Source organism: Tripterygium wilfordii, chromosome 10, assembly GCF_013401445.1.
Source record: "Tripterygium wilfordii isolate XIE 37 chromosome 10, ASM1340144v1, whole genome shotgun sequence".
Lineage (NCBI taxonomy): Eukaryota > Viridiplantae > Streptophyta > Magnoliopsida > Celastrales > Celastraceae > Tripterygium > Tripterygium wilfordii.
In genome coordinates, this window is record NC_052241.1 from 4,967,104 (window position 1) to 5,039,192 (window position 72,089).

The window sequence follows — 72,089 nt, forward strand, 5'->3', positions numbered from 1 at the left end:
TTTTCGTCAATGAACGTACATACGCTTCATCCCTTACTGTCCTTACCAGGGCTGAAATAGCTACTTCTACCTGGACGTGTGGGATTTCCAAACATGCTCTATTGAACCTTGCAAGAAATGATCGAAGTGATTCTCCATGCTCATGGTCAAGATTCATCAGATCCAAACTAGTCTTTGCCGTCCTTCGTGCGGCGGAGAAGTGAAGTGCAAGTTTCTCGGACAAGTCCCCAAAACTAGTCACACTGTGTCTCGGTAATCGATTGAACCACGTTCTTGCTGGTCCAAAAAGGGTTGATGGGAATATCTTGCACATTATCAGGGCATTTGCTCCCTGACACTCCATTATTGATTTGAAACCCTGGATATGATCACAGGGGTCAGTTAACCCTTCATACTTCTCCAGCTTTGGAACAATAAGGTGACGCGGCATTTCAGCTTCAAGTATTTCAGGAGCTAAAGGGGTCAATGTACTGTCCCACACTCCCTCCATTGGGGACACTCCTTGTAGTGCTGCAATTTTCTTGTTCATCTCATCTAGGTGTCGACCGACGTCTTCATTGTAGGTAGTTCCCCTTCTAGTACTTTCTCCAATGGTACCATTGGGATTCACCCCTCGGCTTGGTTCTTTAGACCTACCTGAGTGTGAACTTCGCACCTCCTCATTGTGCGGGATTTCTTGGTTCACTTGTGCCTGTTGGTTCATGATTAGTTCAGTCAACATTTGCACCTGCTGGGAAAGTTGTTGGAATTGTTCCTGAGTGCAAGGTACTTGGGACGGTCCAGCGTCCTGGTTATGTTGGTTGGTTTGGTCAGCAACATCCCCCTGGTGTTCTACCTCCTCATGATGGGGGTGTTCACCCTGCCCCCGGTCAGGAGCATTAGGGTCATCAACTCGACGGCTTGTTTCTGAAGTAGAAGCGACATTCTTTCTCAATCTGACCATTGTGAGTTTCTTTAGGGAAGTGTACTTCCTTCCCACAGACGGCGCCAAACTGATGATGTCTAAAACAGGTCTACCCTATCAGACAAATCAGCCAAGTCAGACTGAGCTGGAATAACTAATTTCTCCTTTGCTGGTACGTGATCTCTTCCTTCCTTCCTGCACAAGAAGCGAACGTAAGCTTCAGTAGGGCCCCGAGGGTGTACTCGGGGGGACCTCTTCGACGCTCAAGTCAGTACGGTACTAAACTTGGGAGGATGGCTCGTTGCTTCGAGCGTTGCCTCTTGCTCAGTAAGTATTTTAGAGTGCAGGAGTTAGATTGCTTACCTGAGGGCAGAGGTTCCCCTTTTATATGAGTTTGAAGTGTTTGAGTTGTAGTAGGAGTCGGACTCTCTCTCATTGGTTTTCCAGAGGGTTTCTCGGATGGTAAATCCTATCTGTATCCCTCTCCAAATGGGAGTAGGACTCTATCTAGAATTGGTGTCCTATGAGGACTCTTCATCAGTTGAACTTCGTGCGTACATGCTTCTGTAGTACGGTTATCGAAGTGCGGTCTTCTGTCTGATAGTGCAGAGGTATACACTTCGGTCGAGAACCGATGTGTACCCTTCGGTACGTCACTCATATTGTGCTCACTGGAACTTATTCTGCCATGTGGCTTTCTCCCATTAGTGGGGGTATTTTGGGAATATCAATAAGCAAGACAATAATAAAACAAATCTAGAGTTTCCTCTCTCTTTACCCGTTTTCTCTTCTTTTTTCACGCAGCCCCCCTTTTCTAATTTTGTTTCTTGTTTGTTTTCTTTCACTCTCACCTACAGCCCCTCTCTCCCCTTTTTTTTTTTTTTTTGTCTAAACCGGCAGCCCCTTTCTTTCTCTCTCTCTCTCAAAAACAGCCCTCTCTCTCCCTTTTCTTCCATCACCGAAACCAACCTTCACTCTTTCTCTTTCCTATTTTCTGTCGTCTCTTTCCACTATTTTCTTTTCTCTGCCATTTTTCTCTCTAAAATCCCACCTCTTTTTTTGGTCCCCTTTTCTTCCTACCTCACAAGTAGGGTCATCATTCGACCCATGATTTGCGGGCCAAAGCCCGACCTAGCCCGAAATTATATCCATACATATATATGTGCATACAGTGCAATTGTGCACTGTCTGCACATATCTGTGTATATATAATATACATATACACACACATATACGTGCATATAAATATACATGAGATATATATACATATCCATATATATAATACATATATATACGGTGCAGTCTCTGTGTGTGTATATATATATGCTCTCTCTATGTGTATATATATAATGCATATACATATATATAATAGATATATAAATATTAAATAGTTAAAAGTCGGGTCCGACCCGAGGACCGATCCAAAGGCCCAAGCCTTAGGGCCCTGAGCCGGGCTTGTGCCTCATTTTGAAGGCCTAACCCTGCCCAAACCCGAAGTCTGATTCTCAAAATTGGGCCCGGGTTCGGGCCTAAAAAACGGCCCAGCCCGATGCCGACCCCTACTCATGAGCTGCCTTCCTCTCTTTATTTGACCCTTTTTGTCTCTTTGTTTTTGTCCTGCCCTCCCTGTATCTCCTTTTTGTCCAGCTTCTTTTTTGACCCCAACCCCTATTTTATATCTTTGGTAGGAGACTTCTGTAGGGTTTTAGGTTGTATGCTCTTGAACTTTGTGGGCTTGGGTGTTTAAGAGATGCTAAGATTTGGGCTCTTGACATAGGTTGGGTTGGGTCGAGTTAAATTGGGTAGGTTTCTTTATTGGGCTTTGGGTATTTTTCATTTAGGAGTTGGACTTTGTTTGGGTATTAGACTTTGTGTAGGTTTCCTTATTGAGCTTTGGGTATTTTTCATTTAGGAGTTGGACTTTGTTTGGGTATTGGACTTTGGATAGGTTTCTTTATTGGGCTTGTTTAAAATTAAATGGATCTAGACTTGTTTTCGTTGAGTTTGAATTTAATTAATAGAAATTTGAGTGTACAAATTGAATCAAATAGAAATCACATAATGTATATACATGTAAAGAAGATAGAAATAATATTTAACAAAAATGACCCGGACAAAATCCGGGTATTACACTCATTAATTTATAAATTATCTATATTTTATAAATTAATTAATTATCTTTATTTGATAGATTAATTAATAAATTATATATATTTTATTTTAATAAATTATCCTTATTTTATAAATTAATTTCTATTTATTTTTTACATTTATATGCGTGTATTACAACTAAAATACGTAATACCCTTGTACGTAATTTTTCACAAAATGTTATACAACATAAATGGTACTAACAAAAGTTGAACCAAACACTACCACCATGCAATATATCTGCTACTAAAATTGTCCACCATTTCTGCTTAGCATATCTACTATTTTCAATAAGCAATATGCTTACTGAGCGATGGTATATCATAGAATTCAGTTAAATTTTCACTCCTGTCTCAATATTAGAGATTGACTAGGTGCGTTCTCGCGCTACGCGTGTCATGCATGCATAGTAAATAAATAAGATTTGCGGTGATAATTGCTATAAATACAAAAATCTTTAAAAAAATCACCTACATTTGAATATCTTATACAGTTCCTATGACTCAAAGGATAATCTTCAAATGTAAAACCTCTCCCAAGTCTCAAAGAAAGAAAACAAAAACAAAGCTAGGAGACAATTCATGACTTCTGACATTGGGAGTCAAATATATTGGGGAGGACCATATCATCAGAAAATCACAAATTTAGTTTAGATATTGAAAATAAGAAAACATGGAGATTTCTACTAAACTTAGGTACTGTTTGGACTTTGGCGTTGAGTTTGGATGGGCAAAAAGTACTTTTAAGAGTCCTAAACACAATTTCAATTGTTAGAATAACAAAAGGTTATAATGCTTTTTTTGAGTTTGTGGACCTAATAAAAGTGTGTCCATGAGAAGCTACTCATAAGAGCTTATGATTCAATTTCAAAGAAGAACTTCATTTTCAAGAGGGTGAAAATCTAATCTCAATCCCAAATGGGGCCACCGGGTACTAGCCAAATAATGTCGCCAAGTGGCTATAGTCAAAACCTGTAATATCTACCAACCTCGTCAGCCACAAAAACAAATCCTTATTGCTTGCAGAACTCCATAATTTTCACATTGATTATCTTTAGCAAGAACCTATCATTAAATTTATTGCACTGATTTTTCTAGAATATGTACCTATTGTTACCTTAATGTTTTGCGTTTAGGTAGAAGAGAATTCAATTACTGAAATACAATCTAGTTGAGAGTGTTTAACTTGTTTTATGAGCTGAGATGAGTCTAAATAACTCATCGACTCAACCCATATATTCAATAATAAAGTTTTGCTTACCTTACCAGTTGGGTTGCTTGGATTTATGGCAACTAATGCCTAACAACAACTCCCTTGGACTTGGCATAATCCAATTGCTTCTTGAGCTCAGAAACCTCCAATCCCTACTCTTTTGATTCATCTAGGTAATAAGGAACCTGCATTAAACAACATGAAATCCTATTTCAGAGACTTATACTAATGTAATGTACATGATAATGGCATCCAATTTTTTCCTCCATTCATGTTAATATAAAGGGCCAAGCCTTTGTTTTAAAGGATTTAAAGCACCTAGCTGTCAATCCTAAACTAACTACTTGTATGAAAGATGAGCTTATAAACAAGCCTTTAAGTAGAATAAGCATACCTGCTGAGAGCCACCATGTAGAGAAATTTGAAGCATATATAAAACATGTAGTAGACAAAACATGACCAAGAAGCAACATCCTATCACGGTAGTACAAAATCCCAAGAACATATAATAGACTTTTTTTTATTTGCTTTGTTGTGGCAACAACATCAGAACCCAAGCTGGCAACTACTAATCTTTGCTTTGGTAAGCTCCAGTTTTCACATAAAAAGTGACAAATTAAAATAACTTAAATGACATGAAATGGCCTGCACCTCTACTGGCAACACATTCTAAGATGCAGTTCACAGAATTTTCCTTGGCATCTGAAATTCAGTAAAAGAAAAGAAAAGAAAAAGGGCATAGCTTGTACCCAAAAAAACACCGGGGAAAAAGGCATATCACATCATAATGTGCATTTGTTGCTTATAATTAAAATAAAAAGACACATGTAATAAGAACTCATAATCTGGTGATGGCCATCATTGGATGGGGAAAAATGATTTATAAAGAAAAAAGAATGTAATTTGCTATTTTTACTCAGTTCTCGCATCAAAATGTTGGTGTTTGGGCTTTGATACATCAAAAAAACTTAAATGGAAATTGAAGACTTGCTCTTAAAAACGTATTTCTGTACAATATATAACAACGGAGTAAAATTTTCCAGATTCATGTATCTACGAAATAATTATTCACTTCAACTAAAGAGGCAGGAATGAAAGGGTGCATGGGGAGATGAATGTAAGGTGATGGGAAGAGTCGTAAACGATACAATACTTTGGCCACAACTTTTTTTTCACTAAATTTGAAGTAAATTACACATGGCAACCATTTGCTGATTTAAAAGCTGACTTGGCAGTCTTAAAGAAAGGCTAAACTTTCGTATTTATATATGGTACTAGGCGTCTACCCGCGCTACACGAACATTGGCTTGACGATTATGCAGGATGTGTGGGGGAAAGGATGTTGGAGGGGTTGAGGAACTCTCGGGAAAAAGCCATTGCACTATAAATTTTATTAGGTTTATTTCGATGTGTGTCGAAAAGGAAAATCTTGGAGCAGTAAAGTTTTGAGTGGGCATACTCTTTTATGATGGAGTTTGATTGTCGGTCAAGATAATGTTATAACGAAAGCTATGGAGGATAATTCTTAGTGTAGAGAGTTGTGACTGTCGGTGAAGGCGGTGATTATAGCGAAGGCTATGAAGTTTTTGATCAAATGGAGATTGTAAGTTTTTTGATAAAAAAAGTTTGAAGTTGCACAAAGCTTGTGTAGTGATCGATGTAGCGACGAGACAACAAGTCTCATGGTCAAAGAAGGAAAAAGTATGTGGGGGTCCACAAGAAGTAAAGATGTGTTCAACTTGGTGTTTCTTTTGTGGGCTAGTACACTGTACACGGCATATGTGTTTTATGTATCTTAGTTGCACCACAGTTTTTGCTGAGTACACCCCATTCTAAATAAACCCTAACTTAAATTAAAACAATTAAGAGTTCACCCCATTTTCTCAGTTTTTCAAAATTTTCAACCTGCACCCCATGCCCAACAGTTACAAAAACAAGGTATCTATACAAAAACATATACAAAATGAAACCATAATCATGTAAACAAAATCATTTCAATAATTCATATCAAAACCTACACAAAATCAATGTTCTTCAGATCAGTCCTATACATAATCAAGGAGGAAGTCATATAAATCCACCAACCGAGTTAGAGAGGTACTTCTTAAGCTTAGAATGGCTGCTCTCAACTCTATTTGTTGTTGTGTTCCCAAGATGAAAAAATTGATCAACCCAGGCAGCCACAAAGTATGACCTGTATTTACTCAACCAGGAATCATTGACATAAGTCAGGGCTTTAGGATGAGCTTCAAACTTGTTTTGCATGTCATTCACTGCCTTATCAAACTCTACCATTGTTTTGGAATGCATGACAGAGCTCCCACAGCTCATAAAGTCATCAAACTCAACTTTAAGTTTGAATAAACCAACACAGTTGCTAAAAACATTGTTAGATACATGTACTCGACATAGCATATTCTTTGCATTTGGAAAAACAGTCTTCAATGCAATCTCTCTATCATAGATGAAGACACCTGCCAATACTGTCTCAAACAAGTCTTTGAAGCAATTCAAAACCCACACATAATTGTATTCTTTCTCTGCACTCAAATAGCAAAAACAAACAAAGAATGTCTTCTTTGTAGAAGTAACTCCAACAATTTGCAGCAAAGGTAGCCTATATTTGTTGGTCTTGTATGTGCAGTCTAGCATAAAAACAATAGGAAATGCTCTGGCCAGTTGAATTGAAGTAGAGTTACACCAGAACAAGTCTTGTAATACCTCAGTTTCTGGTTCATAACGATGTCTTGTAACATACCATTCTCAGTTAATAACATGAACAACTGTTGCATATGTGACTTACCAGCAGTCTCAGAAAGTCTTAGAGCAGTTCTGGCATTGTAGAGTGTCTTGATTGTTGATGCATTTGTAGGATCCTTGAGCTTCAGGTGATTCAATATTTCTCTTACCTTCACCCCTGACCTACTTTGCCTCTCAATAGTGTCCTTCTCCTCTGCAGTTAGTCTACCTACATATGAATGCCCTTCAAAAGCTTTGACCAAATCATGGTTGTGCTTCCCATTCATAACAACCAACCCCCATGTCCCAGTTGACGCATCTGTTACTTGAGCTTTCAGAGAAAAGGGGCATTGGCATTTCTTTGTTGATGATTTTCTCTTCTTTTGCCTTTTGCCCTGTATCCACCACTCCTCTCACACCCAAATAAAATCCTAGGGTTCTCTTTTGATCGTTCAAGCCTGATTGTTTGACAACCACAACTACTCCATGCCTACGGGCACATCTCCGAACATAAGAAACAACATCCTCTTTACTGTGAAATTCCTACATAATCCATAAACCAACCATCAACAATACTTTAAATAACCTCTAAAATACCACGAAATTCCTACATTTATCAACAAGAAACTAGGTTGTAGTTCATACCATATCTGTTCAAAAAAACTGGGTTGTATCTGCTTCAACCATCAAAGGAGTATGCGACTCAACAACGTCGCCCTGAAAGCACATACAATGGTGATCAACCCAGTGAAAGGAGATATATGAACTAAACCCTAGCTTTTGATCGCGGTTGGGTTAGGGTTAAACTTACCAGTTCTTCACCAAAGTTAGGTTCTCCGTTGAACGTGGCTTCATCATCTTCCATCGCGGCCTCATATTCCATATCATCATCGTCGACTTTGCCCATCGGAGAGAATGGCGTTCGAACAGAGAGAAAATCGCATGATTCGAGTGAGAGACAGAGTCGTTGCAGAACACAGAGATGAGTGAAACGAAGGAGAACGATAGAAATGGGAGGGAAATGGTAGGGTCAGTAAGGGGTGTGAAGAGATGAGTATTTTTTGTGATTTTTATGGTGTACTTAGCAAAAATGGAGGTGCAAATAAGATTCATCATATGTTTGTACGACATGGGTGGTGTGTCATATTCAAAAGGTAAGATTGAATAGAAAGTCTTTCTTATTTTTCTTTATAACAGAACCCTGAGTGATTTTGGGTAGAAATATTACAAATACTACAAAATAGAAAGCAAGGTAGGAAAAAAAAAACTTTGTGGAAAATCTTTGGTGTAATTGGATTTTCTGTGTAATAGATTATTGGGTGATAGAAAAATGAGTTTGTAGTTGTATAAATTTTTTACATAATGAATTTTTTCTTATTGTATTTCGATAATACCATGATTTTTCTTTCGATCTTGGAGATTTTCCATTGTATATTCTTCTTTTAATTGTTGCACCTTTCCATTTTAATTTTGTCTTTGTTCTTGTGATATCTCTATAAGGAGTATCGTGGGTCTAATTTCCAATAGAATGGTAAACAATTCCATTACTTTCAAACGGACCCACTAACTAGCACGTTCCAAACGTGCTGTTCCTGTCCTGTGGAGGCTTGTCCCAACCTGTCGTGTCGTTAAATTCGAGTCTTTCCCAATTTTCATTCTGAAACCACTCAACCAACCATGGCGGCTGCTGCGACCCCGTGCTCAACTGGCTTTAGGACTCAGACCCCATGTCCGAAACTGGATTTATATAATGGGCTTTCAAGGTTGAGATATGAGCCTGTGCATTGGAGGGTACCCAGTTGGAGAACAAGTTATTTTGAGCTGCTTTCAGTAGCAACAATAATGACTCGGAAGAAGAATAAGCTGAAAAAGTTTTGTGCTACAGCTGAAAAGGACAATGCCGTGACTGTTACCCGTTCTCTGCGTCCTTCTGTCACTCGCTCCAAGTGGGTATCTATTTGATTTTCCCTTCTTGTGATTTGTTAGCTTCTTGTTGGATTTAGCAGGCGCCCGTGCTCAGCTCAATGATGTTATTTTTTTATCTGTTGAGGGATGCCATATATATTTTATTCATGATGAGTAGCATTTGCATTGACCCACATAAAAGACATAGACTTCTGGTAAAATGCGGAGCTTGACAGAGAATTAAGACGTGCTATTCTCTTAATCTGTCGTCATTAATTTGATATTTTGTCTATGCCAGTTAATTTTCATCTTCTTTTCTTTTTGTCTGGTTTAAACTGCACTAATAATTAATAATGAATAGATGCCCCATAATTGTCGATATCATTTGTGCTTCCCCTGTAGTAAATTTGGAACTTCATGGCCTGGGATTTGGGAAATAATAGAGTACCTTGTTTCAATATGGTGAGAAAGTAATTGATAGTTGATATGGATATGTGATAGGAGTTGAAAGAAGACACTACTTCAGATTTTAGTGTTAGGAGTTGGAACCCCTTGTACATAGTGATTCCAGTTTTCAAAAACTGGTATCGTGGTTAACTGGTCAATCCAATTTGATGCTGGTGAATTTTCGGCATTAGTAAGAATAGAAATAAAGCGCTCAACTTGTACATGGCCTTTACACAAGCTATTCAAGTAGTTTCCAAAAGCCTGAAATTGGTACGTGATTTGCTATTTTCCTAATCCAGTAGTTAAGAAAATTTCTAACGTGAATACTGGCTATATCCTTTATATACATATCTGTACATAGTTTATGAGAGTATGATAATATGTCATGGATTGCAGAATTTTGATTTTCACTCGTTTGATGGATAGTGAACATATCAAGATGTGTTTGCATGCGGAAATAACAATTTTTTCTTCCCTCCTTTGAAATTTCATTGTAACTGTCATAACGAAGACATATATTATACCTAAGCATGTCTTTATGCTTACTGTGGTTGTTATATTTTATTCATTCAATTCAGGGTGCAACGCCACACTATTTCAGTGTTCGTTGGTGATGAGAGTGGGATTATAAACCGGATTGCAGGGGTTTTCGCAAGGAGGGGTTACAACATTGAATCTCTCGCTGTTGGTCTAAACAAGGAAAAGGCTTTGTTTACCATTGTTGTATCCGGAACTGAAAAAATTTTACGGCAGGTTGTGGAGCAGCTTAACAAGCTTGTCAATGTCATAAAGGTTGAGATCTTCCCCAGTTACCCAGTTACCCCCCTACATTCGAATCATACGTCAATATTTTTCTTTATATTTTTTTCTCGGGAGGGGGTTAGAGGATCAAAACATAGATAAGAGCCTTTCACTGCTCTGTTCATTAGATGAGCACTCAGCTGTACTGGTTCAAAAGTACGGGGGTATAGGTAAATGACTCCACCATACAGTTTTTCAGATTATGAAGATATGCGGAAAATGTCGTAGGAAGTGGATTTGACGTGAACTTCATCATGCTAAATTTATGAGGATTTTCTGGTGGGAAACTAATTGAGCTTGCTAGAAATGATGATATGTGGCAGATATATTTTAAGCAGGCACTAAAAAGGCGACTTTGCTGTCATGCTAAAGTTGTGTAGTCTACATGTGGAGCTCTATTTTAGTGATTTTTTACTAAGTTCTGTTGCAAATCTTGTGGTTTCATTTCCTTTTCTATTTCTTTCATCTCTTTGATGCTTCGAGAGAACTGCTACTGGCTAGTAAGCCATGTGGTCTGGTCTCAGTGTAGATGATCCCATATTTTGGTCATTGCCCTGGTTAAAATAATGAATAGTTTTTGGTTTGAGTTTATATTATAACTAGTGCTTGTGTTTTTTTTAGCTGGGCTGCATACAAACTTTAATTTTCATTTTTGCTACATGGCTCTTTTTATTATATTAGAGTAGCTACTTGTAAGGGCCGACTACTTTTTCTTGATATAACTTATGCTAGATGGTTGGTGCCTGGTGGGCTTAACATATTAAAGGCTAGCATAAGCTGTTGCCTGATTGCAACAGTATTGTGATACTTAGATTACATCTTCTGCAAACAGAAGTTCGAAGATTTGCTTGCCCCCAGCACTCTCATTACTCATGTGATTTTTTTTCTTACTTTTCATTTCCTACCATAAACATGGGCTTTTGAATGAGCCTTTTCACTTAATTGCTTGCATGCTGTACTTTTACACTTGCTACTAAGTTCATTGGATGTATTAGGTGGAAGATATCTCTAGGGAGCCACAAGTAGAACGTGAACTAATGCTCATAAAGCTCAATGCTGATCAAAGTAACTGCTCTGAGGTATGTGTGAAAACTGTGGTCTTCCTGTAAAGAATGTTGTCAATTATGTAATATATGGTCCAATATTTTTCTCTTGGAAAGACTACTATAAACTTTTTTTAAAAAAAAAACAAAAGAGCTGTTGGGAAAGGTGTTTCTTTCTTTTTAATTCTTTTCGCATGGTGTAGTATACAAATACACCACGGTAGAGTTGCAGGGGTGCAACCTAGAGGTTACATGTTCAATTCATGGAAATAGCATATCTACATAATATGGGGGTAAGTTATGCGTAATCCTGCCTGTCCCCTACCCCACCCACTGCCAGATCCTTGTGCACGGGGTTGTTTACTTTTTTGTAGTATACAAATACCTTTTTGAAAAACTATGGACGGGTGTGTGGAGGAGAAGAATTCTTTTGCCATAACTGGTGAAAAATGTTGACAGATCTTATTCTTTTGAGTAGAGTATACAAATTCCATTAGTCTAGATTTAATTAATTCGAAGTAAAAATGCCTCCTTGGTTCCATTTCTTTTTCATCTATGTTTTTTTTTTTAATTTAATTTCTTTGATCTTAAACTCTTTCCTTTGATTTCTAATTTTCTTTGTTCTCCCATGACTTTCTTTTGAGTTTATCTTTGTTGACTCTTTGTTAGACCCTTGAAATTTTATAAATTTCAGCAATTTATTTTCTGTATCAACGATACCATTAAAGATTGGAAGGAATGATGGAAATCAAAATTGCAATGGCGCCATGAGGGAATTAGGCTGGTTTCACCTGAGTGGCGAGGCCATGCCCCGGATTAGCTTTCTGGTCCAATAAGATCGGTGTTTTATGTTTTACTTATGCCAATTGTTGACCGGAAATGAGTAGTTTGTGCTTAAGCATCCTCTAGTTTGCCTCTGAAATGTGCTGCTTTTTAAAAAAAATTTTTTTTTTTTGGTCCAAATCGTCTTTCTGAATTCAAGTGCCTAAACTTTGGACTTTTGATATCTTCAGATCAAGTGGTTAGTAGACATCTTCAGAGCAAGAATTGTGGATATCTCAGCACATTCACTGACAGTTGAGGTAACTTCAGTTAGATCCTTTTAACTTTTGGCTGCGTTCCATTGTTTTTAATCCAATGATTGTGACAATTTAGCCTCAACAAGTGCAAATCAACCTTGATAAGAGTCTTGCCGACAGGATTGACTTTCTGGCTCTGAATGCCCAAACATTTTAGAAAGTGTGTATAAACACTTCCAATTCCGTTTAGATGTTAATAGCCATATATAATGGTTTATCAGAATTAAACTGACAAATTTATGAGGTCGTATTCCATGCATGCCAATCAACTTCACTGAATCTTGTTGGGGTTTCTATTCCTCCTCAAGGTTCAGAAGATATTCATGCGATGTAACTTTGTGTATATATGTTGATGACTGTGATTCGGGGTCATTTTTGTTTTTTTTTTCCAAATGTTTTTTAGTTCCGTTCCCCCATCCTGCAACTATAGATGTATTATTTTCAATCCTTAACAGCTGAGCATGCTAGTTCCTTGTATGCATTTTTGTCTTTCCTTTGTAGATCATGTTGAGGGTCTTTTGTGCTGTCAAAGTCAATGCATGTGCTTGTGGATGTTTCAGGTCACTGGAGACCCTGGGAAGATGGTTGCTGTCCAGAAAAACTTTAGCAAGTTTGGAATCAAAGAACTTGCTCGAACTGGAAAGGTAGGATGCATGCATAACACCTGACATACATATAGATTCTGTCTCAACTGGTGAGAGAGACTTGAAATTATCCTGACATGTGCATCATTGATTTTGAGTTTCAAAATATTAATGGGAATATATTGGAGCAGTATTTTCCTTCCATTTATTGGGTGTTACCAAATTGTAAAACTCACTTATAACTATATTGAATTTGGCTTTACCTACAGATTGCCCTAAGACGGGAACGGATTGGTGAGTCAGCTCCATTTTGGAGATTTTCTACATCTTCTTATCCTGATCTTGAAGGAAAATCTTCTGGTGATGCTTCTGCTGGGAAATCAAATGGATCACCCAATGGCAATGCCATTGCATACTCAAAGGTTTCTAACTTTTAAATCTAAAGATATCTGAAATTGCGGAATATCCTCTATTCGTTTCTGGTTATTTATTCTGCTCTTGCATATCCCAAAAAAAGAAAAGAAAAGGAAATGATATGCAGTTTATAGTGCCTTTATGTGGTGGGAACTTCTGTGTTGCCAAAAGTTCATAAAGTCTGTTATGTATCTAAAAATGTATTCTGTTGCATCTTTTTCATTATACAAATCATGGTTCTTTTTGGTCTATTTGACAATTGTCTTTGTGGGAGGGTGAATAAGGATGTGCTACTAACTTCATGACATTCTTCATTAGGTTAGCATTTTGGAAATTCTAGTAAACTGAAAGTACTGGCGTATCCAGGATTTAAACTCACTGGGGCACATTTAAGCTGTGGGATTTTTTTTTGGGTTATTTATATGCACGAAAATAATCATTAATAATAGTTTCAAGCAATAAGAATTGACATTTTTATTTATCACAATATTCTGAAAACACCATGTTACAACATGAATAGTATTAGTTGCATACAACTCTTTTTCTATAAAACATACATGACAATAATCATTTAAAAATGGTCACTCATCCAGTTGCGCAATCTAGATTTATACTAGCAATCTAAAAATTGTCACTCAAGAGTCGTGCACATTTATAAATGATAGATTGTGTTGCCTACCCTGTGCGTGTTCCTTTAGACTGGGGTAGTAGTGACCGAAGCTAGGAGCATGGGCCACTAGGCTAGATTAATGGTTGAATGGATTAGAATGAATAAGATTTTTTTTATTGTTTCATATAGGTTGGGCTTGGGGATTGGGGGCCTCAAGGTATAATTAGTGGGTGCCTGTTTTTTTTAATATATACACATAACTAAAAAAAAATTCATTGGGGGGTGACTATAAAGTGGCTCCGCGACTCTGACAGTAATGTTGACGCTGCCAGACCAATGAACAAATGATTAAATCATTTGGGAAGCGGGGGAATCTATGTTTCTATTTTTTATTCATTTTTTCTATTTTTTTTTTCTAATTCTATCATACTTCCTGCTTGTAAACAGGATTATGATAATGTAGTGTTTTATATATGTTTAATTTTAACGAAAATAATCATTCAGGTTGGGATTTTTACCCTGGATTAGTGTGGATCCAACTTGTTTAATTTTAATTTTTAACTGAAGGGTGATGTATATCCAGTGGAGCCTTACGATGACTTCTTAGTAAATCAAGTTCTTGATGCTCACTGGGGTGTTATCTATGGTGAAGAGGTAAGAAAAACATATATCCTTTTGTTCTTTGAGGTTTTGTATTTCTTTTTTCCTTTTTCATTTTCTTAATCTGACATTAGAAGTAAATGACACTTTTAATAATACTTCAAAATCTCTTGGGCAAGATGCTTAAAGTGTGAGAATAAACAATGATAGTTATTCAGAAAGATTGAACTGAACTTTACTGGAAAGTTCATGGAAGTTAATTGCACAGATTTTTAACCATTTTATTCAGTTTCTCCATGTTTTAAGGAAAAAGAAGGGATTACCATGTTCTTAGCCAAAAAAGGGGTTTATTCTTGTAAATGTTCGACAGCTACTGCTTGTATACTTCCTTTGTATGTAATATTGGCCTACTTCACAAGAATGAGCCAAAACCACTTGATGCGTTTCATCGACATCTGCTACATGTCATGTGAGATATTCCTCTAGCTACTTAATTGTGTACTGAGAAACATCACCACTTCCAGTTTTGATCTATATATCTGGCGTTGTGCTGTTTTATTCTCAGAGTTTTTAGTTAACATTGACACTATTTGATAGCAGCATTATTATTCTTGCCTTACATTTTGTTCTCCCTATATCCTGTGTTTTCTTGACGTCCGCCATTGGACATTCCAGGCAAGTGGACTTCAGTCACACACTTTATCTATGCTTGTAAATGACACTCCTGGGGTTCTCAGCATACTTACCAGTGTTATATCTCGAAGAGGTTATAACATTCAGGTCAGTTTGGTTTCGATTTGTTCCCATATTTCTACGTTTTTGATAAAATGCTGATTGCTGATATTTTTATATTATTCTTTTCCACTTGAATCCTTCAGAGTCTAGCAGTGGGGCCTGCTGAGAGAGGGGGCCTTTCTCGCATCACCACTGTTGTGCCTGGAACAAATGAGTCAATTGACAAGTTGGTTCAGCAACTTCACAAGTTAATAGATCTTCATGAGGTGAGTAGCACTGTATTTACAAAGACATCTCCTGAATTTTTAACACATTTAATTTGAGGAAATGAATCATCTCTTTTTGAAATAGAAAGACAAAGAATAAATAAAGATGGGAAGAGAAACACCCATTTGGCCTTGAAAGTATGCAGATATCTCAAAATTAGCTGTTAAAAAATTGCAAAAATCTCGAATGATGGGAGCAATAAGGCGTCCTTAGGCTCACCAAATAATGAGGGTGCACTGGATAATTTCATCTGGAAGCCAAAGGCAACTGTTCCATTAGTAAGTTTGTTGACCATAAGCAAGATATCATTTTTAGAAATATTTCGAGGGAAACATCATAATCCATTTCTTTACATCTTTTCATTGCTAGATTGATAAATTTCCACTCTTGGATATTTCTTTCTCCCTTTCTTTTTGCTGGAAATAGATCGTGAGAACTCACTTCACTGGTAAAACAGATAGAGCCTTAAGGGAAATATTTGGGATTTATTTTTCTTCTGTCAGTTACAACAGGGAGTCCAATAAGAGATTGCCAATCCAGTGCATTTGTATGATTTTTGCTTTCATTGATTATATATTGTAAAATGGCACTTTGTCCTGTGAGTCGGGTATCCTATTTAAAAGTTGGTAGTCTGAATGAGCAAATGACTAATGATGGTGGCTCTTTCAGGTTCAAGATATAACACACTTGCCATTTGCAGAGCGAGAGTTGATGCTTATTAAAATTTCTGTGAACACTGCCGCTAGGAGGGATGTCCTTGATATTGCCAGAATATTCCGAGCCAAAGCTGTTGATGTGTCTGATCACACAATTACCCTTGAGGTAAAAACTTTTCTGGAGCTAACCAACAAATCTGTTACTTTTCAAGTCCACTTCCACATAGAGGTTATCAGCAGCGTTACATGCTGCAGAACTTATTTGACAATGTTTTCTTTTGAAACATTATGGCTAAATTTATAATAGTCATCTGATGAAGGTTCTTACGTTTAAAAAGATTTTATAAATTAGTTGGACAGTACAGATGATTTTTAACCCTGGCAAGCCTAAAATGTTAAAACGGAAAGATGTTGATCAACAACATTTTTCCATGTATATTGTGCGGTGAATTACCATCCTGGGTCTTATTTGGCTTTAGCTATTGGGGAAATTTTGGAGTGTTTTCTCGAGTATTGGTGCTTGAGACCGCACTAGTGTAAGTGTGTTTGAGTGTGGTGTTTGTTACTTATGGATTTGTAGCAACTAACTAACAAACTATTAACATCTAGTCAAGGGGATTGAGGTCTTCTCTCCTCTGCAGGGTGGATGTCTACCCATTTGAATTTTCTGGGAAAACTCTACCTGATTAACGCTAATTAGTTGACTAAGCAGAGCATGCAGGAGCTTGATGTGTCTTGCTGTCTTCTGGCTGTGTTCTCTTACTCCTATCATTTTAATTATGTACTTTGCATAGTTGTATTTATTCTTTTGTCGTTCGTTACATTCCAGGTAACAGGTGATTTGAACAAGATGGTTGCCCTTCAGAGATTATTGGAGCCCTATGGGATATGCGAGGTCAGCCTTCTAATTCAAGCTTTTTTTTTTTCTATTAAGTTTCAATGTTTTGCTCGGAAATTGCAATTGTTCATATCCTAATCAAGAAGTAAATAATATTTTGTTGTTGAGAACCTTTTGTGGTTCATACAATGCATTTCCAAGTATTAATCTCAGCTGTCATGATACATTTGGCTGATCATATGGTTTAGTTGAAAAATACTGGCTTTGTCATTCTGTCTGCTGAACAGGGTACAGTGCTTTCTACTTGCCCAAAAAAGAAGAAGAAAGTACGGTGCTTTTCATCTGAACATGATTTAGCGTCCCTCTATGTGGGGGATATTTTCTTTCCTCCCTGTTTTTGGTCTTCAACTCAAATTCAATATGGCCAAACAGAAAGAAAAGAAGTCATAGAAAATTTGCATAATCGTAGTAACAATCAAGAACAAGTTCTTAAAACTAGTTAGTAAGCTGAAATCCTAGTTGATTACATTTTGCATATCAGAGTTTGGTACAGCATATTAAAAAAATGGATTGACTATGCAAGTGTCTAATGTATCACACTTGAAACAACAAGGGTGGTTCTAGTTTGAGTCCTGGGGCATTAGGTTAGAATCCAATTGTTAAGTACGTCTGGAAAAGGTAACTTCTCGGATCAAATAACCCATAAGCTTCACATATTCTTGGGTATAGTGAACCATGCCTATGGTATCCATCATCTTCCTGATGTCTGTGATATTCAATTGGCAATATTTATAAATGAAGTTGCTAAAAGATCGGTATTTATTCACTGAAATTTGTTGGTTATCCAACCCTGCTCTACTAAATTACAGTGGCTTGTTTATTTCGTGAAGGTGGCGCGTACTGGGAGGTTGGCATTGGTGCGGGAGTCGGGGGTGGATTCCACATACCTCCGTGGATATTCTCTTCCATTGTAATTTCATTCTTGGTAAATTTTTATTATTAGAAAATCAATATTTGGTAAATTCTTATTGTTAGACAATGTTAGCTTCTCATAATCCACCCCAACCATTTCCTTTTAGGGCCAATTTTTCTGCTTTGCTTTTTTCCAGAAAGGAAAATAAGGAAATCTGTTGGGCCTGGCAAGAATCTGATGAATTATCAACTTCTGAGACCTGGTAGATATGGTGCTTGAACTTGATAAAACCCTAAGCCATATTTCATCTTTGCTATGAGAAAGAAGATAGTGAGATACGATACCATGTATCTCTTGACAAACTATCATTTTTAAACAGTTCAGTTTTTGCATTTAATCCTGTTTGGTTTCTTGCCCCTTCGTTCATTTTGAAATGATTGAAAACTTCAATCACTGCTGTCATTTCTCTCCGATGTATCGACCATTTATTCCTAAACCACAGAAGCCAGGATCGATTTGTCTAATCGCCCAACCATATAAGCCTTAATTGATATTCTCTATGGTCATGGATGCCCTTTCTCTGGTCTTGAGTATCTTTTTTATTTAGTAAAGTTTTTTTTTTTTTTTTTTTTATCTAAGGCTGAAAGGCTCGACTACTCCTGACATTCGTTTTGCTTGATAGAATTGTTGTTTTTCCCTCCCCCCAATCAGTAGCTGAATTTTGAATCGATTGTCGTGTGCATGTAGGTGCGTCTCTAGATCTTCTAGAACTGACAGTTTTGGCAACCTGAATTACTGATGTCTCTCTTCCATACTGATACTGCTAAGATACCCAAGTGGGGTTTTGGCCTAAGAAACTAGAATCGTGATTAAGATTAAGTAGTTTAGATATTAGTAGTGCAGTTGTAAAAATTCCAGTTCTCTCAGTGGACTCGTAATGTAAAGGAAAATCTGGAGACCTACTTCAATGGGGACCCATTATCGTCATAACTAGGGAATAATTACTGTCATGATCATGGTTATAGAAATATGCTGATTACTTCAAATGGCCTTCTTTTTGTTCTATTTCAATGAACACCATAAATAAGTAGAGCGGTGGTATTTACACCCTGAAAATTGGTGTTTGCACCCAATGTTTGACATGTGTTCCATATATCACCCTTACCATCCAATCGTTTTTTGTTTTTAATTTCATTTCTTTCACTCTAAATGAACAATTAGTTTTTTTGGTGTTAGTTACCCTTGTTGAAATTTTCTTACTTTTATAGGTGTCACCATGATCACATTATAACAATATAATAGTAATCTCAGTCTCCTCTCATATCCACCAATATCTAACAATAACAAATCCTAGATTAGGTTCAATATTTTGAACCCATTAAATTAATGATTCATGTGAATTGAATGCCTAAAGCATATACTAATTTTGTTAGAAATTAATAAAATATATTAATTTTGTTCTTTAATATGCCATATCACTAGAAATTTCATGTGTAACATCAACTTCGATTTGTTCATTTTATTGTATCAGATCAAGTTTTTCTTTTTGTTGTATTTCATTTCTAATAATTTCATCATGGCAACAATCGAAATTCGCTTTAGTATTTACAAATAATCAAAATTATTTTTCAAAAAATAAATTAATTTAAACGGAAAAAATAAAAAATAATATAAATGTGGAGAATACTCCATATTTCTATTTCAATATTCATGTAAAGATATATTTACTTCATTAGAACCACTTTGACAATTTTAGATCTTTAACCCAGAGTTTCAAATGGAAAGGGTATCAATACATGAAAGTAATAGTGTCATTTTATAGAAATGTCAAAGGATATCTTAAGAATTGATTTTTTGTATAATAAGACTAAACCAATAATTCAATACATTATTGATATTTCAAATTGTACACACACATCTCAAGAAAATAAACTATTGGCACTAACACACACAAATAATTCATATTTGTCACCTGATATCTCTTGATCGGATGCTCATGTCTTACCTTATCCTTTAGTGAGAATGCTGATAATCAAATAATGTTACCTCATGTAGTTCATTTGAATCCAATATAATGGCTGGCCAATAATTGACACATACACCCACAAAAATAAATCAATACCTAAATTATTGGCTCTGATACTCACGCTTCACAAAAACACTTTTGTCTTTCATGTCACACATGGGATGACACACACACATCAAAAATACTTTTATCTTTCATGTTAGACCTTGGATGCAAACACTAATTTTCAAGGTGTCAATACCGCCCCTCAAATAAGTATGTTGTGTAGGTTATATACCATGTCTGACAACGAAACAAATCATGGCTTACTCTGAAGTGACTTGAACGATCTGCCAGTTAACATTTCTACATAAAAAATTCCAACAAGTGTAGAATTGGCTTTCTCCAAACCTCGTACCATATCTTCAACATAGAGGAACTTGGCTTATGCGTGGTTAAATAAAGGGGAAATTCAAATACTATAATAGTTGTTACTAGTTTCAATCCACCAAGTATTGAACAAATAGGGAAAAATAAAATAAAATAATCCAATATAATTGACGAAAGTTGTGTATCTCGCGTGAGCAATGTTATTAAAATCGACCTGGACATCGACCCTGGCAAAGCACCGGGTCATTGGTTTACTGGTTCAACCAGTGGGTCAACGATTTAATCGTAGGTTCAATTAATAAATAAAAAAATATATTATAATTAAACTTAATGTTAAAAAATAAAAATAAAAACCAAAATAATGAAATATGACCATCCAAAAAAATATGTATGTAATATTGACATTTAACAATGTAATAATGATGTATTATATTGACATATTGATTATAGTGATATATTTTGATAGGTGATAAGTGATAATTAATAATTAATATACATATATTGATATTATCATATCATATATAAAAAAATGAAATACATATAATGAAATTACAAAAGAATTCAATGTTTTGTAGTCATTTAACTCTAAAAAATAACCTCTCCGATTCATGTAAAACCGATCGGGTCATCGAGTTTCCGGTCCGACCACCCCATTTTATCAGTTTTCACCAGGTCACATGCTCAAACGGTAATATTGACAAAACTGTGTCGATTTAGTGGCCGGGTCACTGATTTTCCGATCTGATCGGCCAGGTCAGTCCGGTTCTCACAAAACTGCGCGTCAGATTACAATATTTGAATAGAGACACTAATCAAATTCTAAGCTAGAGAAACAAATACTTAAACATAAATAAACACAAAAATAGGAAACTCTTTAAAGGCACATGAAAACGGAATAGAAGAGAAATAAGAAAAAGTCCTTAAAAATACTAAAAAGTGATCGAAGTTGTGGATTGATGCCGGGTATGGATAGAGATAAGATATTTCCTCTACTCTAAGATACAGTAACACCACTTAGAATGTAGGAGCACTCTCAATAGCTTCCCCAATCTCCTCTCTATCCCCATATATAGATAATATGCAAAAAAACCACTTCCCAATGGCTTCCCTATCTTCAATTGAATATCTAAACCATTATCTAAATTGTTTTTCACTCTTCAAACTTGAAGAAGCAAAAGACCGGTCCCTAAACATTTTTTTACTCTCAAAATATTGTCTCTCTCCTGCCACATCAGCCGAGAACTCGCAGGGGTCAATTTCTGTCATTTTGCAATCCTCTCTCTCGTGCTCTTCTCTCTCGCGTTCATGATCTTTCCCCAATTCACTCCCTATCGTGTTCGCTCTCTCTCCTTGATTCACTCTCTCTCGTGCTCAGCCGTGCTCAATCGTGCCTGGCGTTTGGTCCCTGCCTTCGTCGCGGTTCTCGTGCTCAATCCCGCAATCGTGCCTCGCGTTAGCTCCCTGCAAACCCTAACTCATGTAAGTGATTTTCTATATCTGCTATGAGTTTTCTTCCTTTTGATTCATGTATTGATCCTGTGGATTGATCTGCTGTGGTTTCTATTCACTCACTGCAAACCCAAAAGTTTAGGCTAGTCACGCTTAATTTTGTTGATTTCTATATATGCTGTTATATCTGTTGTATATGTTGTGGATTGATCTACCTCCATCATTGTTGTCTTGTTACCAAGGTAGACAATAAAGACCAAGTAGAATAGTAGAGGAATTGGAAATCTCTCAAAATCGTCCTCTGTTGAATCGTGCATGAATTGCCTAATACCCTAAAGCCTAATGTTTCTATTCACACACGATTTCAATGATTTATTTTCCTTGTTAATTGCCTAATACCCTAAAGCCTAATGTCTTGTTACTCACTGGTCACTTGCTTCATGTATGATATCATCTATTGAATCAAATCTGGGAAGCCTAATCACCGTGATCAAATATGAATATTAGTTATTTGATTGAACTAGGTTTTCATATTGTAAAACTTTTACTTGTGGAGTACTGACTGCATCTTTGATATTTTTAGTTTTACAGCAGGCCTATGGAAAAAGATGTAAGTCAAACTTTTGCTTGGAGTTAATTGTTTTCTGCTGTATGTTCCCTTGGGGCTTCTTATTTGATTGAACTATGTTTGTTGTTCTCTGTTGATTACTCCATGAACTTGTAACCGCATATTTTGTTGATTGATGAGGGTGGTCAATTTTTTAGTATTTTGGTTATGAAACTATGGTAAGATAGAATTTGGGTTGCTATAAGAATATCCACTTTGTTCTTACGTGCTAGTTATAAGTATCATGGATCATACTACAATAACGAAAGATAGAATTTTCTGTTGTTTTACTGAAGTAATTTACTTGTAAAATCACTAGATCTTGCAAAGACAAGAGGTTGGGTAGGTTCAAAATTAAAACAATCATTGGTATGGACTTATCAGGATGCTGTGAACTCTAGCTATTGTAACTATGGAATATATTAAGGGGTCATGTTTGTATCAAGTTTGGATTTATCAAGGAAAGATCTGCCTATTGTATGATTTTTTCTTCAAATTGCTGGAATATGCACGTATTGGATAGTGGCAGCAACTGTGGAAAAGAATGCCTTATCAATTTTTATGAAGCAGTGGTTTTGATACTATAGATAAGGCAAATCATCTATTTAGTAATATTTATAAAAGAAATACGTAATCCATCTGAAGAACCAAAAGGGCATTCCAAAATGGCCATTCTTCTGAAGGATGTTCATCTTTCTTATAAGTAAAAGTTTCATAATAGTCAATTTTCTGTATCAATAAACTGTGCCAGGCATCTTACCAGGTGAATTGGGAACTTTCAGAAATTAAAATTAGACTGTTATCCTTAAGGAGGATTATATCCTTTTTTTCCCTGATAAAAATACAAAGAAGTTTCTTTCTCTGAAGCTTGTGTTGTATTTTGCACCCTCATTCAGCTGCCTTTGCCTTGCCCTCATTTCTGAAGAGGGAGGTCAGCTTCCTTCGTGATTATCCAACTGTGGCTCATTGAATCATGTTCTCTCACTCGGTTTCTTCTGGCTGCTGGCTTTCATATAAGTGGATTTTCCTCCCACATGATACGAAAACTAGCTTTAGGTTGGTACTGCCATATTTAGGTGTAGCTGAAGCCATGAACTCTGCCTTTGAAACCTCAGTGACAAACTTATTTTAGAATGTATTATCTGGCTTGGAGTTAATTGTTTTATGTTTGTTGTCTCAAAGATGTTCTTGGTAACTTAAAGGCCTTATTCTATTGATTTCTATTGATTTTAGAATGAGCATGCCTATTATGGATTCCCCCATGGTTGATTTGAATAATAACAAGGTGAAGCCAAAGAAATCCGAGAATTATACTGTTCAAGAATACCTTATTCTAATTGCGGCTTGGGAGCACAGTAGTGAAGATGCAATTACCGGGACGGATCAAGCAAAGGAGCAATATTGGATTCGTGTTTGGCATGAGTATTCTGAGAATGCAAAGTCATATCCTCCTCGTAGTGATAAGTCAATCGTGAATCGCTTTAGTGTTATTCGGGCCAAGTGTTTGAAATTTTCTGGTATTGTTCAAAGTATTGAGAACGCACATCCTAGTGGCATGGGAGAGAAAGACAAGGTGTTTCCTCTTACTCTTTGATATTGTTTGTTGCATTTTGACAATTCAATTCGACTAATTCATATTTTTACAATTTCATTGCAGCTAAATGAAGCTTTGAAAACATGGGCTCTAGAAGAGAAAGAAAAAGGTTTCAAACTACTTCATTGCTACAATGTCTTGAAGAACTCACACAAATGGATGACTGAAGTTATTCTACCTACAAGTAGAAGAAACATTCCAGCATTAGCGGAATGTTATACAATCGGGGATGATGATATACCATGGGGGCATGTGGAGCCGGATAGGCCTATTGGGAGGAAAGCGGAGAAAGAGCAAGGCGGAAGAAAAAGATGAAAGTTGAAGATAGTGAAGAGTCAACAGCTTCCGTCAATTTTCGTCATTCGCAAGAAATGCTTCAAAAAAGGCATGACCAAAGGATGGAAGTTGTAGTAGAAGATACAAAGAAGATGGATGAGCTAATGGAGATGAAGAGAGAGAAAATCAGGCTTGATCAAGAATGGAGAGAGGAAAAGCTCATGACGGTTGATATGACCAACTTGAGTGAAATGCAACGCAAGTTCGTGGAAATGAAGCAAAAGAAGATATTCGAAAGATATTTTTCGAAATGAGAATGTGTAACAACATTTTTCTAGACATTAATTTAAGTTGGATGGTGAACTTATATTATTATTGAAAATGAGGATTGTTATTAAACTTGAATTAAATTTTCTTATACTTTTACTCGACATTTCCACGTAGTTCCCACAAGTGTTCCACTAGATCCTCTTGAAGACGACGATGAATGCTCTTATTTTTTAGCTTCTGATGCCCTTTGATGAATTGATCAAAATCATAATGATATGCAGCATCGTTGCGATCAAGCTCACTGATATCTACTTTTTCAAGCAGGTAATACTTACCATTCTCAATTGACTTGAACATGTCACGCTCATGTTCCACGACCATGTTATGTAATATCACACATGCTTTCATGATATTCTTCAACGTCGCTATTTTGAAATACCGACACCCTTGACGAATGATAAGGAAACGTGCTTGGAGAACACCAAATGCACGTTCAACATCTTTCCTGGCACCCTCTTGAGCTTTGGCAAAATTTTTAGCTTAATGGTTTGAGGCATCGGAATTGTTTTCACAATTGTTGACCACTATGGATAGATACCATCTCCAAGATAATAACCCATATCATAATGATGATTGTTTATAACAAAGTTCACTGGTGGAGCACGACCATTGATGATGTCTGTGAACAAAGGGGAACGCTCAAGAACTTTTATGTCATTGAGCGATCTTGGAAGTCCAAAGAATGAATGCCATATCCATAGATCGCGAGATGCTACAGTCTCCAAGATTAAAGTTGCTTCTTTATGATGGCCAGAGTAATGACCTTTCCATGCACTTGGACAATTCTTCCATGACCAGTGCATACAATCTAAGCTACCAAGCATTCCAGGGAATCCACGATCCTCATGTAGCTGAAGCAACCTAGCAATATCAGTAGAATTAGGTTGCCTCAGGTAACGTTCCCCGAAAACGACAATCACTGCTTCAACAAACTTTTTCATTGCCTCATTTGCGGTACTTTCAGCTATCTGTAGATTTTCATCAATCATATCAGCGGATACTCCATAGGCCATCATTCTGAGAGCTGCAGTAACTTTCTGCAATGAAGATAACCCAACCTTATTCACAGTATCTCGAGATTGAATGAAATAGTTGTCATAAGAAACAACACCTTCATGAATACGATTGAACAAATCACGGCTCATACGATATCGCCTTCGGAAAATTTTTTCATTGTATGTCGGGTTGGCAGAGAAGTAGTCACGCACTAACTTCTCGTGGCCTTCTTTCCTGTTGCGGTCAATAAAGACACGGCCAGGAGTAGAACCTCCTCTTTTCTTCGACTTGTAGTTTGAACTTTCAGCTTCAACATGCACCTCATCCTCTTCCGTTGACTCAAGGAGCCAATTTTTGCGTCTTCTTCGGAGAAAGTTAAACATGGTGATCAAAGAAGAATATGAAAGAGAGCACAAGAGTATTTGAGTGGAGATGTGAAATTAAATTATGCAACATCCATTTTTATAGAGTGTAATTCGAATTTCAAACACTAGCCGTTGTAATTCGAATTTCAAAAAAGTATCCGTTACATCTCGAATTTCAAAATTAGCCGTTGTGATTCAAATTTCAAAATATTTTAATTTTATTTTTTTTTTAAAAATCTTGGTAAAAAAACTATTGGAAAAACTAGCCGTTGTGATTCAAATAATGTTTAGAAAAAATTATAATTTTGAAATTTACAAGTTCTGATAATATAGAGACTTAATATAAGGAATCTATTGGGTGCACAATATTGAAATTGATTCTCTGTGCTGTAAAATGACACTGTAGCACTGACAAGATAGGGATAGGGATAGGGAAACTGCTGCGAGTGCTCTAAGGAGATGTAACTCACCACTCTAGGGAATCCACCCAAGAGATACAGAGTAAGAGAAGAAGGTTTTCTTCATGCAAGTTTTTATCTAACTCAAAATCTGCCTCCCCTTTATTCAATATTAGAAGAATTTATAGACTACTTGGAACAACCCTCCAAGCATAGGAACTTTCAAGAAAATAAAGTCTTCATAAAGAAATTCTAAAAGACACCAAACATAAAAGATTTATAATTGCCAACTAGGCATTTTCGGAATTCTGTAAACAGCTTGAACACTCTTCAATAGGATGGTCATAACTTCTTCTAGGAAACTCCAAATCGCACGATCTTTGAAGCATTGGAAACTAGACACATAGGGCTTTCTGTTGATACATTATTTGCATATTAAAACTGAGTGTCCATATTTATTTCTTATCTCTATCCATACCCGGCATCATGGCTGCCGTCCGGTTTGTCATGATTGTACTGAGAAATCAATCCATCCCACATGCAGCAATTCTCCCACTAAGCTTCATCGTAGCAATGTTGGAAAATGAGTACTGGATTACAGAAAAGCATGGTCATTGCTGACCTTCCAAAGGAAAAGGATGCACCCAAGTCAATAGAGACAGTATGCCTTGCCTTTGGAGAACACTTGTTGAAGAAAACCAGCATATCCAGCAATGCCTGCCATACTTGTGCACAAAGAGATACAATGAGGCTATTGCATATTTCCCAAACGAGGCTCTATTCCATCATTTACTTAAAGCCAATTACGTATTGAAAAATGATTTTTACACCAAAAAGAAACACAAAAACAGGGTGAGACGTGATTTAATTACGGTTTCGATATTTGGCCATTTATTGATCAAGGAGCGGTGTGCGGTCTGGAAAAGAGAAGCCTATAGCACTATGATATGTCGTTCCTTTTTGGTCCGTCCCTTGAATTGCATCCAAGCTAGTATTTAGCCATGTGGAGACTAAAGCTAAATCTTCTCCTGCGTGGAAAAAAATTCCCAAAAGAAGTGGTTTGTTTGTTTGTTTTTTTTTTCTTCCCAATTTACTCGACCTATAATGGGACAATGGGTGATCGTTCTTCAGTGGTGCGCTCAAGTTGGGAAACCAACGACATCTCATGATGAATAGAACCAGGAAAACAATTATCATTTGCATTTGAATTCATTCATATAGAAGAAGTCAAACTCAATTAACAAATTAACTTGAATCAGATATTATAACAAACATTACATGTGAATGTGATGCCAAAGTCTGGAAACTCTATACAACTTCAGTTTCCAATCCCAAAAATACTACTCACAGTTCCTATGCAAGTTCATGTCTTCTGAAAATAAAAATAACACATAATGGCCACTTACATTCCAGAGAAAGCAAGAATTCCAGTCGTTAAAAGACCTCCGAACTGAAATATGGAACAAGATTGAAAACAAACTTCAGACATTAAACCATGAATGAATATGATATTCAAAAAGCTTAAGTTCGAATATGTTTGAACTTAATATAATCGCAGAGAACTGCAAAATGCAGAAAGCGAATAAATCATCAAGACTATGAATCAGGATTAGATAGAATCATAAAATCAAGTCTAAACTAGTAAACACGTAGACAATTGATCAAATGCCCACAGAAGCAGTGCCCAACTTACAGTTTATCTAACAAAGATAATAAACAATAAATACGATACTACATGAAAGTAAAATAGCAAAAACTTGAAACTAAAAATAAAAGGAGTGTGAGATGCAAAGCCTAGGGTTCAGCTGAGAGATGCAGAGCACACAACAGCCCCTAACAAAATGGAACTATACACGACAAGCTTGATGCGGGGAGCAAGGATACCTGACCGGCGAAGATTCACAATCAACAGAGTAACTCGACCATGCAGGAGGAGATCCCCGAAAAAAACAGAGAGGAAGTGATGAGAGATGTTGTGTCGCAGATGAGAGAGCAGAGAGATATTCACGGTAGCAGTCACCCGAAAAAGGTAACCTTTATGCACTTGTCATCATAACACCCTTCAAAATGTTTTGCTAGAGGATGTAACTTGGATTTCAAAAAATTGGAGTAGGATGTTGCACAAAAAACTGACAACCATACTAAATATCACATATATAATTCATCCATAATACATGACTGATTCTGAATCATCTCCCAATTGGTGCAACTTGTGCAGATAATACAAAATTTAGAATCTACCAATGGCAATCTCAAATAAAAATTTGAAAGGGTCTTGAAATTTTTGAATGCATTGGTAAGAGCTCATAACACCTTTACCATTGCTATGCTCTTTTTCCCAATCCAGTTTTTCTTCCTTTCAAATGAAGAGTTATTCATGCACTATGCGCACAACTTTCTTACCCACATTTTTGCCAGAAAATAACCCAGCCAAGGCAGCTGGAGCACTTTCTAATCCTTCATTCATGTCTTCAATGTAAACTATCTTCCCTTGCTTGTAATTGCTGACAATATATTCCAAAAACTGTGGATATAAATGCAAATAATCACTTTGCAGAAATCCCTGCATCCTGATTCGTTTCATTATGAGATTGGATAAGTTAAAGATCCCTTTGGGTTTAGAAAGGCTGTCCAGAGAAACCATTCCACAAACTGCAATCCGTCCATGAATCCTCATGTTAACCAATGCTGCATCAAGCATGTCACCACCCACATTGTCAAAGTAAATGTCAATGCCTTGTGGGAAGTACCTGTCGAACAAGCAAATAATAAACTTGACAGTTACAAAACCAACATTCTCCATCCATCAACAAAGAACGATTTGCTTATCCAAAAAAAAATAAAAGAAAAGGAAGACAATTTCAAAAGTTTATAGTCGACCTCTTCAAAGCCGCATCTAGGTCTGATTCTTCTTTGTAATTGAAAGCTTCATCAAATCGCAGCTTATTCTTTAAAAGATCAACCTAATTAGAGTGATTGGGTATCGTTTATCATGTGTATTTAAATACAAAAATCTCTTTCATAGAAATTGTGTGATAATATACCCAGAAGGTATGATAAAGTTACCTTCTGGCTTGAGCCAGCACTTCCAACTACATAGCAGCCAAGCAACTTAGCAAATTGTCCAACAAGCTGACCAACGGCTCCAGAAGCTGCAGAGACAAAAACATACTCCCCTTTCTTAGGGGAACAGACCTCATAAAATCCTGCGTATGCTGTAAACCCCGGCATACCTGAATACAAAATTGCTTTATTAATGTTTTTATTAGAGCATTTCAGCAAAAAAGGTATGAAGTGTTTCCGCAATGTAGTCGAGAGATGTAGGGAAGAAAAAGCTAAGGACTGCAATTGAGAATTCAAAATTTTAGCAGCATAGGAAAGTCTATGTTTATGCATATTTGTTCAGGAAAAGAAGATGGGGAATATTTCAAATGATGGTGAGTATCTGTTGTTCTGAACATCTGAACAAGAAAACATATCTTACCAAGAAGACCCAAATAGTACGAGAGAGGGATATCATGTTGCAGAATTTTTCTCAACTGCAGAGGTTTCTGAATCAGAGAGTACTCTTCCCAACCAGTTATTCCTGATACTAAATCATCTGGCTTGAAATTCGGGTTATCAGAATCCACAACCTTTGAGACGCCAAAACCTTCCAAGGCCTGCATCAACAATTTAATAAACACCATAGCTGCAAAATTAGGATTTTAATCTTCTTTCATGGCCGTAAAGCAATTATCAGGGCCAAGGCATTTGAACCGGGGGGACATGGCTGCTGGAACCACCCCTACTCAACAATCCTTAACTATGCTGCTATGTTATAAAAAATTGAAATTAAGAAGCGAACTAATATATCAGGGAACAAGGATCGCATATATATACAACATAGTTCACCACTTCAGTCAACATAACCAACCAGACATGCCCTTCAATCCAACGAAAAAATGATGATGAAGACAACCCTACTATTCTTCAGACCCAGTACAAGATTTGCATTGGGGCTCAGATTTTTTATACGCGGAACAAACCAAAACAAAGCAAGACCACAAATTTAAGGCAGAGGGAAAAAGGATAACAAAAAAGGAACAATGGTGAAGTAAGCAATGCATACATGGGATATACATACAAACCTGACCAGGGACGAACGGAGGGAGGTAAGAACCATGGAAATCACGCATACGGCCTCTCATATATGGATCGCAAGAGAGGTAGAGATTCTTGACCAAGAATGCACCCGACCCTTTTGGGACTTTCAGCTCTACTTTGTTAATCCTCAGTTCCATGTCTGTCTCCGTTGGTGATCTATCTATGTACCCCTTGAATATCACCTGCTTGTTTTCTGCCATTCCAATTGCTGCCTGCAAATATATGTATCCAATTTCACCAAAATAAGAGAACAAGTGATTGTGATGATCTTGTGTTCGAGTGATTTGTCCGAGATCTTCTGGTAATAACCCATACTCTTACAAGGCCACCTACCTCCTAGGCCACCTAACCCACAATCAACATAAATTGTTTTTTTTCGTTTTTTTTTGGTATTTGTTTTCTGTTTATCATCCAATGGATTCTGACTCGCATCTCTTGTGGTTCAGTTGGCCTCGATGGTTTAGCTGGGTTTTTGGAATGGTTAGGTGAGGATGGCTTTTGGAATGGTTAGGTTAGGATGGCCCTCGATGAAATGTGGGAGAAAATTATTTATTTTAAAAAAGATAGGACTAAGGTGAAAGGCTTTTGTTATCCGAGTCACTAGTTGAAGTGATAAAGATGATTTATATCACTTTGGTGATCAAGGTTTAAATCTCTCCTCCCTGTTTTAAAAAAATAGAGTTTTGTTTTGAAATACATTGAGAAATATGCATCTCATTGGAATTGAACATTGAACACACATATGTCTAACGCAATCGATTGTCAACCGGACCACTTCTCGTTGGTAGAGTGTTGTTAGTAGTACCATCAATTGAGCCATATATTATATAGAGGTTAGACTATTGAATTGGGGAAAAATTAAAATTTGATAATACCCAATTACTCCTCCAATCAAGAACAGACACGTGGCACCCTTAAGTTCAATAAAGGCATACCTCAGATAGACTTACCTTAACTCCATTTAACAGAGACAACAAATATTTGAAGACATACCTCAGTAAGCCTTATCTCGGCCTAACTCAATAGGTACACCAAAAATGGGTAATATCTCAGAATACCTACCTCGACTCCGAGATACCTATCTCGGAATCGAAAAGCCTATCTCGGCTCAAGGTAGTTGTAAGGAGTCTCCTAAGCACAACAAAATTCTTAAAAGAAGATTCCTTAATACAACTTGAAGAGCAAAGATGGACGTCTCCTAATTTTCATAGAAGACATGATTACGACTCCGAAACGGAATAGAACTTGTCCAAGTACTATATAAAGGCACCTCCGGTCAGGTAAAAAATTCATTCACAACTTTCAATACTTTTCTTCTCAAGAGCTTTGATCTCCGTAGTGCTTGCTTTCTCTTCCCCCTTTCTGACTTAAGCATCAGAGTGTCATTCCCAAGGAAAATACCTTGGGGGACTTTTTACCTTACGTTTGTTCATCTTACAGCCAAGAAGAATTCATCATCAATAATCGAAATAACCTGATTTGGATCAACTTGGTTTGTTAGCCAAACAAACAAGATTTGCACATCATAAGATTGACGATGTTTGTTGGAAGAACAATAAACTTCCCAACCTCAAAGTACGGTTCAAACTAGGTCAACAGTCGCTCAAGGAGCTGGGGCCTAGGGTCGAGAGGGGGACAACCTAGAGCAACACCATGATCCACTGGCTCCACTCAATCCACAAGTTGGACATCCGCAAACAATCAATCAGCAAACAACCAATCCAGGAGTGGTTACATCCGACCAACTTATTGTCCTCTTACAACAGATGCAATAGCAAATTCAACAAAAAATTCAAACCCAAATGCAAACATTCTCCCAAAAGTTGGACATGCTCCAGCCACCATCTTCGCACAAATTTCGGTACTAGGAAAAACAGACCCAGAAATTGAGAAAAATTCCTGTGGACGGTAGCCAAAAAAGCAACACTACTGTCCTGGAGGATGAGCGCAACTAAATTGAAGATATGGTGGATCGAAAAATTACTACAATAATAGAAGGTCCATTTATGGACCCCGATTGGGTTAAAACCTTGACCCTTCTGACAAGCGAGATTCAAAGTGCCAAGATGTTGAAGAATTTCAAGATTACGAGCATAGAAAGGTACGAAGGAAAATGAGATCCAGTTGACCATGTCCCTGATTTCAAAACCATGATGGATTTTGAGAATCCTCCAAGGAAACATGCTGCAAAATCTTCCCTGTCTCTCTCACATGGATTGCAAGGAGATGGTTCCTAGGTATTAGTTGAGAAAGTATCTCTAGTTTTGGTGAGCTAGCTCAAAAATTTACTATGCACTTCGCCATTGCTAGGAAACAGACCAAAACTAACATCACCTTGATGAACATCAAACAAAGGAAGGATGAGTCATTCCGGACATTCATCGCTAGATTCAACCAAGAGTGCTTAGAAGTATCTGACCTATCTGTCTCGGTAGCAACAATGGCTCTCATTTGAGCAATCAGACATTCGATCTAGAAATATTCACTTTCTAAATAACTGCCCAAAGACATGGCGGCTCTCTTGGAGAGAGTTGAAAAATACATCATAGTTGACGAGATCATGGGGGAAGCTGAGAATTATCCATATGCATCTTCATACTCAAAGAAAAACTCAAATAACCAAGACAAGAATGATAAAAAGTACTTTCGACAGCTCTAGGAAAACTGATTTAGCACCATCTCCTCGATACAACTCTTATACTCTCATGAACACTTCAATGAAAAAAATATGAATGAAATCCAATACCGTGATCTCCTTAAATGGCCTCCAAAGATGAAGGTAATTCTTGGCTGAAAAATATATGACAAATCTTATAAGTTTCACAAAGGACCAAGTCACAACACCGATGAATGTCTACACCTCAAAGATGAGATATAAGGCCTCATCCAACAAGGAAAGCTAAAAAAATTTACTAGCACTAGGGAGGAAAAGAGAATGGGAGGTGACGATATAGATGATGACCGACGATCAAGAAGAAGAGGGGATGAATCACCTCGAAGGCAAAATTGAGGTACAATAGGTACTATTAATGTGATCATCGGTGGGTTAGCATCAAGAGGAGAAAGCTCTTCAAAATAAAGAGCCTATGCTCGGATAGTTAACCATGTCGATGATAGAAAGAAGAAACAAGAAGGGAACATATGACATAATTGATTGGGTAATAGACCATTATCCTAGATTGTGCAACTGTCGATTTCCTAGTGCTTATGCTTGTCTTAGGAAACTCTTAGGATAGACCAACCAAGACTCCTTTGATAAGAAAAGATCTTGCAACTAGACCAAAGTCAGGATCGTTGTTTAGGGAAATCTAATTGACTGCAGCTGGACCAAGGCCTTTCAATTGACATTGTTAAACTTTTAAATTGTGTGATTGCATATTAATCTGAGTGCACAGGTGGAGGTAGTTGGCAAGCCAAACCCAAGCTAGTTTTCATTCATTGATATTTAGTCATATTTTATTGTTAGTTGATATTAGAAGCATCTGAAATTAATTTACACTATTGTTAGTAGTTATAGTTGGTAATTAATACAGTCCTCGTGGATTCGACCCCATTCACTATTATACTGTCAGTCGGCACGTACACTTGCGAGTGGGATAAACCCATCGGTATTGAGTTGCAAGTATTTCTTGCAATTAAAAGTATCGGCTAAGTTTTTTGTACTGGCAGCCTCAGATTTGAGTCTCCAATTTTTGTGTGAGCTTCAGGTAGCACTTAGGTTACAAATTCCCCAGAACTCTATTATACGCATCTTTTAATATTCAGAACTGCTTTCTTTCAAACACCACACTTAAACTCCTCATCATCTTATCAATGACCTTCCAAACACCTCAACCATAGCCTCATGATGGAATTCTATTTTTATGACTTATGAAACATGCATAACACATCACAAAGATGGGAATGTTTATTGCAAGAGAATAATATGCAATCAAAGTAATGACTGCAAAATTACATTGATTTTATACCTCTCTTTCTTAACTTATTGCTTTGTTTTCAAGTCAAACTTGGGTGTTTTACGTTATTTTTGTTTGCATTTCAGTTAATCGAATCCTAGACGATGAATTATGTCAATGGCAATTTTGACAATGTTATTGGACATGTACATGCGAGTCTTGGTAATTTCAGCCAAATCTGCCACTGTTCAGTCCAGCCCACTTGTGAAGGTCACCATAAATCCTTTGAGATGATCTGGGTTTTGTGTCATATACCGTTCAAAATATATGGAAGTCTAGTTTCTGAAGAATTTTATAGTTTGTGATTCCGAGTTTTGTGGACAAAGTTATGACAGTTTGAATACGGACTGCGCAGTCCAGAAAATCAGGAATCCGAGCTCATACTTAACAATATTGATTTGAGACTTCTTGAAAGCCCAAGGACGTTTCCAGCCTTTGAAGGAAGCTAATAGAGTATCAATTTATGATTTGAATGAATCTTTGACTATTATGATTCAATATTTCAGCTGGAGGAAATCTTTATGCAAGAGGAAACTAAAGGATTCTAATTGTACTAGGATTATATTGTTTCCTTTCATATGGATGACTTTAACCTAACCAAGGATGATATAAAAGGGGCTGGCATACACAGCAAGGGAGGGCAGACCGAGGGGAAAGACTCGAGAATCACATAAGGGCAGGATATTGGAGAGCAACATCACTAGGAGAGAAGAAAGCAACAAGGTTCTTAAAAGGGGAATCCTCTTCACCAAGCTTACTTTGTAAAGGGTGTTCTTTTTCTTAAGTTCTTGATGTTGTTATTTCTTGAATTGTTGATGTTTTTATATATTATGTGTGGCTAAACTCTTTACTAGGGATTCGATGTAGCCTAGCATGACTATTCTATGTCTTAATTAATTCGTTGCCAATTCAAGTTTCTAGTTTTATTCATTGTGCTTCATATATCATGTGTTGATTTAATGACTGATCACCATTATTTAGATACATGTTTGAGACAAGATTACACCACGATCAATGGGTAAACTTGATATAGCTCTTGTGAATGAATGAGATGTTGTTGAAGCACGATCCATGCATAAACACTCTTGGTTCTTGATGTTCTTCTTGCACTCAATGCATTCTTGTTTGTAATCTTGACCACAATCAATGGCTAGATAACAATTTAAGAATAGTTGATCTTGACCACAATCAATGGCGTTTCATATTTTAGATAAGAACGAACCTTAGAAACGAGAATTGAATCTTAACCAAATAATACATAGAATAGGATTGCTATGGTGAAATCGAAGTCCTAGTTTGCATTCTCTTGATTGAAAACACCCTAAATCTTTCTAATATTCTTACACTTTCTTGATTTTCAAATTCACACAACTTCTCTTTAATTTTCAGAAATAATTTAGTTTTATCTCGAGACATTCAAATTGAGTAGAAATTGGAATTACTTGACAAATCTCCGTGGGATCGACCTCGCTATTGCATACCTATGCTATAATTGTATTCGTGCGCTTGCGAGTTAATTAAAATTACAACAAGTTTTTGGCGCCGTTGCCGGGGATTGTGTTTAAGAATTTCAATTTGCTAATTCAAATTGGGGTCTCGAAAGTTTTCTTCATAAACTGTTTTTTTTTTTTTTGTTTACTGGGCAGATTTGGTGGCTGTCTTTACCGACTATTCTGGACTGTTTCAGCAAGGTTTATTGGGCTTATAGTATATCAACGGAAAGCTGAAGAAGTCTACTCTCCAGCCTAAGAAACAGATCAGGATTCCGAGTTATAACCAGAAAGTTATCATCAAAAGAGTAGACAGTGTTCTGAGTTGACAGATTTTCAAAATTTTCAGCTTTGGATGCAAGGACGCCGATCACAAGAAGGAGACGTGCTTCTATTGAACGATAACATTGAAGGAGTTCTAAGGACTAGAAATCAACCAAAGGTAGACGAGATTGACATCAAATCTGAGGAAGAGGAAACAATTGAACCAATGGAGGACAACAATGATACACGTTGTTTGGAGGAATTTGCTCGGCCGACTATTCCTACTTCACCATCATGCATATTACTTCCAACTGCAGCTAGAAATTATGAGTTGAAATCTCTACATTTTAATATGCTTCCAAGTTTCTATGGTTTACCTAATGAGGATCCTTTGACTTTCATGAAAGAATTTTATGCTACTGTTAGTACTTTTCCTTTGCAGGGTGTGACTGAGGAACAACTGAAGATGAGATGCTTTCCATATACCCTGAAGGATCAAGCTAAGTTTTGGCTGATGTCTCTAACACCAGGATCATTCACTTCATGGGATGCCATATACAACAAATTTGTAGGGAAGTTTTACTCACATCAGAAAACTGGTGCATTCAGACGTCAAATCTCCACATTCACACAAGCTGATGGTGAACCATTCCATGAGGCGTGGGAACGTTATAAATTGCTTTTACTTCAATGCCCGCATCATGGTTATACTTTGGAGTTACAAATGCAATTTTTTTATGATGGACTAACCCAAACATGTCAATCTATTGCTGATAATGCTGCAGGTGGTGCAATGTTCAAAAAGGCTCCTCAAGAAGCTTATGACATTTATGAGATGCTTGGATCCAATTCACAACAAAGAGATGCTCGAAGCAAGAAATCTGGTGTGTATGAACTAAACCACAGTGATAATATGGCAAGACAAATTGGAGAACTAAATAAGAAGATCGATGCCATGTTAGGCACCCATGCCAATTCTATGACTCAAGTCGAGGTATGTGCTTTATGCAATATTGTTGGTCATTCTACTCATGCATGTCCTTCCAGCCATGAGTACCCTGATTTTGTTCAACAAGCAAACATGATGAATGCTTACAATCCAAGATCTAAAAATAATCCTTATTCCAATACTTACAATGAAGGTTGGAAGAATCACCCTAATCTTTCTTGGAGTAATACTCAGAATCAACTTAACCCTTATGTTCAACCAAAGACCTCTTCTTTGGAAGAATCGATTAAGTTGTTTGTGCAGGAAAGTAGGGCAAGGATGGATAGGCATGATGCAATGATTGCTACCCAAGAAGCAAAGCTAAATCAAACTTTGGCATCCATGGGAAAGCTTGAGGTCCAAGTTGGTCAACTTGCGGATGTTATTAAAATCAAAGAGCCTGGAAAACTTCCAAGCCAACCGGAGCAAGCTAAAGCAATCACAGTACTTCGAAGTGGTAAGGTCATTGATAACCAAATTAATTATGAAGTTACTGATAATTCTACTTTGAATGCAGATCAAAGACGAGAGTCAGTCCAGCCTCAACATATCACAGCCAGCAACCATTCCGAAAAGATTCAGAAGCCTGAATCAGTTCAGTCCTCAGAAAAACAACCCAATTCTGAGTCATCTTCGCTTCAGAAATCTCCAAATCCTTACATCCCTCCTATTCCTTTTCCAGGCCGTTTAAAGCAAAGCAAATTGGATAAGTCTTTTTCTGAAATTTATGATACATTATCTAAAGTCAATATTAACTTACCTTTGCTTGATGTGATCAGGAATATGCCGGCATACGCAAAATTCTTCAAGGAATTGAACACGTACAAACGCAAGTATGGGCCACATGAAAAGGTAATGGTCTCGGAGAATGTGAGTGTTGTACTTCAAAGGAAGCTACCTCCCAAACTTAAGGATCCTGGAAGTTTTTCTATCAACATAACAGTAGGAGACAAGAAGATGGAAAAGGCAATGCTAGATTTGGGAGCGAGTATAAATTTGATGCCATACTCTGTATATCTTCAATTAGGTTTGGGGGAGGTGAAGTCGACAACAATGTCTCTACAACTGGCGGATCGATCTGTCAAATATCCAAGAGGTATAGTAGAGGATATTCTAGTTCAAGTTGATAGACTAATTGTTCCTGCTGATTTTGTAGTGCTCGATATGGACGATGCTCCAATGCATGATCGTGAACTTCCTATCTTACTTGGACGTCCATTCATGGCCACCGCAAATACTTTAATAGATGTAAAGCATGGAGTTTTCACCATGACAGTCCTAGATCAAACTGTGCAATTCAAGGTGTTTGAATCCTTATCTCATCCATCGAGTTCTTTGGATTGTTTTACGGTTGATGCATTGGATTCTCTTGTTTTCTCTAGTTTCTTACAGGAAGAAGCGCAAGATGCATTAGGGGTAACTTTGAGAAAAGAAGACATGGCGAATGATGAAGAAATCATGGAAGTAATAGCTGCCTTAAATAGTTTACACCCGTGCCTTCCTAACACTCCTATTGAACATGTTGAACTTTCTCACTCCAAGTTGGTCCCTTCTATTGTCTCTCCTCCTACACTTGAGCTTAAAACTTTGCCATCCAATCTTAAATATGCCTACATTGGTGAGAATGATATCCTCCCAGTAATTATAGCTTCTGACCTTTCACCATTGGAGGAAGAAAAACTATTAAGAGTGTTGAGAGAACACAAAGCGGCCATTGGGTGGACCATTGCAGATATCAAGGGAATTAGCCCAGCCATGTGCATGCATAGAATATTAATGGAGGAGAATTCCAAGCCCACACGTGAGGCACAAAGAAGATTGAATCCACACATGAAGGAAGTGGTGCGTGCAGAAGTATTGAAATTACTTGATGTTGGTATTATCTACCCTATCTCTGATAGCAAATGGGTAAGCCCAGTTCAAGTAGTTCCCAAGAAGTCTGGAATTATGGTAGTCAAGAATGAAGATAACGAGCTTGTACCGACAAGAATGACCACCGGATGGCGTGTGTGCATTGATTATAGAAAGCTTAATGCTGCCACAAGAAAAGATCACTTTCCGTTACCTTTTATTGATCAAATGCTTGAACGCTTAGCTGGTTATTCTTACTATTGCTTTCTTGATGGTTTTTCAGGATATAATCAAATACCAATCGCTCCAGAAGATCAGGAAAAGACGACATTTACATGTCCATTTGGTACCTTTGCCTACCGAAGGATGCCTTTTGGCTTATGTAACGCCCCAGCTACTTTCCAAAGATGCATGATGTCAATCTTCTCTGATATGCTTGAAAGGTTTATTGAGGTATTTATGGATGATTTTTCTGTTTTTGGAAATTCGTTCGACGATTGCCTTAATAATTTAACCTTAGTCCTTAAAAGATGTGAAGAGACAAACCTCACTCTCAGTTGGGAGAAGAGTCACTTTATGGTAAGGCAATGTATAGTTTTAGGACATGTGATTTCAAGTAAGGGTATTGAGGTTGATAAGGCAAAGATAGATTTGATTGCAAAATTGCCGCCCCCAACTTCTGTAAAGGGCGTGCGAAGTTTCTTAGGCCATGCAGAATTTTATCGAAGGTTCATTCAAGATTTCTCTAAAATCACACGTCCTTTGTGTAATCTCTTGGCTAAAGATGTTGTTTTTGAGTTTAATGATGAATGCCTTATTGCTTTTAATACCTTAAAACGTGAACTCACCTCTGCTCCTATCATTAGAGCACCTGATTGGTCTCTTCCTTTTGAATTAATGTGTGATGCTTCTGACTATGCTATTGGTGCAGTGTTAGGACAAAGAGTGAACAAACGTCCGCATGTAATTTACTATGCTAGCCGCACACTCAATGATGCTCAACTCAATTACTCTACTACGGAAAAAGAGTTGCTTGCGGTGGTTTTTGCCTTAGAAAAATTTCGATCTTATCTCATTGGTTCAAAAGTTATTGTTTATTCTGACCATGCAGCTCTTAGGTACTTATTGACTAAGAAGGATGCAAAGCCTCGTCTGATTAGGTGAATCCTTTTGTTGCAAGAATTTGACTTGGATATTCGAGATAAGAAAGGGAGTGAAAATGTTGTTGCGGACCACTTGTCATGCATAACTGATGGGGGCAATCATGCAAACATGCCGATTGTAGAGTCATTCCCAGATGAACAACTCTTCTCAATGAGAGAAGTTGAACCATGGTATGCAGATATTGTTAATTATTTGGCTTGTGGTATTATTCGGGATGAACTAACCTTGCAGGAAAGAAAAAAATTCTTTGCCACTGTTAAGCATTATTTTTGGGACGAACCTTATTTATTTAAATATTGTTCTGACCAAATCATAAGGCGTTGTGTTCCGGAAATTGAGCAAACAAGCATCCTTAAATTCAGCCATGAATTGGCGTGTGGAGGTCACTTTGGTGCAAAGAAAACAGCCCTCAAAGTTTTACAATCTGGTTTCTTTTGGCCCTCTTTATTTAAAGATGCATTTAATTTTTGTGTTAAGTGTGATAGGTGCCAACGAACAGGAACCATTAGCCGTAAGAATATGATGCCCCTCAACAATATCCTTGTAGTTGATCTTTTTGATGTATGGGGTATAGACTTCATGGGCCCGTTTCCTCCATCCTTTGGGTATAATTATATACTTGTGGCTGTGGATTATGTGTCTAAGTGGGTGGAGGCAATTTCTACCAAGACAAATGATCATAAAATTGTACTCAGTTTCTTGAAGGATATGATCTTTACACGATTTGGAACGCCTAGAGCTATCATTAGTGATGGTGGTAGCCACTTTTGCAACAAACCTTTTGAGGCATTATTGAAGAAGTACAATATTACACATAGGGTTGCAACACCCTATCATCCTCAAACTTCTGGTCAAGTAGAGATTAGTAATAGAGAAATCAAGAAGATCCTGGAGAGGACCGTGAATGCTACAAGAAAAGATTGGGCATTGAAATTGAATGATGCATTGTGGGCTTACCGAACGGCATATAAAACTCCTATTGGCATGAGTCCTTATCGACTTGTCTTTGGCAAGGCTTGTCACCTACCAATGGAGTTGGAACATAGAGCTTATTGGGCCATCAAGACACTTAATTTTGATCTCAAGAAAGCTGGAGATGCAAGAAAACTTCAATTGAATGAGTTGGAGGAAATTCGGAATGACGCTTACGAGAATGCAAAGATTTACAAGGAGAGGACTAAGCGTTACCATGACAAGACCATTCAAAGAAAAGAGTTCGTAGTAGGTATGAAAGTTTTACTTTATAATTCCCGTTTGACTCTCTTTCCCGGAAAATTAAAGTCAAGATGGACTGGCCCTTTTCGAGTACATCAAGTCTTTCCTCATGGAGCAGTTGCGATTGAGAATTTAAGCAATGGATCAATATTCAAGGTAAATGGACAACGACTGAAACCGTATTTGGAGGAACATCAAACACAAGACATCGACGTCTTGGCGCTGACCGCCCCTTAATTGTCAATCCTGCCTTCCGTCTTGCCTAGACGTTAAATTAAGCGCTTATTGGGAGGCAACCCAATCAGGTCCTTTCGTTCCTTTGTCTTTTGTTCTTATTTTTTTTACTTTGATTTCATGCTGTCTATGCTTATAAACATGAGGACATGTTTCAATTAGGTTTGGGGGTGTGAAGTTCATTGTCCTGCATGTGCACTATTTTCACTTCCAGTTTTCGATCAGTTGCAAGATGATTTTTGAATTGTGATCTGTATGAAAGTTGTGGGTTTTTTTGTCTATTTTCTGTCCATATAACTTGGGTCGAAATCCATTGAGTATTTTGTGAGATATGCTCCAAAAACTGAACATAGATCAGATTTGACAAACTGCAGTTTGGAAAGAAATTTTCAAGTTACTATGTGTCGTAACACTTGAGAGTATGAATGAATTTAATTCAGTATTGTTGACACACTGATGAAATTGTTTGGAGAATGCACATTTATATCTGATCTCTCTAAACTAAGTCTTGACCAATTTATTCCATTAACATAAAAATAATCTCACATGCACAAGGCACATATTTGTGGGGTATACTATTTGAGATTAACTGCAAATTTTGTTGGTGTTTAGAGATGAGTTGGGTATTGTTGAGTATGATACTTTGGCATCTATAAATTGAAATAAAGAAATATGAGTGACATGCTATTCAAAAAAAAAAAAGAGAGAAAAAGAAAAAAGAAAAAAGAAAAAAAAACAATATGAAGAAAAGAATAAGTGTTTATTTCTGGTTCTCGCTACTGAGTAACTGGGCCTCTTGTTTAGTCGGGAGTGAGTTTCGCGTAAAAAGGTAGTGAGACTGAAATAAATACCTATGTGACTAGCGAAGTTTCGTAGCCTTTTTGACTTGAGTTATTAGACCCTTAGGGGTATCTCTACACCTAATGCCCTGAGCTAACTAGATTGGGAGTCATTGGTTGAAAGCTCGTTACATGAGTCAATTAGAAAGCTTAATGAGACTAAGCATTGCACATGTTACATAGAAAAAAAAAATGATGATGAAAGCATGGAGCCCATAGTAAAAGTTAAAGAGAGAGTAAATATATGCCTTCGTGTCATTACTTGATAATTCTGATAAATCTTCTAGCTCGCATTTGCGTTAAAATCAAATAAAAGTCACACATTTATGTGTAATCTTTTTGAGCACAATCTAAATATTCACCTATTAATGGAATGAATGGTATTTGACTTGGTTGGAGTATCTATGATATGAATGATGGAATTTGAAGTCTCAACGTAGTTTGTGTGAATACTATACTGATTTTATTCATTCCATGCTTTTACTTGTTATGCCATGGTAGTTTGGTAAATGTTTGTGGGTATCATTCTGGTAAACCCTCACGAGACTATAACTCGTCCACTAGAGACACCTAGGGGTTTAAAGGCTTGTGTCACATGCTAAGTGCCACCGCGATTCCTGCGAAAGTGAGTTAGTTTTTTTATCTTTATTTTTTGTCCTTTAAGTTTTGCTCGAGGACTAGCAAGAAGTAGGTTTGGGGGTATTTGATGACTGCAAAATTATATTGATTTTATACCTCTCTTTCTTAACTTATTGCTTTGTTTTCAAGTCAAACTTGGGTGTTTTACGTTATTTTTGTTTGCATTTCAGTTAATCGAATCCTAGACGATGAATTATGTCAATGGCAATTTTGACAATGTTATTGGACATGTACATGCGAGTCCTGGTAATTTCAGCAAAATCTGCCACTATTCAGTCCAGCCCACTTGTGAAGGTCACCATAAATTCTTTGAGAAGATCTGAGTTTTGTTTCATATACCGTTGAAAAGATATGGAAGTCTAGTTTCTGAAGAATTTTGCAGTTTGTGATTCCGAGTTTTGTGGACAAAGTTATGACAGTTTGAATACGGACTGCGCAGTCCAGAAAATCAGGAATCCGAGCTCATACTTAACAATATTGATTTGAGACTTCTTGAAAGCCCAAGGACGTTTCCAGCCTTTGAAGGAAGCTAATAGAGTATCAATTTATGATTTGAATGAATCTTTGACTATTATGATTCAATATTTCAGCTGGAGGAAATCTTTATGCAAGAGTAAACTAAAGCATTCTAATTGTACTAGGATTATATTGTTTCCTTTCATATGGATGACTTTAACCTAACCAAGGATGATATAAAAGGGGCTGGCATACACAGCAAGGGAGGGCAGACCGAGGGGAAAGACTCGAGAATCACATAAGGGCAGGATATTGGAGAGCAACATCACTAGGAGAGAAGAAAGCACCAAGGTTCTTAAAAGGGTAATCCTCTTCACCAAGCTTACTTTGTAAAGGGTGTTCTTTTTCTTAAGTTCTTGATGTTGTTATTTCTTGAATTGTTGATGTTTTTATATATTATGTGTGGCTAAACTCTTTACTAGGGATTCGATGTAGCCTAGCATGACTATTCTATGTCTTAATTAATTCGTTGCCAATTCAAGTTTCTAGTTTTATTCATGGTGCTTCATATATCATGTGTTGATTTAATGACTGATCACCATTATTTAGATACATGTTTGAGACAAGATTACACCACGATCAATGGGTAAACTTGATATAGCTCTTGTGAATGAATGAGATGTTGTTGAAGCACGATCCATGCATAAACACTCTTGGTTCTTGATGTTCTTCTTGCACTCAATACATTCTTGTTTGTAATCTTGACCACAATCAATGGCTAGATAACAATTTAAGAATAGTTGATCTTGATCACAATCAATGGCGTTTCATATTTTAGATAAGAACGAACCTTAGAAACGAGAATTGAATCTTAACCAAATAAGACATAGAATAGGATTGCTATGGTGAAATCGAAGTCCTAGTTTGCATTCTCTTGATTGAAAACACCCTAAATCTTTCTAATATTCTCGCACTTTCTTGATTTTTAAATTCACACAACTTCTCTTTAATTTTCAGAAATAATTTAGTTTTATCTCGAGACATTCGAATTGAGTAGAAATTGGAATTACTTGACAAATCTCCGTGGGATCGACCTCGCTATTGCATACCTATGCTATAATTGTATTCGTGCGCTTGCGAGTTAATTAAAATTACAACACAAAGGAATGAGAGCAAAAGCAAGGTTCAAGGTAGGCCAAAATTTACAAAGAATGCCTTTATCACTGTCAAAGAACAAAAACTTAGCATTTACTTCAGATGGTCTAATGCAAGTTCTAGCTATACAGTCATGAAGTCATAGCACACAAAATTTCTGCAGGCTCCTCACAAGTTAATTGGTGTTGCAAATAATGTGTAAACTAAGTAGACATTCATTGCAAAAGATTATGCAAATAATCACACCATCAGTCTCAAAAACACTTCATAACAATGAAGCACAAGTATAATGATCATGTGACTGAGGCCTGTCCATTGACTTCTATGACGGACCAAGAACAAGCCAATTACTTGGGGCAAGGAAATTTCAACATGAGAAATCAAGCTTATCCATGGCGTAATCACCCAAATTTCTCATGGAGGAACGAACAGAATTCGACTGAAACATCAGCTCCTGCACAGCAACTAGCAAGGAGGAGTGACCTGGATATCACAATGATGCAATTCATGCAACGAACAACTCAAGCCATTCAAAAATTGGAGACTCAAGTGGGACAAATGGCTAAGGCGATGAGTGAAATAAAGAAGGGAGAGTTACCTTCACAGCCCTTGAATAACCTAGCTGGGTAGCCAGAGCAATTGAAAGCTGTAACAACTCTCCAAAGTGGCAAGCAAATCAACAAAACAGAGCAGCTACAAACAGAGTCTACAAACTGCAATAAAGCTACAGAAAGGGTACAAACAGGCCTCAAAACTGCACCAGTGGAGACACAAGAATGGGAAAGAGATCCTCCACCTTTCCCGCAAAGGTTTGCCAAAAAGAAAACTGATTCTAAAGCATTGGATATTTTTGAGAATTTGCGTAAGGTTGAAATTAATATTCCACTACTTGATGCTATTAAACAAATTCCTTCTTACGCTAAATTTCATAAAGAATGTTGCACTCAAAAGAGAAAATTTGCTGCTCATGAAAAAATTGCTTTGAAAGAAGAAGTTAGTGCTGTGTTGTTAAATAAACTCCCACCAAAGCTTAAAGATCCTGGTAATTTTACCATACCATGTAAAGTGGGAAATTAATTTTTTGAAAAGGCACTATTAGACTTAGGAGCAAGCATTAATTTGTTACCTTACTCTGTCTATGAAAAACTTGGGTTGGGAGAGCTCCAAGAGACCTCTATAATTTTGCAATTGGCCGATCGTAGTGTCAAAAGACCTAAAGGGATTTTAGAAGATGTCTTGGTAACTGTGAATGATTTAATTTTGCCTGCTGATTTTGTTGTGTTGGATATGGAGGATAGTCCTAGATCCTCATCTTTACCTATCATTCTTGGACGACCTTTTATGGTTACTGCTGACATGAATAGTAGTGTGAAAAAGGGGACTGTAACTATGCAGGTGAATGACAAAGAATTGGAATTTCGTGTGTTTGATGCTCTCAAATATCATGATGATCATAGTGATTGTTTTAATGTTGATACTATACATGATCTTGTGAGTGAGGTGTTTCAGGTTACTAGTATTGATCCAGTTGAAGCAGTGGTGGCGTATGGTTTGAATGAGAAAACAATCTCTGAAGGAATTTTGGAGAATGATGACCGAATAAATGAGGCTATCCAAGCATTCCAATTGAACCGGCCCTATGGTGGTAAGATTACTCCTCCTTTTGATCAACTGACGCATACTAATACATCTTTTGTTCCTTCAACAGTTAAAGCACCTAATTTGGAACTGAAGCAGTTACCTAGTCACTTGAAGTACATCTATTTGGGTGAGAACAACACTGTACAGGTGATAGTAGCTGCGAATATAAGTTTGGGGGAGGAAGAAAAGTTGATCCAAATTTTGAGGAAGCATAAGACAGCTCTTGGGTGGACCATCGCTGACATAAAGGGGATTTAGCACAACTAGGTGTATGCACCAGATTTTATTGGAGAATGATGCAAAGCCCACTAGAGAAGCACAAAGGCGATCGAATCTGCATATGAAAGATGTTGTCAAAGCTGGAGATAGGTGTCGCTTGCATCTAAACGAGCTTGAAGAATTGCGGCATGAAGCCTATGAGAATGCAAAGTTATATAAGGAGCGAGCCAAGAGGTACTATAACAAGAAGCTTGTGCGGAAAACTTTTTCTGTTGGGCAGAGGGTGCTGGTGTGCAACTCTCAGTTGAAACTTTTTTCGGGCAAGCTCAAATCCAAGTGGCATGGCCCATATGTGATATAAGATGTGATCCTCATGGCTCATTAGAGTTAAAACATCAAGATTCTGATCAAACATTCAACGTTACTAGCCATCGAGTGAAGCCTTATTGGGAGAATGTACAAGTTCCCATGGATGAAGTGATATTCCTCCACGCTATTGATCTCTGACAGAGTCGAAGACTATGTCCGGCTGAAGACAATAAATTTAGCACTTCGTGGGAGGTAACCCATGTGGAAGAGGAGCACCATTTTGACAATTAAATCAGCTAAGTCTCTCTTCCTTTTCCTTCACTTCATTTTGTTATTTATTTTCGTCATCACAAATTTTCGTTTTGTCCTTTCTTTTTAAACATTGAGGACAATGTCAACTTCAAGTTTGGGGGAGAGGGAATTTGCTTTCGCCGAAAATTTTTGAAGAAAAAAAAAAGAAAAGAAAAAATTTTGAAATTGTTTTGAGAAGAGAATTGGCATACTTGTGCTTAATTGTTATGAAGTGTTTTTGAGACTGATGGTGTGATTATTTGCATAATCTTTTGCAATGAATGTCTACTTACTTTACACATTATTTGCAACACCAATTAACTTGAGAGGAGCCTTCAGAAAATTTTGTGTGCTATGAATTTCATGACTGTGTATAGCTAGAACTTGCATTAGACCATCTGAAGTAAATGCTAAGTTTTTATTCTTTAAAAGGGATGAAGGCATTCTTTGTAAATTTTGGCCTACCTTGAACCTTGCTTTTGCTCCCATTCCTTTGATTGCATATTATTCTCTTGCAATAAACCTTCTCATCTTTGTGATGTGTTATGCATGTTTCATAAGTCATAAAAATAGAATTCCATCATGAGGCTATGGTTGAGGTGTTTGGAAGGTTATTGATAAGATGATGAGGAGTTTAAGTGTGGTGTTTGAAAGAAAGCAGTTCTGAATATTAAAAGATGCGTATAATAGAGTTCTGGGGAATTTGCAACCTGTTTGTAACCTAAGTGCTACCTAAAGCTCACACAAAAATTGGAGACTCAAATATGAAGTAGCCAGTACAAAAAAAAAAAGAGAAAAGAAAGAGAGAAGCTGAAGTCTCTCAAGAAAAAAATTCTAATAAGGTTTGCTCTTGATTCAATATCTATCTATAGTTACCAGAGGTTGAAAGCGGAACAAGGAGTGTGCGTGTAAGAAGCAGAGATTTGAGGCTCAACAGAGGGAGATGTTTGACTTGATTCGTGACGGGACCTTACCTTGATTTTATTTGGTTGATGTTCTGACTAGTTTTGGTGATACTCTGACTTGTTAGTTTGGAGGAGTGGAAGCTCTTGTTATTCTATTATGTTGGTTGGTTAGATGGAGCTAGGATTAGTCTTATGATGGATGCCTATTTTTGAGACTCTATGGTATATAGCATGATCATCACATGTTTTGTTTGAACCGTACCTTTATCTAGCCTATGCTATTCTTTGAAGCTTATCCTTGTTATAGTGAACTTACTTGTGATTGGATTATGATGACTTTAGTTTGAATCCAATTTATATTTATTTTGTGCATCTTTGAGCCTTCCTTAGCCAAATTTCTTGCCCCCAATAAAGTCCCTCTGATTCATTGAATGAGAATTTTAGTGTGAAGTAAGGTTGGTGGACATGCAAGCATATGGCTGTAGGTTATGAGTTCATAAGAGAGTAAACACTACCCTTATACACTTGAGTGAAAATTTTCTTTTATATATTATGTGTGTACCTTTGTGAGGGTGTGTGAAAATAAATGTGTAAACTGAAGTAGTTGTGAGCAGATTTTAGGTTGTGCAATTCTCTACCGAACGTCAACGTTGCATTGAAATAATGAGAGGGTACTTGTAATGCCAATTCTCGATTGAAGTTTTTCAAATGATGCTTAAATGGTTTAAACTTTTTCTTGATTGTTTGCTTGAGGACAAGCAAGGTTGAAGTTTGGGGGATTTTGTTAGGTGTAAAATACACCTATTTTTCTGGGCTTAAAGTTATTATTTTTCTATATGGTTTAGTGCAAAATACTGCCCATATTGGTATTTTTATGAACAGGTACTACTGGAGGGTAAAGCTGGCATTGGACAGAATTTGCAACCTGTTTCGTAACCTATTGCAGCAGCAGAATGCTGGAATTAGTCTGCACGTTTATGTTGCTGATGTGGCAAATACAGCTGGGCCAACTTAGGGTTTTAAAGCTATATAAAGGGGCTCATGTGTTGGGGAGAATACACGCAGCAGGGGGTGAAAACAGAAACCTAATTCGGAACAAAGAGAGACGACAAGAAGGAGGAGAAGAGATATCAAGCTTGGCAGTCCAATTCTTCAGCAAATCTCCACTCTTCCATTGATTTGAACATTGTTAATGAGTATCTTTATGGTTTTTATTAGGACTATGTGTAGCTAAACTCTTTTCTAGCTAGGGTTTGGTAATACTTCTACCATAAACCTTGTGCACATATTTAATTGACAATAAGACTAAGTTTAATTCTTTGTTCTCTGAATTGATTGCTTATTTCTTATTGTTATGCATACCTGATCAACATCATAATTTTAGGAATTGTTAGTTAAACATATTCGGCTGACCATGACCTGGTGTTTGATGAAGTAACAAGAACTTGCGTAAGAACCAAGTTTTGGGAACATAGGACATAATTGATTGGGTAATAGACCATTATCCTAGATTGTGCAACTGTCGATTTCCTAGTGCTTATGCTTGTCTTAGGAAACTCTTAGGATAGACCAACCAAGACTCCTTTGATAAGAAAATATCTTGCAACTGGACCAAAGTCAGGATCGTTGTTTAGGGAAATCTAAATGACTGCAGTTGGACCAAGGCCTTTCAATTGACATTGTTAAACTTTTAAATTGTGTGATTGCATATTAATCTGTGTGCACAGGTGGAGGTAGTTGGCAAGCCAAACCCAAGCTAGTTTTCATTCATTGATATTTAGTCCTATTTTATTGTTAGTTGATATTAGAAGCATCTGAAATTAATTTATACTATTGTTAGTAGCTATAGTTGGTAACTAATACAGTCCTCGTGGATTCGACCCCATTCACTATTATACTGTCAGTCAGCACGTACACTTGCGAGTGGGATAAACCCATCGGTATTGAGTTGCAAGTATTTCTTGCAATAAAAAGTATCGGCTAAGTTTTTTGTACTGGCTGCTTCAGATTTGAGTCTCCAATTTTTGTGTGAGCTTCAGGTAGCACTTAGGTTACAAACAGGTTGCAAATTCCCCAGAACTCTATTATACACATCTTTTAATATTCAGAACTGCTTTCTTTCAAACACTACACTTAAACTCCTCTTCATCTTATCAATAACCTTCCAAACACCTCAATCATAGCCTCATGATGGAATTCTATTTTTATGACTTATGAAACATGCATAACACATCACAAAAATGGGAAGGTTTATTGCAAGAGAATAATATGCAATCAAAGGAATGGGAGCAAAAGCAAGGTTCAAGGTAGGCCAAAATTTACAAAGAATGCCTTCATCACTTCCAAAGAACAAAAACTTAGAATTTACTTCAGATGGTCTAATGCAAATTCTAGCTAGACACAGTCATGAAATTCATAGCACACAAAATTTTTGCAGGCTCCTCACAAGTTAATTGGTGTTGCAAATAATGTGTAAACTAAGTAGACATTCATTGCAAAAGATTATGCAAATAATCACACCATCAGTCTCAAAAACACTTCATAACAATTAAGCACAAATATGCCAATTCTCTTCTCAAAACAATTTCAAAATTTTTTCTTTTCTTTTTTTTTTCTTCAAAAATTTTCGGCAAAAACAAATTCCCTCTCCCCCAAACTTGAAGTTGACATTGTCCTCAATGTTTAAAAAGAAAGAACAGAACGAAAATTTGTGATGACGAAAATAAATAACAAAATGAAGTGAAGGAAAAGGAAGAGAGACTTAGCTGATTTAATTGTCAAAATGGTGCTCCTCTTCCACATGGGTTACCTCCCATGAAGTGCTAAATTTATTGTCTTCAGCAGGACATAGTCTTGGACTCTGTCAGAGATCAATAGCGTGGAGGAATATCACTTCATCCACAGGAACTTCTACATTCTCCCAATAAGGCTTCACTCGATGGCCATTAACCTTAAATGTCCGATCAGAATCCTGATGTTTTAACTCCAATGCACCATGAGGGAACACTGCGTGGATCACATAAGGGCCATGCCACTTGGATTTGAGCTTGCCCGGAAACAATTTCAAACGAGAGTTATACACCAGCACCTTCTGTCCAACATAAAAAGTTTTCCGTACAAGCTTCTTGTCATGGTACTGTTTTGCTCGCTCCTTGTATGACTTGGCATTCTCATAGGCTTCATGCCGTAATTCTTCAAGCTCATTCAGTTGCAAGCGACGCCTGTCTCCAGCTGCCTTTATGTCAAAATTGAGCTTTTTAATAGCCCAATAAGCTCGATGCTCTAATTCAACCGGCAGGTGACACTCTTTCCCATAAACTAACCGGAACGGAGACATCCCTATTGGTGTTTTGTAAGTAGTGCGGTATGCCCACAAAGCATCAGTCAAACGAAGAGACCAATCTTTTCTATTTGGATTCACCATTTTCTCAAGAATGGTCTTGATTTCTCTATTGCTTATCTCCACTTGCCCACTCGTCTGAGGATGATCGCTCGTGGCATCCCAAAACGAGAGAAAATATTGTCCTGCAAGAACTTCACAACCACTCGATGATCATTAGTTCGTGAGGGGACAACCTCGATCCATTTGGACACATAATCAACACCAACTAAAATATATTCAAAGCCAAAGAGTTAGGAAAAGGACCCATGAAGTCAATTCCCCATACATCAAAAAGTTCAATGACCTGAATATTTGTTAATGGCATTTGATCCCTGGCTGCTATGTTCCCCGTCCTTTGGCATCTATCACACTTGTTGCAAAACATCAAAGCATCTTTAAAAATAGTAGGCCAATAAAATCCAGCTTGGAATACCCTAAGTGCAGTCTTTTTAGGCCCAAAGTGGCCTCCACATGCATAGGCATGACAATGATTCAAGAGCTCTTGTTGTTCACTTTGAGCTACACATCTGCGAATAATTTGATCCGGGCATATCTTAAAAAGGTAAGGATCATCCCATATGTAATTTTTAGCCCATGAAATTATTCGCTTCCTTTCCTGGTAAGACAAATCAGTAGGAAAAGAATTAGTAACAAGATAATTCACAACGTCGACATACCATGGCAGTGTGTTTATGGACAGGAGCTGTTCATCCGGAAAAGAGTCCCCCAAAGGGAATTCTTCATGTTCACTCTCTGGTAGCAGCCGAGAAAGATGATCAGCCACTACATTTTTGTTTCCCTTTTCATCTTTAATCTCCAAGTCGAACTCCTGCAAAAGAAGTACCCAACGTATTAGCCTTGGCTTTGCATCTTTTTTTGTCATTAAATACCTCAACGCAGCATGGTCCGTATACACAATCACTTGCGAGCCAATGAGGTAGGATCCGAATTTTTCCAATGCAAAAATCACTGCCAATAATTCTTTTTCCGTTGTTGAATAATTCAGCTGAGCATCGTTCATGGTGCGAGAAACATAATAGATAGCATATGGCATCTTATTTTTCCGCTGGCCCAGAACAGCTCCCAGCGAATAGTCACTGGCGTCACACATTAACTCAAATGGCAGCTCCCAATCAGGTGCTTGCATAATAGGAGCTGAAGTGAGTGCTTGTTTTAACTTATCAAATGCTGTCCGACAATCATCTGTCCATACAAATTCAGCATCCTTTGTCAGCAATACACACAAAGGTTGGGAGATCTTGGAAAAGTCTTTTAGAAATCTTCGGTAGAACCCTGCATGACCAAGAAAACTCCGCACACCCTTTACTATGGTAGGCTGAGGCAGCTTTGATATGACTTTGATTTTTGCCTTGTCCACTTCAATGCCCCCGCTGGAAATCAGATGACCCAACACAATTCCTTCTTGCACCATGAAGTAACATTTTTCCCAATTCAAAACAAGGTTGGTTTCTTCACACCTCTCTAAAACCAACCTCAGATGCTCAAGACATTCATCAAAATCAGCTCCAAATACACTAAAATCATCCATGAAAACTTCAATAAACTTCTCTACCATGTCAGAGAAAATACTCATCATACATCTTTGGAATGTAGCTGGTGCGTTGCACAGCCCAAACGGCGTCCTTCGGTATGCAAAAGTGCCATGTGGACATGTGAACGTGGTCTTCTCCTGGTCTTCAGGTGCTATGGCAATCTAATTGTATCCACTATAGCCATCAAGAAAGCAATAGTGACTATGCCCGGCAAGTCTCTCCAACATCTGATCAATGAATGGTAGTGGAAAATGGTCTTTTCGTGTTTCATTGTTCAACTTCCTATAGTCAATACACACTCTCCATCCCGTGGTCATTCTTGTAGGTATCAACTCATTATTTTCATTCTTCACTATAGTAATGCCACTTTTCTTCGGGACTACATGAATTGGACTGAGCCACTTGCTATCTGAAATCGGATAAATTACCCCCACATCAAGTAGCTTGAGAATTTCAGCTTTGACAACCTCCTTCATATCTGGGTTCAACCTCCTTTGTGCCTCTCGGGTAGGCTTTGTATTATTTTCTAGAAAATCTGATGCATGCATCTTGAGGGGCTGATCCCTTTTATGTCTGAAATAGTCCAACCAAGTGCTGTTTTGTGTTGCCTCAATATCCGGATCAACTTTGCCTCCTCCCCCAAACTCAGATTTGCTACCACTATCATGGGTAAAGTATTATGCTCACCCAAGTAGATGTATTTCAAATGACTAGGCAGCTGCTTCAGTTCCAAATTAGGGGCTTTAACTGTAGAAGGAACAAGAGATGATTAATAAGCGTCAATTGCTCAAAGGGAGGAATATTCTTACCACCATAAGGCCGGTCCAATTGGAATGCTTGGATGGCCTCCTCTATTCGGTCACCCTCAAACTCTCCCTCCAAAATTGTTTTCTCATTCAACCCATACGCCACTACTGCTGCAATTGGCTCCACACTAGTAACCTGAAAAGCCTCACTCACAAGATCATGCGTAGTATCAACATCAAAACAATCACTATGATCGTCATGAGATTTAAGAGCATTAAACACACGAAATTCCAACTCTTTGTCATTTACTTGCATCGTTACAGTCCCTTTTCTCACATTAATATTCATGTCAGCAGTAACCATAAAAGGTCGTCCGAGAATGATAGGTAAAGATGAGGATCTAGGACTATCCTCCATATCCAACACAACAAAATCAGCAGGCAATATCAAGTCATTTATAGTCACCAGAATATCCTCTAAAATCCCCTTGGGTCTTTTGACACTACGGTCAGCTAGTTGCAATATTATAGAAGTCTCTTGGAGCTCTCCCAACCCAAGTTTTTCATAGACAGAGTAAGGTAACAAATTAATGCTTGCTCCTAAGTCTAATAATGCCTTTTCAAAAAATTGATTTCCCACTTTACATGGTATGGTAAAATTACCAGGATCTTTAAGCTTTGGTGGGAGTTTATTTAACAACACAACACTAACTTCTTCTTTCAAAGCAATTTTTTCATGAGCAGTAAATTTTCTCTTTTGAGTGCAACATTCTTTAAGAAATTTAGCGTAAGAAGGAATTTGTTTAATAGCATCAAGTAGTGGAATATTAATTTCAACCTTACACAAATTCTCAAAAATATCAATTGCTTTAAAATCAGTTTTCTTTTTGGCAAACCTTTACGGGAAAGGTGGAGGATCTCTTTCCCATTCCTGTGTCTCCACTGGTGCCATTTTACGGCCTGTTTGAACCCTATCTGTAGCTTTACTGTAGTTTGTAGTCTCTGTTTGCAGATGCTCTGTTTTGTTGATTTGCTTGCCACTTCGGAGAGTTGTTACAGCTTTCAATTGCTCTGGTTGCCCAGCTGGGTTATTCAAGGGATGTGAAGGTAATTCTCCCTTCTTTCTCTCACTCATCTCCTTGGCCATTTGTCCCACTTGAGTCTCCAATTTTTTAATGGCTTGAGTTGTTTGTTGCATGAATTGCATCATTGTGATCTCCAGGTCACTCCTCCTTGCTGGTTGCTATGCAGGAGCTGCTGTTTCAGTCGAATTCTATTCATTCCTCCATGAGAAATTTGGGTGATTTCGCCATGGGTAAGATTGATTTCTCATGTTGAAATTTCCTTGCCCCAAGTAATTGGCTTGTTCTTGGTCCGTCATAGAAGTCAATGGATAGGCTTCAGTCACATGGTCATTATTTGAACAAATAGCACACACAGTAACTGGCTTTGTTGGCACCGAAGCTTTCATATTCATTCCCTTCATGGCTTCCACAATCATGTCTATTTTTCGATTGATATTTTCCATCTCAACTTGTACCATAGTGTCAGCACTTACTTCGTACATGCCTTGCTTCTTTGTTGAGCTCCTACCCCGTGTAGAAAATTGTTGCGAGTCTTCACTCAATTCTTTGAATAGCTCCATCGCTTCCTCACTACTTTTCCGCGTCAACACTCCATTACAAGCTGAATCAACCTTCATCCTATTAATCTCATTCAACCCTTCATAGAAGTGCAACACAACATCATCCTTATGCAGATTGTGAGTTGGGTAATGAGTTAAGCGACTCTTGAAATCCTTCTAAGCCTCATAAAATAAATCACCATCTTTTTGCTGAAAATTCTAAATTTCTCGCACCAGCTGCTTAGTTCTATGAGCTGGAAAAAATTCCCTTAAGAACTTAATTGCCATCTGCTCCCACGCGCCAATAGTACCTGCTTCAATAGAGTTGTACCACATCTTGGCTCCTCCTCTAAGAGTGAAGGGGAAGAGTACCAGTTTCAGATTATCAGTAGGCATCCCTGTCACGTGTTGAGTTCGACAAAGATCGGTAAAATCCTTCAGATGTTGATGTGGATCTTCATCAAACCGCCCCTCATAATGTGGTACAGAATTCAGCAATTGAGGTGATAAGCTGATATTAGCTGCTTTCGTAGGTTGATATGTAATACATGATGGTTAGGCAATGTTCTACGGGATGTATATGTTCATCATGGGTATCCGTGCATTACCCTCTGCATTCCCAGCGCCACCAGCAATTTGAATTGCCCGATTAAGTGGATCTTCAGCCATGCGTCTCTTAAGAGACAATTTTGTATCTACACACGATTTTTTTTTTTTGATGTAAGTTTCAGTAGTAAAAATAAACTAAAGAAATAAATAAATACACACTATTGCCCTAAGAAACAACCGATAATAAACTTAACAGTCCCCGGTAACGGCACCAAAAACTTGATCGATACTTTTTATTGGAAGAAATACTTGCAACTCAATACCGATGGGTTTATCCCACTCGCAAGTGTACGTGCCGACTGACAGTATAATAGTGAATGGGGTCGAATCCACGAGTACTGTATTAATTACCAACTATAACTACTAACAATAGTGTAAATTAATTTCAGATGCTTATAATATCAACTAACAATAAAATAGGACTAAATATCAATGAATGAAAACTAGCTTGGGTTTGGCTTGCCAACTACCTCCACCTGTGCACACAGATTAATATGCAATCACACAATTTAAAAGTCTAACAATGTCAATTGAAAGGCCTTGGTCCAGCTACAGTCAATTAGATTTCCCTAAACAACGATCCTAACTTTGGTCCAGTTGCAAGATCTTTTCTTATCAAAGGAGTCTTGGTTGGTCTATCCTAATAGTTTCCTAAGACAAGCATAAGCACTAGGAAATCGACAGTTGCACAATCTAGGATAATGGTCTATTACCCAATCAATTATGTCCTATGTTCCCAAAACTTGGATCTTACGCAAGTTCTTGTTACTTCATCAAACACCGGGTCATGGTCAGCCGAATATGTTTAACTAACAATTCCTAAAATTATGATGTTGATCAAGCATGCATAGCAATAAGAAATAAGCAATCAATCTAGAGAACAAAGAATTAAACTTAGTCTGATTGTCAATTAAATCTGTGCATAAGGTTTATGGTAGAAGTATTACCAAACCCTAGCTAGAAAAGAGTTTAGCTACACATAGTCATAATAAAAACCATAAAGATACTCATTAAGAATGTTCAAATCAATGGAAAAGTAGAGATTTGTTGAAGAATTGATCTGCCGAACTTGATATTTCTTCTCCTCCCTCTTGCCGTCACACTCTTTCCAATAGTAGCCCTTAATCGTGCAGCCCCCAAAAGTTGTCTTCAACTAGGCATATCACTGCTTATATAGTGCTTAGCAAGCCCTAAACTGGCCCAATTATCCTTGCCACATCAGCAACTTAATCACACAAGTCTTATTCCCGCGATCCGCGGCCGCAACAGGTTGCGAAACAGGTCACAAATTCTGTCCAATGCCAACTTTACCCTCCAGTAGTACCTGTTCATAAAAATACCAATATGGGCAGTATTTTGCACTAAACAACATAGAAAAATAGGTGTATTTTACACCTAACAGATATTAGAGAAATCACTAGTCTAAAACTTGCACCTGCCGAGCAACTAGTAACAATAATCACTAAGGAGAGGACCAAGAGGAAGCTCTACATTGGATCCAAACTAACCGAAGAACTTTTAGGAAAATTGAACAGTTTGCTCCTATCTAATGTCTAAACATTTGCATGGAATGCAAATGAGATGCTTGTAATTAGTGTCGAAGTCATAACACATCACCTCAGCATCAAAGTAGGAAGCAAATAGATGATGCAAAAAAAAGAAATTTTGCACCAGTTCGCCAATAGGCTATAAAGGAATAATTGAATAAACTCTTTGAAGCACGATTTATCCGGGAATTTCAGTATCCGAAAAGGCTTGCCAATGTGGTTATGGTCATCAAGCCCAACGACAAATGGAAAATGTGTGTGGACTTCCCAGATCTGAACAAAGGTTGTCCAAAGGATAGTTACCCTTTATCGAAAATTGATCAACTTGTAGATGATACTTCGGGAAAAGGCCTCCTTGGCTTCATGGATGCCTATTTAGGTTATCACCAGTTCATAATGAAATCCATCTGATGAAGAATACACCTCATTCATAACTCTTGAATGCATTTATTGCTACTAAGTGATGCCTTTTAGACTTAAAAACATAAGGGCTACTTACTAGAGATTAGTGAATACAATTTTTGTTGGTCTTCTCAGTAAAATTGTAGAGGCATATATGGACGACATAGTTGTAAAAAGAACAAACATCGAAGATCATCCATCTAATTTACAAGCTGTGTTCGACGTCCTAAATAAGTTCAAAATGAAGTAAAACCTGAGAAATGTGTCTTTGGGGTTTCCTCGGGTAAGTTTGTCAGTTTCATTGTGTCAAAAATAGGAATCAAAGCTAACGCAAAAAAAGTGGAGGCAATTATCAGCCTACAAGCTCCACACCACAAAAAAAGAAATTCAACAACTCACTGGCCGAGCAGATTCCTAGATAGTTCAGAAGATAAAGGTAGGCCATTCTTCAATGTACTAAAGAAGACTGAAGGATTCCAGTAGAGTGAAGAATGCCAAAATGCTATTGAAAATTGAAGGAATACCTTGGAAATCCTTCTCGCTTATTAGCACTCGAGGAAGGAGAAGTGCTTCTTCTTTATCTAACAATTTTTTAGCACGCAATAAGTGTAGTGCTGACTAGAAAGGGAGGTAGAATTCAAGAGTCAGTTTAAAGTCTTGATAGGAGTAGAAACGAGGTATAGCCGAGCTAACAAACTAGCATTATTGCTAGTTACTGTTGTCCGCAAATTATGCCATTACTCCAAGCCCACACAATCATTATTTTAGCATATCAACCATTAAAGAATATCTTGCAGAAGCCCGATACCTCAGGTAGACTCCTTAAGTGTTCTATTGAACTTGGTGAATTTGATATACATTGTCAATCGAGACAAGCCATCAAATCACAAGCTCTAGCTGATTTTATCACAGAATGTCAACATTCAAATGAGGAAGTTAGCAAGAAAAGATTGAAGAACTACATGAGCACTGGGAGCTCTATGTAGATAGATCATCGAATTTAGAAGAAAGTGGAGCCAAAATTATTCTTCTCGAATCGAGGGACATACATACAGCACAAGCTTTTCGATTCAATTTCAAAGACTCAAATAATGAAGCTAAGTACGAAGCTCTTCTTGTAGGGCTAAGGCTTGCTATTGAGTTTGAGATAAAAAATTTTGGTTATCAAAAGTGATTTGCAGGTGGTCACCGAACAAGTAAAGAAAGAATATGAAGCAAAGACTCAAACATGATCAAATATCTTGTAAAATTCTAGAAATTAATGACAAAATTTCCCAAAATCGATCTCAAAAGAGTAGCTTGCGAAGAAAACCAGATAGCAAATGTGCTTGTAAGGCTAGCATCTACCAGTAATGTAGACAAGGCTGCCTCAGTTAACCTAGAAATCTTGCAGAAACCAAGTATTCTAATCAAAATAGTTTTTGAGATATAAGCATACTCGTTTTGGATGGATCCTATTTGAGAATTCTTCACAGAAGGAAAGCTTCGCAAGGATAAAAATGAAGATAGAAACAGGCACGAGTAGTGAGATACTCTATTATACAAAACTACTTGTATAGGAGATCATGCATACTTTCTTATCTAAAATATCTCACTCCTCGGGAATATGAATATACTTTAAGATAAGTTAGGGAACATATTTTCCGTAGTCATATGAGAGCAAGGACTTTAGCCAACAAAGCTCTCCGATATGGCTATTATTGGTCCACTCTAAAGAAAGATGTCGAGCAATTGGTGAAAAAATGTGTCAAAAGACATTCAAATGTTCCATATCTTCCTCCAGTCGAGATGACTGTCATACAAAACCTTTGTTCTTTTGCACAATGGGGACTAGACTTGCTCGGACCATTTCCCCAAGTAACCATTACCGACCATAATATAAAAGACTTCATCTGGAAAACTATTATTTCTAGGTTTGGGATCCTTAGAATTTTGATCACGGATAATGGAAGATGATTCGTGAGTAGCCCTATTTTCGAGGGTTAGGATAGAGTAAAGTCCTTTATAGATGATTTCAAGTCAAGAATAAAGTAGTGGCTTATTCGACGTTGTATTCATTCATTCTCGGGCATAGCTGTTAACGAAAACATGGCATAGGACATCTATCAATGACGGGGTCTTACATCCGAGTGAGAGCTCAGACCAATCCCATTCATCCTGGTCAAATTCGAATGGTCAAAAAGTTCCGTAAAGAACTAGGCATAAACCTCCAAATTACATCTGTAACTCATCCACAATCAAATGGACAAGTCAAAGTGACTAATAGGATTATTCAGCAAGGTCTCAAAACTCGACTAGACAAAGCCGAAGGACTTTGGGTAGAACAATTACTACATGTCCTTTGGTCTTATAAGACAACTCCTCAAACATCAACAAGAGAAACTCCATTTTCTTTAACTTTTGGATAGAAAGCTGTAGTTCAAGTCGAGGTCAGGGTACCTACACCTCGGGTCAAAAACCACGTCGAGCAAGAGGAGCCAGAATCTGAATTGTTGCCTATAAATAACAAACTACTCGATACTTTAACAAAAGAGTCTGAGAAAGAAAATTCAACGTTGGAGATTATGTACTCTTAAAAGTCGAGGCAGCTGAAAAATACCCAGAAAAAATCATAGAAATACGGGAACGCCCTTACCGAGTAACCAAAATGTTGCTTGATAGGACTTACAAAATTGAAGACCTCGAAAAACTAGGAGAGATAAGACCATGGAATGTAGAGAACCTTCGAAGATACTACATTTAGGATTTGTTTCACTTAGGAAAATGTTTCTTATAGTTCATTTCTTCCTATTTTATAGGTAGTTCATGTTTATCTTTCAAGAATGAATAAAATAGTAGTTTGTTCAAAAAGTTCGTTATTTCAAGATTTATCCATTACAACTTAGAAATTACTCTGAATTACAATGGCCATCATTATTCGGTTCAACCTTGCAACTTAAGTAAATTTACAAGGTTCGAACTCAAACTTACCTCGGTTCAATTTTAAAACTTAAAACATTAAGTTACAAGGGCCGAGCACAAATAAAAATCCAGTTAAACCTTACAACTTAAGTAAAGTTACAAGGTTCGAATTCAAACTTATCTTGATTCAACCTTATAAATTAACAGTTACAAGGGCTGAATTTAAATTCATCTTAGACTTAACCTTACAATTAAAAATTCCAGTTACAAGGAGCAAGCAAAATTATGAGTCATTACATTCTGGCAACTTGAAATTCAAGTTACAAGAATCATTCATTACTTTGTTCTTCTAACTTAGAAATGACTCTAAGTTACAAGAGTCGAGCAAACTATTTCTCGGAAAGATAGTCTCAGGCACTTGTTAAAAATGCTAAGTAATAAAACTAAGAAAGAGATATAATATGAAAGCAGAAAAAAGTTATTACAAAACAGATTATATCAAGGCCACAAATGGCCAACAAAATTGTTCAAATATAGTTTGGTCACAGACAATCAAAAAGACAACAAAGTTGGGTATCTTCAAGTGGAGACATCTCAAGAGGCGGTTCCTCGGAGGGGTTAACAGTGACAGATCAGAAGTAGCAGTCTCGGTCAGATCATCGGGAATATCATGAACTTTGATTGGAGGATGGGTATTTTCAATATCATCAACATATGTCTCAATGTCAACATCATCAACATCCAACCCATACTCAAGAGGAGCATTTCTTGCCTCCTCGACAACTTTGAAATTGGCATAGGTCTCTCTGCCTTGTCCAATTCTTCATCATCCTTCCCTGATAGAGCTGGACATGCAAGAGTTAGAATTTCAGGGTCAAGCCCTTCTTGCTGAATAGTAAGTTCAAATTCGTAAGACTTCTTAAACTCTTCCACTCCAGTAACAAGGCCTCTTGGAATCACCGAGTGGCTTCCTCCACATCCAACTTCTTCTGCCTCTCTCACTCGTCCTCCTAGCTATTTAACTTGGCCTTTTAGTTCTCTTCCAGCTCATACAAATGACTAACCTCCACCGAGCCTTCTTCAGGTTATCCTCGGCTAACACCCTTGCCTCCTCGACTAGCTTAAACTTCTCCACACCAATCCTCTCATATTCTACCAAATTGGTAATGTCAGAAGATAAGCCATTGAGATAAGCAACCATCTAACAAAAAACAACAAAAGAAAATTAGTTACCATATAAAGAAAATTAAAAAACCAAAACCGTGGTAAAAGATGCATACCCCAATAAATTTCATTGAGATGTGAGACAACTTGGCCTTAGTAGGAAACGGGGGAGCTCGGTAGATGTCAATAGGGGTGGAAAGATTGTTCAACATCTCGGTAGCCACTTGAGGATTTGAAGCACTATCCAAAACAAGAACTTTCCACTGAGGAACATTGACATTGGCTATATGAGCAAAAGGTACCCTCTTCAGAATTGGAGTCGGAGGAGGAAGATTAGCTACGTCTACACCTCGATAACAGAAAAAAGAGCAGACTTGGGGACCAAAGACAAAGTCCCAGCTTGGCACGAGGTAACACCCTTCTTGTCACCACATCTTCTTTTGCTCGTACCTCCAGCAATAGCACTCGACTTTCTCTTCGGAGCCCAAGGCTGAGGAACTTGCATATTCATATATTCATCAAATCCAACCATATTTACAATAGTAGAACATGAAATTATACATATGAGAAACTAGATGATAAAGAACAATAATCAAAATATTTCTAATCCATACCTCGGGCAGCTTTCTCAGGCTGGGAAGGCCTGGTAAAATCTTTCTGTTAGCAAAATAGGGGATAGTAGGAGGCATGAAATGTCTCTTAACATCGATATAATAATCCACATTGTGATATTCATCTCGGACAATACGGAAAACTTAGAGATCTTGGGGAGACTAAAGTTTGTGCGGAAAAGATAATGCTCATGGAGATCAATAAAAAATGAAGCTCGTCTTCCAATCATGATTGGAAGACACATTCTTCGGGGACGCATGTCCCTTCTTACGCTTTAAGTAACATAACCTTGAAAACCAAGAACGATGACATATGGAGAGAAGATGAATAATAACAGTAGAAGAAAGATTGATATTGCACTGATCATAGACATATACAATGGTAAAAAGAAAGATACATGAGTTGGCGGCAAGAACAACATGGTTTATGTCCTAATGGCGAAAAAATCTGACCACCATACTGAAGTGTAGAATCGAGATAGTAAATTTCCCATTACAAGGATTGAAGGGAGATATCCCATTAGGGACAGGCTTACCAGGATGAGAAATACTATACTGTCTCCTAAAATCCTAAACTTTCTCGTTCATAAATCTACAACCTAAACCCTCAAACTATGATAGCCCGACATTCTATATCCTCTCAGAGTATTAGGGTTGGCATTGGCTACCTCGAGGAAGTTTGGCTCTGAGGCGAAACTCTCCTCCCTAGATGAAAAAGCCACTAAAGATTCGTTAGGCTTGAAAGCAAGAAGCTTCCTCTAAATACTTTATGAGACATCAGAATCTGAAACAAAAGATATTTTTTAAGACATACGTCGAAAAACAAAAGACATGGCTCAGCAGAAGGATTGCTCGATGCACAAAAGATATGTCGGTCTCACACTCAAAACGTATAAGTGTTGAAAATAACAAGCGTCGCACTATTTATAGTATGGTATAGATCAGCCCAACGGCTGAGATGACCATTGAGGAAAGTCGTATTGACATCCATCTGCCATATCTCATAATCAAAATGAGCTGATGTGGTGAGAAGTATTTTGATGGACTTATGCATGGCAATAAGTGGGAATGTCTCCTCATATCCTCTTTTTGGATATAGCCCTTTGATACCAACCTTTCTTTAAAGGTTTAAACCTTTCCATCTACTTCTCTTTTTCTCTTGTAGACCCATTTGTACCCAATGGATTTTATTTCAGCATGTATGTTTACAAGATCCCACACTTTCTTATAGGTTATGGACTCTAACTTGGATTCTATTGTTTGTGCCAATGGTCCCATCAACATCCGAAACTGCTTTTTCATATCAGTCAAATCATTCGCCAATATATAAACAGCTTGAACCCTGTAGGATTGGCTCAGGTACGTCAAAGACTGTCATGTATGACTCTCCAAAGTACATTAACCTTTCAGGAACTCGTGAGACCCTCCTACTACGATGAAGCTCCAGTGTTGCATCAAATATTGGTTCGGTTGTTTGTTAATTCTCTTAATTTTGTATTGGATTGAAAATTGAAACATCTTGTTCTTGTTCTTGGAGTATAACCTTTCTTAGTTCACTTCTATTTATACATTTCTCTTCTAAGAATCTTCCATCCGTGCTAATGAGTACTTTCTAACTCTCAAGATTGAAAAAAATAACTAGCGCGAGTCCCCTTAGGAAATCCTACTCAATAGCATAGTATAAATCTTGGTCAAAATTTAGCTGTCTATATATGTAGGTGCACAATCTATGGTTGATGAACAGTCCAGGTAGGCCATTAGTAGCCTGAAAGACACATAATCAGAAAACAATTAGAAAAACTAAGGCATTGATAGGGTTCTAGCCAAAGAAGCTTCAACGGTCAATTCAGTAAAGGCGGAAGCCAAAAAAGAACGTAGTAAAGAATTTAAATGCTTGCGGGTGTGACCGTAGAGGGAGGCACAGCGGAGAGAGTGTTTAGAAAGAGAGAAAACAGGAGAAAGTAGTGGACTAAGAGAACGTAGTCTTTGAGTGCCAATGGATCGACCTCCATTCGTTTGGGAGAAGAAAGGGTTTATATAGGGGATAAGTATGATGTCACGCCATATGAAAACAGATCTCAAGGATGATATGTGGTAAGACAATTTAAGAGTGGCGTGTGTCATAAATAAGGGCTAATAAGATTGGGAACAAAAAATAATGTGGCACCAATTGGGGCTCATCTCTTGTGATAGGATGGGCAAGTTACAAGGTTGAATGGAGCAATAAAGCCTGTACGCTTTATGCCAAAGAAAAGTCAATGATTGTTCGAACCTTGAGGTGGCTCTGATAATTATGGCTAAAATTTTGATTGGTTCACGAGTAGATGTAGTATGAAATATTAGATTATTAGGGTTCTATAATTTGTGTGTGATTGAATACTGAAGTTGATATATATTAGTTTATTGTAAGATTAGTGTGCTATTGTTAATCTACATACTCTGGCATTTGTAGTTTAGATAAAGGCATAAAGCATGAACTGATCGAAGCTAATATACTTAGAGACTGACGTTATTAACACAACCCAAAAGAGGAAAATCAATACAACAACGGAAAAGAAAAGAAAAGAAAAGAAAGATAGAGTGAGATATGTTAATCTCAATTTAGTTTTAATCAACGTAGGCAATATTTTCATTACGAAAATGACATGTAGCCCATCAGTTTGGTAGCCCATGAGAGCCCAATAGGTTTATTCTATTGATTTAATCAATGTAATAATTTTATTTCCACTCTTTTGTCCCAGAATTCATTGTCCAAAATTTATTGTTTTAATATAGATTCTATTGTTTTTTAAAGTACTGTCTAGAATTCATTGTTTTAGTTCTGAATTCGTTGTTTTTGAAAATTCTATTAAAAAACAATGGAATTAAGAAATTCCATTAAAAAAATAATGGAATTAAGATTTACCTGATGAAACTCATCGACAATGGATCTTGTTAAAAAAAGTTTTATGCACTGACTCTAAATATATAGTTTTTTTTAAAATCTAACATGTATTTTGAGAATTAAAACGTTTTAAAATTTCATTTAGAAGACTTAGGCTCTGATGGGCTACCACTATATGGGTTATCTAGCACTGCTGTTTTCATTATATCTATGGTGGTGGCCTATCTAAACCCCAAAGTTATCAAATCTATATTAATTTTTATCCACAATAAGACACTTTATGTTCAGGCAAATTTTCTTGGGTTTTAGAATGAGAGAATGTTGTTTCTTTTATGCTACGTAAATTAGACTAAGAATGTGTCTCGTGTAACGCCCCGACCTGGAATGCGTTACTTTTGGTACTATCTAAATCAAACCATAACAAATTCAATCATCACACCACCGGAAATTTCGACAGCACCTCCCTATAATACGGAGGATGCCAACCTGGAGTAAACACGCAGTAAAATCACAAATATAATCACAACCTAGACAGGGCCTCCGGCCATCTAACAATTCATAACACAGTTAAATTCTCAAATCTAAGTAGGGCCTCAGGCCTCCTAGCAGGTCATATCATCAATCAATTTCACATCTAAGTAGGGCCTTATGCCACCTAACAGTCACACATAATTTCTCCACGCAACCATATATATAATCAACATCCAGCACAAATAGCAATCTAGCAAACATAAGAGGTCATCAGGACACAAAGTCCACAAACCCGGTTCGGGAGTCTCGATCACACGGAGTACCCTCCCTACCGTCCATACCACAGTCAAGAATAGGGATATCACACAACGTCTCAACTAAGAAATATAGATACGACCAAAATGGTAATAACATAAATCAAGTTTAAAATTATCTAGTCCTATCACTCTCCAGGGGTCCGTCCATGTCACGCACCCTCCTCCTGATCCGTGACCCTGGTACCGGAACTAGACTCACCTGCGAGGAGGAAATAGGAGAAAGAAAAGGGTGAGCGAAAGGCCCAGCAGGGAATAATAAAGAGTAAGTGAATAATATAAGGCTGAAATATTAAAAAAAAGCACAAATGCAACAATATGATAGCTAACGTTATGTATACCAAACACAAGTAGATAATCACACCATACGAGATCCTAACTTGGCCCACCGGTATCCCTACACATATCGGAACCCTGAACAGCCCTATGGCATCATCGCATGGTGTTTCAAGCACATATGGAATCCTGATCCAGCCCATCGGCATTCCCGTAGTCATGGGAACCCTGAACTGCCCAACGGCATTCCACATTTCACATCAATCACAACTAGGAGATATACGGGTCCATACCCGACATCTTCCATGCAATTACAATGCATGTCCAACATGGTTATGCAATAGGGTAAACCTACAACCTACATAGATACATATACTACTACATGACGCATGTTCAAGAGTAATTCATGCTCAATGGAAGATTGAACACGTAAGGTATGCAATATAATTCAAATCATACAATAAAGATATCACAAAGTGGGTTTATTCTCCGTTAGGCACAATTAAGGCGAGAACGCATCATAATGAACAATGGGGAAGGATAAATGTTCTCAATAGGAAGACATATTCAAAGAGAATAACAAAGGGTGGAATTTCCCTACCTCGCACTCCAAAAATTAGCTATGTAAATCAATACTCAACCTTGACCTTTCCCGGCCTCAACCAACCTATTATTCGGTGAACACATCCTCCAAATCAATATACAAACAACTTCAATTACACATATCTAACACAAATTAATCCAATAAATCAGGAACCCATTACCTTCTCTTACCCAAAACTTTCCAAGTTCTTGAACTTCACCTACTCAAGCTTGTTACTCCAATCAACAATAGAATCTAGCAATACAACCATAAACAAGTCTAAATCAACCTATTAAATCACTAATTTCATCTAATTTAAAGATTTTCCCCCAAAATCTACAAAACCCATAAATCCTTAGAATCCCAAATCACCCAATCTCTAAATACTAGCTTTTAGGTTTAAGAAACTTGCCAAGGTTGTAGAAACAATTAGAAGGAAGGGATTGAATCTTCCTTTATGCCTCAAATGAAGTAGGAACTCATGGATTTGAGTTTGGGTTCAAACCTTGAAAGATTGGAACAAAGAGAGGAATTTAAGAATATGTAAGCTAGAGAGAGAAGTCATGAATCCAACTTGAAACAAATTGAAAGAGGACAATCTTACCTTGATTGATGATCTTAGGTTGATGGGAGGAAGGAAATTTGAGAGAAAATGGGGTTTAGGGTTTGTTTAGATCGGGTATTTTGAAAGAAATCGTGAAATGGGTGTTTTAAAACAAATTCGCATGCTGATTTTTAGGGAGGTGTCCGGAAACCCTAGGAGGCCATCCGGACACCTCTTGCCTGAACCCTCCCTGTTTCATTTTCTTCTATAGCTGTCCGGACGGCTTTTAAACTTGTCCGGACAGTTACATATGTAATCAAAATTTTCAATTTTAAAACCACCCGTACACTCCCAATTCACTCGGTATTAATTTCTAATGATTTTATACATATAGATATACTCAACACATGTTGATCCTAGTTAATTTCTAAAAGAAAAAGAAGTTTGGGGTATTACATATCGGGTAGGAGCATGGTTTGGTGAGATGAGTTTTTGGTGATTAGTACAATTTCTATGGGTTATGTTTAGTGTTGATAAATGGCTTAGGGTTGTTTGTGATATATGTATTTTATTTAATTAGAAAGGGCAAGTGGACGAAGGTCCCGATTTGGTGTTTGATAAATGTAAAGAGAAAGCACCTACTTATGGATTTTAGTAGACGCTAAAAAGATGAGGCACTCTTGTGCTATAACATATTGAATATTTTTTTATTATTAAGCTTTTATAAAATGTCTTATATAAATATATGGAAACTTCTTTTGATTCTATGTTTGCGAATTCGATTTTATGAAAGAATTGTTTACAAAATAAAAATAATCGTTTGTGACATATATCTATGGATTATTTTTGGTGGTTGAAAATTTATTATGAAAAGGAAATATCTTTACTCGTGAATAGTGATATTGAATGGTTGAAATTTTGGTGAAACATGTTTTGGAATATGGTTTTGAGTTTGAAGTATGAAAAGTATTTGACTTCGATTAAAAAGGGTAAATTCATTTTAGATTATTGATGCTTTTGAAAACTGTTCATGTGCCTATTTTTGCGATGATGAGAATTCAATGAAATGATACATGGAATTTATATAATTTAACATGTGCACATAGCTACCTCCAACCTTGGCCCGGTTGAGGGGATGATCGAGCCAAATGGGTGGTTTTATACCGACTCAGACATTTGATTGATTCGAGGCTAGTTGCGGCCAGACCTAGTATGGGCTTAGTCTATGACTAACCCATACTCTGAAATGTGATTTGAGGCTAGTGACGACTAAGCCTCGTAAGGGATTAGTTTGTGGCTAATCTTTACTCTATGAACTTGAATTCTCTACGGTCATGAACGATAAGTTTTGAGATATTTAGAAATTTACTTTCTTGAATTAAAAGCATATTTTGGAAAAGTCATTTTTAATTTCTTAAACTGATAATATAGTCGGGCTGACCTCTCTTGCACATTTCAATCGTGTAGAAAAAGAATCAAGACTTTCGGAGGAGGAATAAAAGAGGACGTGGCCTTAAAGATGGAAGGTGATGTGTCAAATATCTACAGACATTTGTGCATCTTTTACACTTAACTTCATCCCATTTTGAGTTTATTAAGAGTTGATATTGCCTAAGAAAGCTATATTTGCATATTATAGATGCCAAGAAAAGAAATGCAGGAAAAGAGTGCAAATTGAAGATTTGGATTCTAGAAGCGATTTCCGTTCAATCGGAAGGGACCCTGATCAATTGGACTTGCCAAAATGCCCTTAATTTCATGGAGACAAAAGCCATTTCTGATCAATTAGAATAAATCACGATTGATCATAGTTACTATTCACAACACAAACAAGTTTTGTGAAAAAGTTCTGAATTCACTTGTTTTTAACCAAAACGACCACAACTTGTTAGGGAAACAACATAAGTGTTTGGAGAAGTAAAAAAGGGCATAAAATAGGATGGGGGTATTCTTGGAGCTGAGATTCATTCTCTATCTTGGAGGCTACCATTGGAGCTTGGAGAAGAAGAGGGGTCACAAGGGGGTTTCTTCTCTCCTCTTTTATCTTTGCATTTATGGTTGATTCTCCTTGCTTGATGATGTATCTTGACTTCATTAGTGGCTAGATTCTCTTGCTAGGGTCTTAATGTAACCTAACTTTGATGATTCAATAAACTTGGTTTCCTTATTTCTTGATTTCTATCTCTTATTGATTGTCTATGGGTATGCCTAATGTTTTTGAGTGTTTGGCCATCATCTGATTGATTTGTTGCCTAGATTGAGACCAGAGTGAGATATCTAGAATTTTCTTCTCACCATAGACATCATAGGTTGCACGAACCATAGAAATATAGTGGCATGACCTATGCAATCGCTACACGATTAATCCATATATCTTAATAGGTCTTTGTCTCTTGAACCTGAATGTTAGGAATAAAAGGGGTTAGAGATAGAGGCACTTTTGGTGTAACTAGGAATGAAGCATTGGAAAGGATAGGGAGACCGATTGTCAATTAAGAGTTAGTAATTAAGGGATTAAAGAACCAAGGGAGTTGAATCGGATAAGGGAATGATGCAATAGAAGATCATGCTGAGCTCCTACAACCAACATTCACCCGTAATGTTTTTGAATTCCATAATGGTGCCGAATATCAAGCACAATGAAAGGAGGATCAACAAATGTTCATGGCAAGTCAACTGCATTGATGAGGGAATTATTAGTGGCTAAAGTCTAGCAATTATGGTAGCCACGTAATGACTACGAGATTTACTACTTTAATTGGGATAGGCATCGTTACATTACTATTTAAGTCTTGCATTGTTTTATTGTTAGGGTATTATGTTTTGATATGAAAGAAAGTTATTTGTATTAGGAGAGATTCCTGATGTAATATTTCTCGCAAGTGCACAAGAGTCTACGAATAGTACAATGTATGCAAGTACGAGGTCGATCCCACGAAGTCTAGTTAATCTAATTAATGTACTTAACTTGATGAATGATTGAGATTTGGGAAAAAGGAAGAATGCTTGGTGTAAATAAAATAAAATAAAAAAACAAAGAAATAAAATTCAGATTTTGTATCCAATAAGAGTAGAACATTAGGGCAATGATTTTACCTAGTAATCATATCACAAGCATTTAATTAACAAACACACAATTATAATTCCGATTCAAGGGTTGATTCTTTCTTAAATGTGTTGGTTTGTTCGTTCGCGATGCCAACAAATATTATTAACAATGGATTAATCCTGTTCGGTTCCTAGTTTTTAACCCAAGACTAATAACTCATTATGATCTAAAGAACTATAACAACTGATCAATCCCCTAAACCTTGTTCATGGCAGTCAACAATTGATTTCCTTAATTTCAGTTCAACTAAGACACGTGAATTCGGTTCATTCCTTAGTCCTAGCTAGAAGAATCTAATTGAGCATTCAATTGGTGGCCAATCAGCCAAACAAACAATAGATTATAAGTATTGAAATTAAAGACAAAAATCATGAACCAAAATTATGCATTCAATTAATTGAAGTACTTGCAATAATCATACTAGGCTACAATTCATGTTATAAGAACACAAGGAAACTAAATATGGGAACGCCATGAACTAAGAACAAGAACAAAGAGAAAAGCTAGAGACAAGAACAAGAACAATAGCTAGAGAATGTGGCTCTCCAATTCGTGTCTCCTCTACTGTCATGCCTCCCCTTTTATAATAGCTCAATGCTTCCTTCAATTAATGCCAAAATTCAAGTCCAATTCCTTGTATGACTCGGTCTCTTTGTTTCCTTCTTTCTTGCCAAAGTATTTCCTTCAACTTCACACCAAAGCTTCCTTCTTGCCTTCCTTCTCTCACGTTTCTTATTGTCAACAGCCGGCCCCACTTCTTTCACTTTCCAAAATCTTGTCTTTGTCCTTTCCTTGACAATTTCCCACGAGTAGCACTAGCAAGCCTTGACTTGTTAGTATGTTCTTTTATTTATTTCCTTTCTTCTCTCTTTCTTGATCTCCAAGTATTCTTCATTCCTTATTTGTATTCGATTCATCTCAAGGCAAGCATTGAACATGTTTGCCATTAATCTGCAGTCCAAAATTAAGAGTATTTATGTAATATCCATGCCCATTCAAATTAGTAGAGACAAAAATAAGTGTAAAGTGAGATATAAAAATATGTAAAATATCATACGATCAATTCCTAAGAGTGAGTCCTTGTTCTTGAGAGTGATTCTCATATTATTATCTTTGTTTCTCAGTTTTAATCTTAGTGAATTAGTATTGTTGTGATTTCAATACTAGTTTGCATCAACTTGGTATCAGAGGAAATGAACACATGGAGAAGTAGTGTTCGCGATCCCAATGACTTCAGTCAATATTGTAGAGAAGAGGTTGCTTGGATGACTTCCAAATCTAACTACTACGATGGGTTTT

The 72,089-nt window shown here is 37.2% G+C and overlaps 4 protein-coding genes and 1 non-coding gene across 7 annotated transcripts; 1 reads left to right on the plus strand and 4 right to left on the minus strand.

Moving 5' to 3' along the window:
• The first annotated feature begins 8,616 nt into the window (after nt 1-8,616).
• On the plus strand, nt 8,617-18,442 carry LOC120007034 (acetolactate synthase small subunit 1, chloroplastic-like). 2 transcript variants are annotated; one of them, XM_038857188.1, is made up of 13 exons: nt 8,617-8,952; nt 9,937-10,150; nt 11,155-11,238; nt 12,216-12,284; nt 12,842-12,925; nt 13,135-13,287; nt 14,457-14,543; nt 15,165-15,269; nt 15,368-15,490; nt 16,161-16,313; nt 16,977-17,042; nt 17,876-17,970; nt 18,065-18,442. In XM_038857188.1, the coding sequence occupies exons 1-12, from the start codon at nt 8,684-8,686 to the stop codon at nt 17,957-17,959; spliced, it is 1,491 nt and encodes a 496-aa protein (XP_038713116.1). In that variant the 5' UTR covers nt 8,617-8,683; the 3' UTR covers nt 17,960-17,970; nt 18,065-18,442. The 2 variants fall into 2 exon arrangements, with proteins under 2 accessions (XP_038713116.1, XP_038713115.1); XM_038857187.1 differs by having other exon boundaries at nt 8,618-8,952; nt 18,095-18,442.
• A 6,200-nt stretch (nt 18,443-24,642) lies between these two features.
• On the minus strand, nt 24,643-25,928 carry LOC120007287 (putative nuclease HARBI1). The gene is made up of 2 exons (XM_038857489.1): nt 25,088-25,928; nt 24,643-25,028 (listed from the first exon to the last, which is right to left on the minus strand). The coding sequence occupies exons 1-2, from the start codon at nt 25,926-25,928 to the stop codon at nt 24,643-24,645; spliced, it is 1,227 nt and encodes a 408-aa protein (XP_038713417.1).
• A 2,497-nt stretch (nt 25,929-28,425) lies between these two features.
• On the minus strand, nt 28,426-30,829 carry LOC120007914 (2-alkenal reductase (NADP(+)-dependent)). Of its 2 annotated transcripts, none has more exons than XM_038858401.1 (5): nt 30,439-30,829; nt 29,826-29,970; nt 29,375-29,541; nt 29,189-29,271; nt 28,426-29,058 (listed from the first exon to the last, which is right to left on the minus strand). In XM_038858401.1, the coding sequence occupies exons 1-5, from the start codon at nt 30,652-30,654 to the stop codon at nt 28,680-28,682; spliced, it is 990 nt and encodes a 329-aa protein (XP_038714329.1). In that variant the 5' UTR covers nt 30,655-30,829; the 3' UTR covers nt 28,426-28,679. The 2 variants fall into 2 exon arrangements, with proteins under 2 accessions (XP_038714329.1, XP_038714328.1); XM_038858400.1 differs by having other exon boundaries at nt 29,793-29,970; nt 30,439-30,827.
• Nucleotides 30,830-36,765: 5,936 nt separating this feature from the next.
• On the minus strand, nt 36,766-36,872 carry LOC120008299. The gene has a single exon (XR_005470426.1). It is a non-coding gene; the product is annotated as a small nucleolar RNA R71 (small nucleolar RNA).
• Nucleotides 36,873-50,933: 14,061 nt separating this feature from the next.
• On the minus strand, nt 50,934-51,407 carry LOC120007288. The gene has a single exon (XM_038857490.1). The coding sequence runs from the start codon at nt 51,405-51,407 to the stop codon at nt 50,934-50,936; it is 474 nt and encodes a 157-aa protein (XP_038713418.1).
• Nucleotides 51,408-72,089: the final 20,682 nt, after the last annotated feature.

Excerpts from the sequence above, each read along its gene's own strand:
- LOC120007034 (XM_038857188.1), top strand. The coding sequence starts at position 8,684 with ATGGCGGCTGCTGCGACCCCGTGCTCAACTGGCTTTAGGACTCAGACC. Across the intron at positions 15,491-16,160 it reads AGTTAATAGATCTTCATGAG|GTTCAAGATATAACACACTT; the intron begins GTGAGTAGCACT and ends TGGCTCTTTCAG. Across the intron at positions 16,314-16,976 it reads ATCACACAATTACCCTTGAG|GTAACAGGTGATTTGAACAA; the intron begins GTAAAAACTTTT and ends GTTACATTCCAG.
- LOC120007287 (XM_038857489.1), bottom strand. The coding sequence starts at position 25,928 with ATGTTTAACTTTCTCCGAAGAAGACGCAAAAATTGGCTCCTTGAGTCA. Across the intron at positions 25,029-25,087 it reads GGGTTATTATCTTGGAGATG|CTAAAAATTTTGCCAAAGCT; the intron begins GTATCTATCCAT and ends CAAACCATTAAG.
- LOC120007914 (XM_038858400.1), bottom strand. The coding sequence starts at position 30,654 with ATGGCAGAAAACAAGCAGGTGATATTCAAGGGGTACATAGATAGATCA. Across the intron at positions 29,542-29,792 it reads GTACTATTTGGGTCTTCTTG|GTATGCCGGGGTTTACAGCA; the intron begins GTAAGATATGTT and ends TTTTGTATTCAG. Across the intron at positions 29,272-29,374 it reads GTGCTGGCTCAAGCCAGAAG|GTTGATCTTTTAAAGAATAA; the intron begins GTAACTTTATCA and ends CACTCTAATTAG.
- LOC120007288 (XM_038857490.1), bottom strand. The coding sequence starts at position 51,407 with ATGTCTCCGTTCCGGTTAGTTTATGGGAAAGAGTGTCACCTGCCGGTT.